Source organism: Sinohyriopsis cumingii, chromosome 15, assembly GCF_028554795.1.
Source record: "Sinohyriopsis cumingii isolate HCF-2022 chromosome 15, ASM2855479v2, whole genome shotgun sequence".
Lineage (NCBI taxonomy): Eukaryota > Metazoa > Mollusca > Bivalvia > Unionida > Unionidae > Sinohyriopsis > Sinohyriopsis cumingii.
Genome location: NC_142975.1, coordinates 37354857 through 37426945, shown reverse-complemented (window position 1 = coordinate 37426945; position 72089 = coordinate 37354857). Strand labels below are relative to the sequence as shown.

Below are 72089 nucleotides of genomic sequence, written 5' to 3'. Positions count from 1 at the left end.
CGGCTTTGCTGCAGTATTCAGTATATGTTGATTTTACGAGGCTGGTGAGACTGACAGCAGTTAGTTGTTGAGCTTGGCGTGTCCTTTTGATGTGTTATTCTGAAAGTGAAACATTTTGCAGTATCACAGGATGCCTCATTTGTCCTCACCATACTGGATCCGATTGGCTAGTACATATATTGATTGGTTGGAAGTTATCTATCACATGCTTTATTTAGGATGAGAGGCAACAGTGATGTGATGCCGACCTCAAATTTCTGACTTCACGTTGGAGATGCATGTTAAGTTGACCACGATATACTAATATCATCGTCCACATTCCCAGTGACGTTCACCTTTGCAAGCCTCTGGTGTAAGATTAGGTCTTCGTAATCAAGTAGAAGGAGTAAACAATCTGATGTATGGGATAGAGATGTATTTGCAGCTTGGAAGCTGGAAAATGGAAATAGTAGTCCAATTGAATGATATGGTTAATGTATCTGTAATCATATTATGGTGAACATTGTCCACGGCAGATGTAGTAAATAACCATTTTCGCATAGCTGATTGGCACGCTACCCCATCTTCTATATATATAGACAATCCTATGTAACCTGAAAAGGGCATCTTTGGAGTGCATGTAAGTTTCCGTTCCTTCTTTGTACCCTGCACAAAGTTGTAAAGAAGATGCCGTGCCATAGTCATGTCTGTTTTAGATGCGCTAAACTTTAAGTATGATTTTATATCGGCACCCTGTCTAAGCATGTCCATAAAATGAAAAAGCACTGATGGGATGGTTTCGTCAAGATATCCTTCCCTGAAAGTTCCATAAAATGTAGTCTTGTGATCAAGCATCTTTCTTGCATTTCAGCAGGTTGTGTGCAGAGGATAGCTTCATCGTACACTGAAGCGTGTGAGAGAACCATGAAAATATCTCAGTTAAAAGCATGGTATAGATTCCGTTATTTTTTATACTAGTTTATTTCGATATTTGTGACAATACGTGATTTTATAGCTTGGTTAAGTTGACTCTGCCTCTAGTTTCTAAGTATGGTTTGTATAGTATCTGAATATGAGGGAATGATACCTTCGCTGCAAGATTTTATTTCATCTCAGTTATATGTTACTAAAATGCCTCGCCAACATTTCTCATGGTTTAGGTACTCTCTCTCTCTCTCTCTCTCTCTCTCTCTCTCTCTCTCGTAAACTCCCGCCAAGCCAGCATGATCGTACTTAAACACCTGTGCCACCACTCCATCACTGATTTTTCTTAAGAACCTTCTATCAGTAAGGATCCTTGCAAATTCATTTGGTCTGTCATTTAGTCACATGGTCAAAAGAGGCATTCGGACGATTGAGAAATACTAGTTCTAGATATTTTGTTGCGGCTAGGAACTGTGTCCGTTTCAGCAGTAGATTTCTTTTTGAACCAATTCGAACTTGGTATTGTTGAGCATCAATCTACAGGTTTTGATGATATTTTGCTTTGTTCCTTATCAATGTGCCTCCTGTTACCACCACTATCAAATATGGCTGGATCTAGGTTGAAGGGTAAATCATTGATAGCAAGAAATAGGAAGGTGTGTAGCGATGTAGTCATCTTATTCTGCACCGTAGAAATTTAGTGGTGACTTGAGTTGCACAGCATTAATGTCTACAGTGTGCCTTGGTAATGCATTGGCATTCACGTTTTTCACTTATTTTCGTTATATTGTCGTGAAGTGTTGCAAGCAAACTGTCTGAGAAGTTGCACAAAACAATTGTAAAATCAATTATTGCATGCTCATAAACATAAAAATGGTCACTTAAGTCATTAAAACTGTACAACTTTGTCATTTTCTATAGCAAAAGTAGAAGGCATTGGCTGCCATATTGAAAAATTGCTGTCAACTTGAATTTTCAAGTGGCTAACTTTTTATTTTTCTTGAAAATGTCATTCCTGTATCATAATTTGAACGATTCCTCTGAAAAAACAACACATTCTTCTGTTCCACGATAGCTCTAAAGTACACATACGCAGGAGTGAGACACGCATATGGCATACTGACTTCAGACAGTTTCGTTTTAGTCAACATTCAGTGCCGCAAAACCATAAAGTTTGCTTACTATAACATGTGTTTTAACTCACCCATGTTAACACATATCTTCTTTTCCAGAGCGATATGTTAAACGTTTGTAGTTATTAAAGTAACTTAATGGTGATGATTCAATGAGACTGTCTAATACAGACAGCATCGACTTAATAGAGACTGGAAGAGGCCACAAAGAGTTGAAAATATTAGTTGGAGGAAGACATTCTGTCAAAGAGCTTAATTTTGACATAACTTGCAGGTAAAATAATGGAATACGCCTTAATATTCGCTATCAATTGTTTGTACAATATGCACCAAGTTTGACAGTTGACAGGTGCCATAATTCGGTAGAGGTTTTTAGGAAAATGGTCAAAATCTAACTTTATCTGAATCTTCTTAATAGAAAGCCCCAAAGTAAATTGTTTCAGCTCATCAATTCCTTAAGTTTTTGAGCAAAGACAAACATCAGATGCAACTGAAGTTCTGTTTTATTCCAATAATTAGACACAATTCTATACTCTTTTGGGGATGATGTGGACAAACTTGACCTAGATCTTCCTAATTCAAACTCGGTTTTCGTCCATTATCACCTTGACAGTTATAATATTCGGATACAAGTAAAGACAAATTATTCAGTCATAATTCCATTAAATTTCGCTGTTTTCAAAAACAAATAATTTTCTCATGTTTCTTAATGAATCTATCATTTGTTACCTTTTCGGTCGAAATAAATAGCAGATACCGTATATGTTCGAGTATAGTCGCATCCCGTTCCAAATAGCCATGACCAAGAACAGCGGTCGCATACAGCTGGTTAGGAATAATCAGTCTAGCAACCAATATAGACCCTGATCAACCAGCGTATTATGTTGTTTTGAAGTTGGATAGCACTTAAAATTAGGCATAAAAATTATCACATGTACTACTCTTATCTCTTTAAATCTCTCAATAACACGTCTTGACTTTTAGATATTGTATTTATCTTTGTGTATCTCCCACTCAGCTGTGAACAGCGTGGACACCGATCTGCTTTTGACTACTACTACTAATAATAATAATCACCACCACCACCACCATCATCATCATCATCATCATCATCATCATCATCATCATCATTATTGATTGAGTTGTCGCTTGTCTTCCATGTGACCCTTAGAAGACAACGAGTGAACATACATTTATTGGAAAACGTACACACTAGCTTAAACATAAAACTGCTGAATATCTGTGTAAAGAAACAGAATATACTCGAGCAACTGCAAACGGCGTAAACCCAGATCAGTCGGTGCAATATGCATCAGCATATATGGGTCAATGTGATTTGTACGGACCTATCAGAAGAACAAACAACATAAAATCGCATGTACTTGCGTGCTGAGCGACGGCGGATCCGGGTCTGTGTTGTTTGCATCATCATAATCATCATCATCATCATCGTCGTCGTCGTCGTCGTCGTCGTTTATGCTGGCTTTGACATAAAGTGTTTTCAGACATGTTGAATAAACGTAAAATTATCATGAACTACTTAAAGTCGATGGACATATACAGAAATATATCTTCTAATTTTTGGTTACGTAAAATATTTTTTTCTTGAACATGGTCTTATATTGGCAACTGAGAAATGGGTTTTAAGAAACATTTGAACACAATATATTCTGCCACAAACTCAAGTAATCTTTTTTTATGTTTTTCTATGCCATGAATTACTGGATTTTCCAAGTACAATAATTGTGATAATTCATTGGAGTGAATGGCGATATATAATTTCACTGCCGCGTCGATAACAAGACAACCGTGAATTCTGAAGTTGTTGTTAAATACCTTCGTTGCCGTGACTGCTTCCCGTTACTGACGACTAGAGTTCAATTCCAACATAGAGCGCCTAATATATTATTTTAACGTGCTATTTTAATTTGAATTGGGAAGGATATATATTTAACTGTGTAGAACATACGTGGTAAACAGTGAACATCGTGCGGAATCCATTAAGAAATCTGCTACTTTAATGTTATACAGTACATCTTACGTTGAACATAAAATAGAAATGTTGCTTGCTACAAGTGAATAACTGGTATGTTTCATCTCGTGTGTGAAAACCGAAGTATTTTCACCCACTCGATGAAATATAACGCTATTCACTCGTTTCAAGCAAATATCCTCAATGTATACGCCTGTATAATATTTAAAAATGAATTTCAGAAGCAGTTGTAAATTGAGGGTTTGGCCCCATCTTGAATCACAGATCCTAACGTCATGGAGCAGCATCGTTTTTCAGTAGAACCTGCGAGCTTTAGTGACGTAAGATGGGTAGACCACTGCTCTCATATCATTGTGAGTCGAGGTGTTCCTGTACCATCATAGCCATCGGATCGGTCAGATCGAAGCTGGTGGACACAAATACTTTGGAACCATTTGCTCGGTACATGCCAAACGTTGTAGAAACGGAATAAGGCTCTTTACATGCTTCAGATACGGCGTATACACTATTTCTACCTCAGGAATGGACCGTCAGGGGGATAATCTTAGATGCATGGAAGTAAAGGCTAGAAGACAATTGAAGAAGTCCTTTTTAATCTAAATTGCAATGCTCATCCTAGCCCCATGTGACGCAAAGCTGCAAAAGTTGTTATTAATGTAGCGCAGACAGCATCACCAAGAATGTGTCTCAGCAGCGGGACGGCCACCAGATCTGAAGTACGCAGGGCAGGATGGTTCTATACATACAGTTATATACACCTCCCAGACCACGCATGCCTTAAAGATTGAATCTCTGCTATCTGCTTGTTTGACGGTTACTCAGAAGACATATCATATAATTGGTTATAAGATTCTTCCAACAGGTTCAACGAGTGTATCACAGGCTGGAAATACCTTTGTATCGTAATTCGTACTTCCAGATCTGTAACTCTGTAACTCTTCATTAACAACGCCACGCAGAGGAAGCCGATCGCTCAGAGCCGATTTGTCAGGAGGCATTTAACGGGTTGGCTGGGAATTGTGCAGCGGTCGAGTAAAACATAAGTATCCAGCCACCATACCGGATCGGTTACCAATTAATCTTACCTCCTCTAGCTTGCTAGGCGCGTAGAAGTATCACACTAGGGCTCTGCATCAAAGACGTTACCTATGCATATTTCACTGGCGCTCCGCAAACGGCGTCGACAGGCCTTGCGTCAGTAGTTTTGGTGATCTCTCCATTCAGTGCGGCTGTCACATCTAGCAGTAGAAGAAACCATTCCACGCTGCGCTTCGGCAATCCTTCTATAGAAAGCAACAGCTCATGGACTTACTGTTGCCTACAGATGCCCATTACTATGCTTTGTTTAAAATGTTCCACTTTTTCCATGGGTCCAGTGTATTTAGCATCGCTGCACTACACATGTATGAAACGTATATCAAGGATCTGCAATACGGTGTCATTTGAAACCACACTCTTGGTCAACTTGCAACAGATGAGGACTGGAGCGGAATTATCTTATACATCCGTTCTATAGAGGCGGCATATCGTCAACACTATTCCTGGTTAGGGCTTGATCACATTTTAGCGACTGGTCTCGTCCACCATAGTAAGGTGGTACGTTAATGCCGCGAGTTCCGTTGCTTTTACCGGGTTCACAACAGCGCCACACAGCTTCGCCATGGTTCACCTAAACAGCACCAGAAAAACAAAGTTTCAGGCTGTCCTGAACTGCACGTAGATATCTAATCACAATCAGTCTGAGTAACTGCCGCATGTTGAGAGCAACTTGCCACAGTGCCGCTCGTCGAGATGAACATAGTTGCAGAGTTGGAGAAGAAACTGGCGCTGGCGAGGAGTGCATTACAGTACTACCATCGCTGAGCGTTGTATTATATAGCTCACGCATAGGTCTGAAATCGCTACAAAAGCGGGGACATTTAAAGCAATGGGTCGCCAGTATATCCACCAAGCTGAAGCGAAGATAGTCGCGTCCCGATCACAAACTGGGAAGAACTGATATTGCCTTTGGGTTATTAAAGCTTGTCGGCACAACATATTATGAACTTCTGGCCGATATAGGTTTGCCTGGTGACTAACCTCACCAACATGAGCATCAGCGGCCATAAAAAAAACTATCAGTGGCCTTCAGCGTAGATGTCACCCGCTTGAATCGGGGCATTTTCCGGGTGACGCAAGGAGGTCTACCCCCTGCATACGCCTTCCTGAGCCTGGGCTACCATGTGTCGCCCAGCATTGTGCTGATCACGTCAACTATAATTGGTCTACCTTGCCTGCGACGTTGCGAGTGGACGCTGCGCGACTTTCAAAATCATAAACCAGACTAACCCATGCTAGATGCTCTTCAGCTTCGCCCCTGACGTAAAACCGAGCTAGCTTCTAGAATGCCACCAAAACCACTGTTCTCATTGAATGGCTTCAGGCGATCGCCGCAAAGAATTGTAAACTGCACATGGAAATGGACCCAACCTATTGCCGACTAGATTATGCCAACCCACCGGCAGCTAAAATATGCCGACTAACTAGGACAAAAGGTACTAGCGGACATGATTTTGTGACCCCGGCTGTTATGGGAATCTCAATTGTTGCCTGAGTATTTAAAATATTTTGTGGTAGATATTCGCTATATACATAATATAACTTCAAAATTGATTATAGCGATCGTCATACATACCGTGTGTCACAGTACCCTATAAAGACATTGAACTCTTGTGTACGAACATTTCCTCGTGCTATTTTGAATGTTTTTCACACCGCAACGTGTGAATACGCCTATGTCCTCAAACGCAACGAATCTTATCAGTTGCAAGCTTATCACTCTTCCATTTAGTGTAATAATTTATCACCTTTGAACGACTCTTACGAGTGTTGGTCTTCGTTTATGTGTTATCATTTTGTTTCCACGCCTGCTTTTACTACATGCAAGGAATCTTGATTTTCATGACATCAATAACAATTACTGCAGTGTAAAGAATTTAGTATACTGTCAAAGTGACTTAGAACAAGATCATTAAGTTCTGCATCGAAAACATGACAAATGCCTTGCATCTCTGTATAGCAGGTGCTCATGTGTACACGAAAATGACACAACTACATCTGATATGACAAGTGACTTATGAATACCACAGGCACATTCTTTCCAACATAGATGGTTTCCCCCATTCGCTAGTCAAACGATCATAATATTCATATCAACCAGGGAATCTTCAAAATTGTGACTTCAACTTCAAAACTCTACCTCGTGCCACAAATGAACATCAGTTTAGGCGCAATGACGGTCATGACGAATACATCCGCATAAAAGTCAAAATGTAATTAAAGAATAGATCATGACTGACAGTACCAATCAAAAAATTTAATATTATCCTATAAATATGACAAATACCCTTTGCAATGTACCAGGCTTATTAACAAAAGAAAAGAGTTTTTCTGTGCTTTCTGTCTGTTTACATAGGACTCTTTATCTCTCTATCTCTCACACGCATACGCGTACACAACAATTAATTAGTTTCTAATTCTACACATAATTAGTGAAATTTCTAGTGTTATGTCAAACAAGGCCTGGTGAATATATATATATATATATGGGGCCCCGAGTGGCCGAGTGGTCTAAAGCGCTCTTCGTTACGGATCACTGCCATCTCACCTCTGTCTGCGGCGGTTCGAGTCTAAGATTCAGCCAATGTGGGCATGTGAGAAAGCTTGCCAGTAGCTTCTCGTGGGTCGGTGGTTCTTTCCGGAGTTTTCCGGGTTCTTCCTCCACCATTAATACTGGCCGCCATGTATAGCCTATCGTGTGCTGAAAAATGGCGTTAAACCCCACAACAACAACAATATATATATATATATATATATATATATATATATATATATATATATATATATATATATATATATATATATATATATATATATATATATATATATATATATATATATATATATATATATATATATATATATATATATATATATATATATATATATATAATTGTAAATATTCCTGTGGATATGAAATATTTTGTTTTATGGATTAACCCGTTACGTTACAATATTTTTTGTACTCTTCTTATATAATTAAGTAAATGGATATATCTTCAAAATCGGATATACTTAAGAAGGTGCGTGCGTGCAAACATACACACACACACACTAGCACACACTAACACACACTTTTTACATCATCATGTGACCACATATAAAATTGATGTCTATTTATGGGCAACAGAATCTTTGAGGAGGATGGTAAAATAACAAACAAACTTTCGTAAAGAAAACCTTTGAGTTATATTTATGACTAATACGTTTGAAACATCAAAGAATGAATTAGATTAATACCGCATTTACCGACTGTTAAAATTTACAGGTATATGCCAGTGGTAAAAAAATTATGTTTGATTAGATCTAAATTTTATTTCCTGCCATTGCCCATGTGGACTACTGGATCAAGATATACGTTGATGGTCTCCCACTATTAAAGTGGATGAAGCATATATATACATAGAAAATAATGTTTTAAAGTTTATGATTTTATGTCATTCTGACACATCTCAAATGCACATTGAACTACATTTTGCGCATCTCTATTGCCGTATATTGTAACCAAACCCTACTGGACAAAAGAAGATTTCTTTGGAAGATAATTTCTAGCTCAATATCCTGATTATTAGTGTTCAGACTGAGTAGTGTTCAGACAGATTATTAATGTTTATATACATTATTAGTGTTCAGACTGATTATGATTGTTCATACTGATCATCAGTGTTCAGAAAGATTGTCAGTGTTCAGACAGAGTATTAATGTTCAAACACATTTCTAGTGTTTAGACTGATATGCGGTGTTCAGACTTATCATCAATGTTCAGACAGATTATCAGTGTTCAGACAAATTATTAATGTTATTCAGACTGATTATCAGTGTTCAAAATATTATTAGTGTTCAGACTGATTATTAGTGTTCAGACTGAGTATTAGTGTTCCAACTCTTTATTATTGTTCAGACCCATGATTAGTGTTCAGACTGATTATTAGCGTTTGGAGTCTTTAATAGTGTTCAGACTGAATTTTAGTATTCAGACCCTTTAATAGTGTTTATGCTGATTATAAGTATTCAGACTAATTATAAGTGTTCAGACTGGTTGTTAGTGTTCAGACGACTTATTAGCTTTCAGACTCATTATTAGTGTTCAGACATAGTATTAGTGTTCAGATTGCTTATTAGTATTCAGATATATTATTCATCATCATCATCATCAGTCTCATGACCTAGTGTGGTCGTTGAGGCACTGTGCTGCTGAACATCTGACCAGTTCCCTCCACTTGTCTCGATCATGTGCCAATGCTTGTGTCTCCGCAAAACTTTTCCTGGTCCATTCCGTGATGTTGTCAGTCCACTTTTTTCTCTGTCTACCTCTCCTTCTGGCACCCTGGACGCTGCCCTGCAGGACTGTTGTGGATAGACTGTTGGCTTTAGTGACATGGCCATACCATTTCAGCTTTCTCTTTTTGACCGTGGTGAGGAGTCTTCATATTGGCCTACTTTGCGTCTGATGGTGTTACGCACTTCTTCATTTGTAATGTGGTCCATGTAAGAGATGCCAAGGATGGTTCTGTAGCATCTCATTTCAAGTGACTGGATTCTTCGTTGTAATTCTGCTGTCAGGGTCCATGCCTCACATGAGTACAAAAAGACTGAGATGACTAGAGCTCGCAATAGTCTGATTTTAGTTTTCATACAGATATTCTTGTCTCTCCAGATGGGTCTTAGCTTTGACATAGCTGCTATTGTTTGTGCTGCTCTTGACAAAATTTCTGCTCTTGATCCCTCTTCAGTGATTATGGAACCAAGATATTTAAACTGGCTCACTGTTTCCAGTTCATGTCCTCTGACTTTAATCTTGGCTGAGATTTGTTTGCCACTATTTGTCATCAGTTTTGTCTTCTCAGCACTTATCTCCATGTCAAATCTGGAAGATGTTTCATCCAGGTTCTTCACTAAGGTGGCTAGCACGTCTTTACTGCCTGCCAACCCATCAATGTCGTCTGCAAAGCGGAGGTTGGTGATGTTACGCCCTCCAATGCTGACTGTCCCACAGTGGTTTTCCAGGGCTTCGCTCATGATACGCTCTAAGTAGATGTTGAAAAGCGTGGGTGACAGGAGACAGCCTTGACGCACTCCCACTGTTGTCTGGAACCAGTCCCCCACAGCACCTTGAGCAATTACTGCACTGGTAGCCTTGGCGTACAGCTGCTTGATGGTATTGGTCAACTTTTGACCCATGTTATACTTCTTCATTGTGGCCCAAAATGCCTCATGCCACACTCTGTCAAAGGCCTTTTTGAAATCTATGAACACATGATAGATGTCTTGTTGGTGTTGCGAGTACTTTTCGCACAGAACCCTGAGATTGAATATTTGTTCTGTTGTGCTTCTTCCATTCTGGAACCCGGCCTGTTCTTCAGCGATTATTTCTTCTGCTTGTGTTTCAGTCTGTTCAAGATGATCTTCAGCATTACCTTACTAACATGGCTGATCAAACTGATAGTTCTGTAATTTTGGCACAGCTGGAGATTGCCTTTTGGGGAAGTGTTATAATCAGTGACTGGGTCCATTGTGTTGGCCATTCACCTGTCTGCCAGATCTTGTTGCAGATTTTTGTTAGTAGCTCTTTCACCGATTCTCCCCCATTCTTGATAAGTTCAGCTGGGATGTTGTCTACTCCAGCTGCCTTCCCATTCTTCAGTGCTCTTATTGCTGACTCCACCTCTTCTTTGAGAATGGGGAAGTCATCATCATTTGAGGAGTTTGGAACTTCAAGCACCTCTGGGTCTCCTGTGGACTGGTGGTTGTAGAGTTCTTTGGAATACTCAGTCCATCTTTCTGCAATGTCACTCGCTTCTGTGATGCATTTTTGTCTTGAATGGTACTGACTCTTGGTTGTTTCTGTCTGGTGAGGTCTTTCACAATTTGGAATGCCTTTTTGCTGTTATTCTTTATCAGACTGTTCTCCATTTCTGTGCACTTTTGTCCAATCCAATTGTCTTTTGCTTTGCTCAAGTTTTTTCTGATATTCTTGTTTATTTCTCGGTACTCCAATGCCCCTGTTGTGTGTCTGGTGTTTTTTTAGTTCTCTTCGGGCATCACACAACTTCAGAATCTCTTCTGTAACCCAGGGTTTTTTCTTCGGGCGATGGAGGCCAATGATGTCCTTGACAGCTGCTGTCATGACTGTGTTGAATGTATCTGTCATCTCATTGACATCACCATCCATCACAAGGAGTGGAGCAAATTTTCCTCCAATTGTGGCTTGGAATGACTTGCAGATGTTAGGGTCCTTCAGTTATTCAAGGTTGAATTTGAGCCTGATGTTATTTGGCTTGTTAATTTTCTTCAGCCTCAGTCGGAAGTTCATAATCACGAGGTCGTGATCACTCCCAACATCAGCAGCTCGGAATGTCCTTGTTTTTGCTCTATTGATGCCAGATCGGTAACGGTTTTGAACCAGTATGTAGTCGATCTGGTTGTGATGGGTTCCATTTGGCGAGTGCCATGTCCAGCATCGTGAAGCTTTATGTTGTCCCAGGGTGTTGGCTAGTACCAAGTTGTTGTAGCTTGCAAACTCGAGCAGCCGTCTCCCTCTTTCATTGGTAAGCTCATTGCAAGAAGGTCCACAATGTACTTCCCAGTCTTTTAGAGCATCTTTGCCAACTTTGGCATTCCAGTCTCCTTGGACGATGAGGATATCTTTCTTACTGACCATGTTTAGAATACCCTGTAGTTTGTTGTAAAACTCCTCTATTTCTTCATCATCATGATCGGTAGTTGGAGCATAGACTTGGATAATTTTGATGTTAAAGAGGGATGCTTTCAGTCGAATGGAAATGATTCTGCTAGATATGGGGCAGCATTCAAGCACAGATCCCTTGATGGCTTTGTATACAAGGAAGCCTACTCCATTTATGGACTTGTCACACTCTCCACTATAGTATAATATATACTATATTATACTATATATTTTTAGTGTTCAAAATGATCATCAGTGTTCAGACAGGCTACTAGCGTTCAGACTGATTATTAGTTTTCAGGTTCTTTTTTAGCGTACAGACTCATTATTCTTGTTCAGACTGATTATTAGTGTTCAGACACATTATTAGTGTTGAGGCTCTTAATTAGTGTTCAGATTGAGTATTAGTGTTCTGATTGATTATTCGAATTCAGGCAGCTTATTAGTATTCAGAATCTTTATTAGTATTCGTACTGATAATTGGTATTCAGGCTCTTTATTATTTTCCAGACTGAATATTAGTGTTCAGGTTGATTATTTGTGTTCATACTTATTATTAGTGTTCATACTTAATATTAGTGTTCACATTAGGTATTAGTGTTCATAATCTTCATTAGTGTTCATACTCTTCATTAATGTTCATACTCTTCATTAGTGTTAGACTAATTATTAGTGTTTATACTCTTCATTTGTGTTCATACTCATTATTAGTGTTCAGACTTAATATTAGTGTTCACATCAAGTATTAGTGTTCAGACTCAGTATTAGTGTTCATAGTCTTCAGCAGTGTTCATACTCTTCATTAGTGTTCATGCTCTTTATTAGTGCTCATACTCTTTAATAGTGTTCAGACTCATTATTAGTGTTCAGACTCATTATTAATGTTCAGACTCATTATTAGTGTTAAGACTCATTATTAGTGTTTACAGTCTTCAGCAGTGTTCATACTCTTCATTAGTGTTCATACTCTTTAATAGTGTTCATACTCTTTAATAGTGTTCAGACTCATTATTAGTGTTCAGACTCATTATAAGTATTCAGATTAAGTATTAGTGTTCAGACTTATTATTAGTGTTCACATTAGGTATTAATGTTCATAATTTTCATTAGTGTTCATAGTCTTCATTAATGTACATACTCTCCATTAGTGTTCATACTCTTCATTAGTTTTCAGACTCATTATTAGTGTTCAGACTCATTGTTAGTGTCCAAACTGATCATTACTGTTCAGGCTTTTTAGTAGTGTTCAGACTGATTATTAGTGTTCAGATGATCATCAGTGTTCAGATGATCATCAGTGTTCAGTCTGTTTATTAGTGTTCATACTCTTGTTTAGTGTTCAGACTCTTGTTTAGTGTTCAGATTGATTATTAGTGTTCAGACTTATTATTTGTGTTCAGACTCTTTCATCTATGCAATTGAGTCAGTTAATAAGAGCAGAGCTATTATATGTCTCTCCTTTTACCTGCATATTGTAGGTCAATTTTACACAATACATACAACGGCATTTAGATAAAAATTTTAAACAAACTTTTGGCCGAACCATATTATGAATTTCATAATAATTCGTAATTATAACATTAAAGACCGGTTACAAATATATGTGTTGCCGAATCACATTGAAATACGTAGATTCAAACGTCCAGCATTGTTTGACAGGTAAAACTTGCGGACAAATTACAAACTGAAAAACTATGCAATCAGCAGGAGAACAAATGTAATAGTATCCGTATAAATTGGCTGTCAATCAACGTGCAAGTATTACCTGGTTATTTCTTAACTTGTGATTTTCTAGGTCATGTTGGCACAGACGGTACATATGTAAGTTGGAGTTTGACTACTGTTTTGCTGGTAAGATTACAATTTATTCCAGATCAATTACTAATTTGTCGGATTTAATGCGTCGAATTTAAAAACTGTATTTGAGTTATTGAATGTTCTGTTTCTTTACGACATTTTAACAGACACGAGCATCAGGTAGGTGATACCTTAAACTGTCGACTTCACTTCACGTTCGTAAACACCAAACCACTATTACACACTCTGAGTTTTGTGGAAAGTGTTTTTCGCTTGGTCTAATGGTAATTATACCTATCTGTCTGTCTATCTATCTATCTATCTATCTATCTATCCAGCCAGCCAGCCAGCCATCCAGCCATTCGTCTGTCCCTCCCTCCCTCCATCTATCTATCTATCTATCTATCTATTTTCCTTTAGGCCCATCTGTCTAAGTATTTGTCTGTCTGTCTGTATGTTTGTCTGTCTGTCTCTCTGTCAGTTTTCTTTTGACCAGTCTGTATTTATATTGAGATGGATGGATGGATGGATGGACTGACTAATTTATTCCTTCACTATGATAAACAACGTTCAAACTTTCTTGTAAGGTAATATCGTGCATACAAATTAAGTTTATGTATACGTCTATTTTATAATTCCTTTCTCGGCCTCTGGTAGCCGTGTGATCCAAAGCGCTCGTCTTTACTGATTACTAACATCTCACGTCTGTCCGCGTGGGTTTGAGTCTCAGGCTCGACCAAAGTGGGTATTTGAGAAGCTGCCAGTAGCTTCCAGTGGGTCAGTGGTTCTTACCGGAGATTTCCCCTACTGGCGAGACAAACTGTTGAGTTTGTTCTCGACCAGTTATACTGGCCGCCATGTATTGCCTATGTTGCGCGTTAAACCCCGAACAACAACAAGAACAATGCTTACGTTCAACTGATAGCCGAGCACAAGTGGCACTTTGTGAAAAGTGATACTGCACTAGAATCTTAGTTCTCATCGTACACATGGTATTATCAAGCCATCACCTGATGTACAAGGGTGCAATTCCTGACTCAGGAAGTTGATAATTTGTCGGTCGTCAATATCGGATAGACCCAGATATACAGTACAGTATCACCTGCATGGAAAATGTGCGCTTTCAAATTTTACAATACATCACTTGTCCTTCCACTTGGTAAATATCAAATTGCGGTTTTTCACATTCGAGCAAAATGGTAATTAAAAACATTTCATTCTTGCAGCTAGGTGAAGTTCGTAGAACCTTCAAATGTAAAACTCCATTCAAACGTAAAAATTATATACATGTGATGAGAATATAGTAATATATGTAAACCTCAGTCAAAAATGTTAAAACGTTTAGTTACCTACATACAAAAGGTGTCAGAAAGATAATCACACTTTTCTGAAAACGGGTTTGTCAGATACTTTATAATCAACACAAAACAAAGTAATTAATGCAGGAAATAAATCACTGTAATTTACTTGTTTCTGAGGAAAGGACAAAACAATGCAAAAATTCGGTGATCAATTTCTGTCTAGATTATACGTTTACACCTGCAAATTTGACATTACGAAAAAATGTTCAAACTGGCTTAACATGTAAATAAAAAAAATCATTAGTGTAAGAAAAATGGGCACAGTGGCCAACTTTCACCTAATACAAGGGGACCCGAGTGGCCGAGTGGTCTAAAGCGCTCTCAGTTACGGATCACTGCCATCTCACCTCTGTCTGCGTTGGTTCGAGTCTCTGATTCGGCCGTTGTGGGTATGTGAAAAAGCTTGCCAGGAGCTTCTCGAGAGTCGATGGTTCTTTCCGGGGATTTCCCGGGTTCTTCCTCCACCATTAATACTGGCCGCCATGTATAGCCTATCGTGTGCTGAAAAATGGCGTTAAACCCTACAACAACAACAACAACAACAAATTTATACGCATTAGGAGCGTATGTTGTACTTCTTGACCAACTTCTTTGAACACACCATGCATACAACTGGATATTTGCAAGTATGACAAAACGTATGCACCCTGATATAACAATTTAATGAACATTAGTCATTAAGTTAAGAAATATAGGTCACTATGATCAATTTTCTCCTGGTGTTGTTTAGAACGACGCTTGTAATGCCCTGGGCAAGTTATATAACCAAAACATTCATAAAACTGGAGATCTGCGAGTAAGATACAATTTGCACACTGAGGTTAACACGTACAAAACAAAGTCAAAAGGGTAAATTGATGGTCAATGTGACCTATTTCTCCTAAGGTGGCTAAGAATTATTAATGGAACACACAATGTTCAGTATTAATACTAAAACTACTGCTTGCACTTTGCCAAGAGAACAACATTTTCACACAGTGCTCAGAAACATGTTAAAACGTTCTTTTTGTAAGTTAAGAAAAAGTAGGTATTCCTGATTGATAATACAAGATAAACTCTGAGTCAACAAGCACGTTATTTATAAGCTTTTGTTTGCTTGCAAGACAAATTTGAACACTGGAATTTACCTTTAATACCCACGCCATTTGAGTAAAATAAAAACCAATGCACGTATCTAATACTATTGACTGCGAACAAAGCTGCCGCCACCAAAAATAGGTCTATAACATAGCTATCGTTTTCTTTGTGCAGATGATGTAAACACTAAGTTCCTGTAAACGTTGTAGATGAAAAAGTGTGAAATATGAAACGCTTATTATATGTGTTCAACCAAAAATGGTTCAAATGTAAAATGAAATAAATACTTAGTGCATAGTCAGTACTAATTTATTTCATGTCTTCAGTCTATCAAAATAATTTGGTTTCCTGTGTAAAACCAAGGATAAATAAACTAATTCCATGCGTACAAATTAAGTCCCACATATGTTACAACGTTGACATCATATACGACCAAAAGAAGTTATATTTAAAAAAGATGATGTTTAAAATGTAGAACGCTTTTGAGAGTCATCCCTTTCCTTTAATCTAAGCGTTTTCAAAATAGTGCAGTTACTTCATCAAATCTACCTACTCGATACACGTCATATTAATTGAACTACATTGCACATGTATAACACCTATATATATATATATATATATATATATATATATATATATATATATATATATATATATATATATATATATATATATATATATATATATAATTTCAAAGATTCAGAGTTGTTAGAAGAGGGAAAAGAAGACTGTTTGAAGTTTGTTACATCTTGTTATAAGCGTTATTTACTTTGGTCCACATCGAAATTTTTGTTCGACCCATTAAGAATAGAATGGATTCTGTCATTTTAAATTTGAGATGCATTCTTTGTGTTCCGTGTACACTGGTAAATCGGTACACTGTATGGACAATCAGATAAATGTAATCTAGTACATAGAAACTCTCAGCAACTAGGAAGAGAAACATCTGTTACTTTTCCATTTGACCTAAAGCTTCTGTTCCAAATAATTAGCACATTACTGTGTCCTAAATTAGCAGTAGCCTTTAGTTAGTTATAATCAGGTTACACCATCTTTGCAATCGATTGATAGCATGAAAAATAAAAAAGGTTGGAGGAAAAATCAAGTGGTTGGTACCTGAAGAATGCTACTCAATTTTACATACATATTATTTCTGTTTACAAGAACATCATCGTTTATTTTCAGTCTAATAATTTGAAACAAATCCTTTTACTGCAACACTGCTTAGTCAACTAAATTTTGCTTATTGTTGTCAATTGCACAACGTTATCAAACATGGTGTGCTATGTAATCTCGAGCGCCCTTAATGGGTGAAACCGGAAGTCGAACGCAAGACGGCTGTTATGCGAAGAGAGTATGACGCTGCTGCACTATTTCGTTCCAGAAAGTATTCACTGTTTAATGCTATTGCAAAGTTCATTTACCATTTTACAACAGAAACATAATTGGTTTTAATCTCTTCGAAGTAAACTATCACAAGATCAGTGTACTTACATAATTTTATTACAAAACTAAAAAATATGTGTGTGTGTGTGTGTGTGTGTGTGTGTGTGTGTGTGTGTTATGAAACTGCAGTTTAATATGTGGACTCACATCTAGCATTGATTAAGAAGAACCCACTTCATGCAAAATCATACGTCGTGAGAAAAGTCACCTCATCAGGAAGACTAATGTAGACATATTTATTTTGATTGGTTACGCTTATCCAAACAGGTGTATGTAATACCTGTATATCGGTTAAGTGGCATCAGTAGATCAAGTGCATTCTCCAGATCACTTCGGGACAGATGGTAATAGGTAAGCATAATTTAAACATTACTTCATAGATAAGATTAACTGCTTTCGAGCAAAAGCAAATAATTCATCAGATTTAAATTTTCGAATTTAGAAAAATATATATTTAAGAACAATACTTCTTGTTACGATTTAGAGTCATTGGTAGAAACTGGGCAATATCTTAAAGTCGTCATCATTGCACTGCGTTCTTAAGTATCCAACTCCACTAAAACCCATGGATGCGTATTGCGAAAGGTTTCATCCCTTAAGTCTATGTATAAATGACCTGGGGTTTTTCCGTTTGTCATTTTGTCTATCTTTCTATCCATCTATATATCACTCTTTCCATTTACTTTTCTATTTATACAGTTTTGTGGTTGCCTTTCCGTCCACCCCACCACCATCGATTTACCTATCCAACGAAATGTTTGTTTTTGTCTTAATATATTTGTCTATGTGTATATGAAGGAATATGCTAATGTGTATATGTTTATGTAAGTGTCTATATATATGTATGTAAGTGTCTATATATATATGTATGTGTCTATATATATGTATGTATGTGTCTATATGTATATATGAGTGTGTGCTTACTACATCCATGTGGAGTTTTATTCAGGGTGTTTTAAGCACTAAATATCTTTATTTGACTTACAAACTGACTGCCAGTGTCCAAAAGCACTAATTTCATACGTACAACTCTCCTTACATACTTCCGTAATACGAGCCGACAAGAACTCCGTCCTACCAGGAAGTTCTGGTTTACAATACATTTCATTGTGTGTACAAAGTGTACATGTATCCTAATGGTGTATATTTGCTTAGATAACACACATCTTTTCAATACAGTGTGTGTATTGTTGATAATACTTAATTCCTTCCAGACAGTATATCAGTATTCTGCAAATCGCAATATTTAAGCGTCAGTATATTGTATGAAATCTTTCAGTTTAGTATATTAGCAACAGAACGTCTAGTGAAATGCGGATGTTTAACTCGTAATTGTATCGTATGTAATCCACAGTTATATTGCACTGCTACGCTTTAACAAAATTTGAAGTGTGACAAGGAAGGCTGTTAAATTCAACGTTCAGACAAAGTATCAGTTTTAGAATTTATTTAAACCAACATCAATAAGTCAATTTGTTAACTCGTTCGTATTACATCTAACAGTGGTAGCTATTAGGGTAGAGCATCGGACTCGTAATGCAGGGATCACGTGATTGATACCCGCCTAAACCAGCCTAGGTAGGCCGCCTATGTGTGTTCCCCGGAAAGGCACGTGGCTTCCTCTACCATCACATGATATAGTCACTACTGTGTTAAAAATGTTGTTAAAAACAGCAAAACAAACGTCCATAGTGAAACATGCTTCTTCTCATTCCAGACCTCGGTTTAGACTTCCCAATTTATACATCTTTCTGATATTTTGATCACATACTTTTTGGCGAGGATACAATTTTTCACACAAATTAGATTGCTCATTAAATTCCCTAAATATTTATAGGTCTAACATTTTATGATCTATAGCAAAAAGTTAGAGATACTTTCAATGTTTTCGGTTTATTTGATTATCAATCTGTTATCAAATCAGAATGCATCCATAGATTGCATGCGAAGAAGAAAATAACAACTGGACGACCGATTGTACCAAGGTTGCAAGCGTGGAAGGCTAAAATCTGCGCCACCCTTTCTTCACTTTCGTTTGATGTTAGTAGAAACAACAAATCATGTTTATTGTAGGATCTACTGACAAAATCAGGGATTTATGTTTTGCTTAGGGATGCTGCTGCAATGGCTCTAGCAGAGCTCCAACCCACAATTTTCATATCACTTGTCAACATAACCGACCACTAAGTCAGGTTTCTCTCTATTTCTTAATTTTTGTGTGTAATTTTTAGAGTGATGTTATTTGCATGTAAAACTTAGAATGAGAAAAGAAATGAAATACAGTAGGACTCAATAATACGAATGAGTTGGGAACCATGATAATGTTTTGGATGATCGGGATTGTCTTTGAATGCTGGAAATATTTAGCGATACTATGTCGGTTCAAATATACCGAACAGTCAGTTAATCATGGTTCGGATAACCAAGATTTTACTGTGAATTTATGGACGAAATGACCTGTAGTTGGTTAAGCCCAGTAGTCACTATACGTGTGCACTGAGTAACTTCATGGCCGAATTGGGTCAAGTTTACAACAGCAATCTCTGTCGTATCCCTAACATTGTGGGAGGTTTCGTTGTTGTAAATTTGGTCGTGATTCCACGGAAGATGACTAACGTTGTGGTTGTGGGTGCTTTCATGGTTGTAAAGCTAGTCATGGTTCTACGGAAGATGACTATCGATGTGGGGAAAAAATGTTGTCCGCGATAGCTGAGCAGAAAGTTGATGCGATGAAGTGAAAAATATATGAGGATGTTCTGTACAAAATGGAAGATACTTATATTATCACTGGCTTTCGTTCGTCAGCTGATTCTGATATAATTAAGAAGTATTTGAAAGTCAGAAACGTTTGTGCAATATGCGTCCCGCATATTTTTTGAGGGCTGATCAAAACAGACTCAGGTTGAGAATCGCCAAACAGCTGGTACACAAACCTGAAAAGGGTGACCAGAGACGTTTCAATGACATTGACACAGGTGATTAAACCGGGATTTACTTTTCTTGACCGGACACAAGATAATATAATAACGTTTGAATCGGGAAAAGGCGAGCCGAGACTCAATTCGATCTAATTTATTCGGACTTTCGAAACAGTGTTATATGCATTATCGATCGATGCAAAAGTCCCAGAAGTCCAAGTACTTCTACCTGACTCCTCAGGTGCCTCTGGGCACGTTTACACTTCAAAAGTGTTGTGGAAACGTTGCGAACACTAGGGAACTACCCTGAACGCGCACCGGTAACCGATGTACCCTCTGCTCCATGACACAATGGTGTCATACAGCCGTCGTCGTGGCAGACTTCCTGAAAGAGAATAGCATCTAAACTTTGCCACATCTTCCGTACAGCCTTGATTCAGCTCCAAATGACTTTTGATTGAATCACGTTATCAAAGATTCGCTTAGAGCATACAATGTGAAATCCAATAGTTTTTAATCAGATTGAGAAAGTGTATAGATATTTATTGTGGGTAATTTGAGGAGATGTACTGACGCAGTGTTCACCATCGAAGAACGTTGTTGTTAGGAAGAAGTTTTTAAATGCAATCCAATGCGCTCACCCAATAACTGCACATGCTAAAATGTATGAATCTTCTTTTTTTCCAGTCATCGGACTTCAAAGCTAACATTTATGTTGTGAGAAAAATGTTGATGGAAACCTACGACTTTCTTATGCCAAACGGCATGTTGATACCTCTCCAACTGTTTGCCGACACTCGGTTGGACATAGTAAAAGTTCGTTTGTTCAAGGAGGCAAAAAATTACCCTGCCTACGAGCTCCTTGGAAACGGCCATCAGTATGTGTTTGGAGGGGTCACACAGGAGGCAGAAATTGAGGAATTCCGAGACGAGACTTTGAAATTATTGGACTTGCCGTTATACCTTCCATTTCTAACACTGACCATGCCAAAGCAACAGAAACGATCATTGCAAATGCGGCATGATATAGGTATATTTAATCAGGTTACTACTACCATCACATCTACTACAACTGCTACTGCTAGTACTACTTTTACTACTACTACTACTAATAATAATAATAAGAAGAAGAAGAGGAAGAAACCAAAAGAAGAAGAATTAAATATAACTTAAAATAAATTTAAGAGTCTTACCTTTTTTCTCAGACTATGTCTTGTTTCCATGTCAGACCTAAATCAGAAACCTGAACCATTAATTACTGAAAATATGTGCTTTGAGTGTACGTCTGATATAGATATAAAAAGCTAATAACGAAGTCACAATCATTTAAGATTAATAAATTTTTTCTTCTACTTTTGCTTGGAATGAGCTACAAAGATCGTTTTCAACGAAACAATGAAGAACTGTAAACCAAAATAGCAATTCATCAATATCGCTAACAATATACAGTGGAGTTAATAATGTACCTTCACTCTCAAGGTAACAAAAAGTATATGAGAGAGAGAGAGAGAGAGAGATTTTAAGTCACTCAGATTTCTTATAGACCTGGCATGGCATGAATAACCCAGAGAACTGTGCCTCATGCATTTATTGCCTTACATATATGAAATATTTCTGCAATTTTTCCAGGAAAAGCAATGGGGATCAGTGTAGACTACCTAGATACCATCAAATCTCCAGAAATCCAGGACTTCAGGAGGGACGTGGCCTCTGTGTGTGAGGAAGTGGCTCTGACAAGACAGTCATTACCAGAAATGAAACGTCTGCTCTTTTATTATCCACCCATCCTTGATATAAATCCTGATCTTCCCATGCACGTTGCCGACATAATGAACAGTAGGTATATCGTTAAAATTTTGAATTAAGGAATTAGATCAATTTCAATAGCTCCTCATCGCGAATCCCAAAGTTTTATATTGACGTGGATTTATTCATGTAAAACATTTTTTATTTAGCTACTCTGCGTACAGTACAGTAGTAACCCATCTGAATACATACATACTGGACTGCTATATAATGTCATAACCTAACATAGATGACGTAATTAAACCGATCTTGAACTATGAAACGTAGTTCGCAGCCCCGTGTTGTATTAATTATTACCAAGGGGACACTTAGAGAGGCAGTCCAGAGTCATGTTACATAGGATGAAGGGGGCACTTTGACACCAGATTCGTATATAATATGGTCAAGGGAGGAATTTATCACGCAGTCAAGAGTCATATTCAATAGGCTCAAGTAGGCATTTCGTCACGCAGTCCAGTGTCATATTAAATAGAATCAAGTGGGCACTTCGACATACAGTCCAGTGTCATATTAAATGGAATCAAGTGGGCACTTCGACACACAGTCCAGTGTCATATTAAATGGAATCAAGTGGGCACTTCGACACACAGTCCAGTGTCATATTAAATAGAATCAAGTGGGCACTTCGACACACAGCCCAGTGTCATATTAAATAGAATCAAGTGGGCACTTCGACACACAGTCCAGTGTCATATTAAATAGAATCAAGTGGGTACTTCGACACACAGTCCAGTGTCATATTAAATAGAATCAAGTGGGCACTTCGACACGCAGTCCAGTGTCATATTAAATAGAATCAAGTGGGTACTTCGACACACAGTCCAGTGTCATATTAAATAGAATCAAGTGGGCACTTCGACACACAGTCCAGTGTCATATTAAATACAGTCAAGGGGGTACTTTGACACCTCTCCGTCTGAATGCAAATAGTATTTACTAAAGTGGTATGGATATAACTGGTATAAGGACTGGAAACCGGGTATGCATTTAGTGACTTTGTGGGTAAGTTACTTGTCTAAAATACGCATGTACTGCTAATGTGAACGAAGGAGAACACAATGAATACTTTGTTTTAGACCTTATTGACTGTTATATAGAAAAAATAGCACAACACTTGCATTATAACCATTTGCATACACAGGGCAAATTCCTATTTACAAGCGTAGTCCCGTGACTTTGCATCTACTGTATCCACGAGGGAGGTGTACTTTATGAGAGCATTTGCATTTGTTTATATAGGTAATTTTTACATACATTCGTATGTTACCCGCTCCTTCAAAAATCGGTCATATTATCATTTTCTCGAAGCAACCACAATACATAACTTGACTTTTTGAGTGGATTAAAGGAATCATTTGGCTGATGAAAATAAACAACTAGAACTATCTCGGTTTTGGGTGTGAAGTAGTAGTGAAGATGGGAGGTGAATCTTATTTCAGAGCACACGTAATGTCAATAATACATGTCTGATTCAAATCCTGCCAAAGAAACGTACCTAGTATACAATTATGTTATTTTGTTTGAACAGCAAAGGCATTCCTGATCAAGGTGTATATATACAATCCAGGAGAAGAGATGGAAATATATGATGTTCAGGTAAATATCTTCTCGTAATTTTGTGTTGAGTCACTTATAATATGTATGCATGCCTGCATGTATGTATGTATGTATGTAAGTATGTATGTATGGGGGTATCTATATACACAAATAAACCTTTGATACCCACAGGTGTAAAAGGCAATAGTGATATCTTCACATGTCGGTATACATCAACAGTTCTTGCTTCATTTCATGCGGTTCAAGAAAAAATCGTTTACTCATCCCCCAGTTGCGCGTCATTCGTAGTGCTTTCTGACTTCCAGCTAAAGTTTTACCTAAAGTAAACATGTTAATGTCATCATAAACTGCCTACCCAAGTCCATTCGGAATTCTCTTTTAATGTTCATTTTAGTCCGTTCACTTCACTGACGGTGTTATGTATATTTTATTTAACTTATATTTGATTTAATGTAATTGTTTGTAAATTATAAAATCTTTTTATTCGTAATTTCATTACATGTCAAAATAATGTGATTTTGTTACTAGGAATTTGATATTTTCCAGAAATTAGCTTGACCTGACTGTTTAGTCGTAAACACCGAAGTTTGTATCTTTTAATGACCAAGTTTCTGGCCGTGATTGAGAATCGAGTAAACAAAATTTTTATTTTTTAAAATTCCTTCTTATTGTGTGAATGATAATAGTGAAATCGAGGCTGTACTGGAATACGTGGCCCTAGACACGTGAATACCTTCTCAACTGTTCTGGAATGTGATCACGTGACCCTCATACGGGTAATTATTTTGCGTATTATTTGACTGTATAACCTTTGTCTATAGAGAAATAATCTTATTTTGGGCTTTACCTTGGACACTGAAAAGTGTTTCGTTGTGACCAGTTTGAAATTCTATTTTAATTTTTATTCAAAGTTTTAGGGTTTTAAAAGATTTTTTTCCTGGAAATATTTGAGTGCTCATGAAGAATTCTTGGACAAAAACATTTCTTTAAATTTTGTTCGGAAATTTAAACAACAGAATATTGTTTGTGAATCAACAAAGAACTGTAGACACGTCTGTACTATAAAGGCTATGACGTACGTCATCATCTTCTATTTTGGAATTTTCATTGGGGCTCGAACTTGAATTCATTAGAACATTTCATTACTAGGACTTCTAAAATTTAATTCGTGGATTATTCTTGGATTTAGTTTGGAAAAAATTATTTGTTAAATTTTACAAAGCTTGTTTTTTGCACTTTTTCATTGTTGCTGTTTATTAGAGTTAAACACATAACATAAGAATAAGGGGCTCGTCCGGTATATTTGAATTTTGGCTAAAATATTTCAGAATTCTTTGGGGGGCGGGGGTTAAATTTGAATTCCCCTAATTTTTTTAAATCTTTACTGAAATCGGCAAGCTTTTTCTAAAATGTCATCAAAAGTGGAAATCTTTCTTCCGAATCTTACCCAAGAACAGTTGGATCTTTTCAGAAAGATAAATTAATTCATCTTGCCAGAAAATATGATTTTTCTGAGGTAAAGGCTTACTTAACGAAACAAGAAATAAAACCTATTGTGGTCCAGTACTTGGTAGAAAAGAATGTTTCGGATAAGAGTGCTTTGGTTTCAAACAGTAAGTCTGTATCAGACTCTGACATACACGTACAGGAATTATAATTAAAATACAAAATGGAATTGGAGTTGATGATGCTGCAACTTCAGAAAAATAAAGAAGCAAAACAAATGCAGTTGCAATTTTAATTGGAGTAAGAGAAAGAAGAACTGAAATTGGAGAAAGAGAAAAAACAAATGAAATTTGAAAAAGAGAAAGTGCAACTTTTATTACAAAAAGAAGAACAAGAGAACGAAATGCAGATATATAAGAAATAAAAAGAAAGACAAGTGCAGCAGTTACAAGAAACACAAATGCAGGTAGAAGAAAAACAAATGCAGTTACAATTTGAAAAAGAGAAGAGAGAGATGGGAAAGAGAGAAAGAAAAACAAATGCAATTGCAAAAAGAACAAATACAAAAGGTAGAAAGAAAGAGAATACCAATTTAGAATGAAAGAAATGGAGCTTGCAAGTGAAAGGCACATTCCCACTTCAAATACAAATTCATATTTCGATGTTGCAAAGATTATTAGGTTAGTGCCCCCGTTTAAAGAAAAAGATGTAGACAAATATTTTCCTTTTTTGACAAAGGTGCTGAAAATTTGAAATGGACAAGCGAGCATTAGACTTAGTTATTACAATGTGTATTTATTGGTAAAGTTAGTGATAGTTACCGTTCACTGTCACTTTACCAAAGTGGTGATGATGATGTCGTTAAGGAATGCATCATACAGGGTTATGAGTTAGTCCCTGAAGCCTATCGGCGAAAATTCAAAAACTATTTTAAAAAAAAGCAGCTGGACAAATTCATGTCGAATTTGCAAGAGAAAAGAGCAGTTATTTGATAGATGGTGCTTAGCCAAGAAATTTGAACAAGATTATGAAAGTCTCAAACAACATGTTTTACTTGAAGAGTTCAAGAACTGTGTCCATGGTGACATGAAGACTAATTAAGACTTGGAAAATGCTGCTCGCGCTGATGATAAATGTTCCTTAACTCATAAAGTTCCTTTTGTAAATAAGGCATCCACTCAACAGTCTTCTGACAGAAAAGTATTTCACCGTAATACAAGCCCTTCTAAATCTCAAACTGGCACAACTTTAAACAATCAAGCTTCCGATAAGCTTGACCAAAAATCCTTGTCTCTTCCTACGTGTACCTATTGCAAGAAAACAGAACACGTCTTTCTGATTGCTACAAATTGAAAAATAGGCATCATAATCTGGACAGACCTATTCTAAATGTTCTAATTTCTAAGATGTCATGGTCACATTCATGTATTGAAAGCAATAAATTTGTTAGGTCTAACAAACCCCAGTCTGATTATATATATATATATATATATATATATATATATATATATATATATATATATATATATATATATATATATATATATATATATATATATATATATATATATATATAAAATTATGAACCATTCATATAGAAGGGTGATTTGGTCAATCTTATCCCTATTATATATTTAAGGGACGCAGGAAATATTCAGGCTCTTTTATTGTCCGTACTTCGCCTTTTTCTGAAATGTCTTCTTCTAATGAGAGGGTTCTTATTCACGGAGTAGAGTGCAGCTTTGTTAACGTTCCTCTCCATTGTGTAAATTTGTCATCTGACTTAGTTTCAGGACCCGTGACAGTCGAAACAGTGGCTGTTTTACCCGTTGATGGCAATCATTTATTAGCAGGCACCGATCCAGAGCTGTGGGAATGGAAAGCATAATAATTTGCGAAACTAGAGGATTACCCAGTGTCTGCATTAAAAGCTACATATATGGCATTATTGTGCATACGCCGATAAGAACAGCCTCGATCCATATTGATATATTTCAAACGCAACAGAGTCATGGGGATCTAGAAAACAAACAAAATTGGATGTAGGCAATTATTCAAGCTCCTTCATATGATATAAGAAAGGTTGGATATAATAATTCAAAGAGTTATACATGCAGCAGCATCTCTTCTACAAAATCACATGTTCTTACCATTAATAAAGCTCTTTTTCTTGCACTTACGAAGCAAAATTGGACAATGCCACAGTACAAAGATATTATAATTTACCGTTTAGAAGGCAAATGTACTTCTTGGGACATCACCCTCAAGAATTTGGAATCGAAGACACCTGGATAGGAAGTTGAGTTTTGGGACCAAATTCAGCAGAAAAACAATAGCCGGAAGAAAATATTTTTCAAAAAGAGTATGTTTATATACGATCAAATTGCATACTCTGCGGCAACTGCTGTTTTGACATCTTTTGATATACGTAGGGAATCAGGGCCGAGGGCTTTCTGACATTTTAGGGAATGTAGAACAATCAGATGACTCACAATATTATGATGGTTTGGAGACATTAATGATATCCATCAACTTTCTTAATCACATCCCCGAGTTTATACTCAGAAAAGAGAAACAAATGAACTTATAATACTAGTGGCAGTATGTGAATAGTGTCTGCATACAATTTTTATTCATCAGGTGCTAGTTATGGTGGCCTATGGAAGCTTTCTTCTCCTCTCGCTTTTGTCAGACGCCTCAATTTCTTTATCACTATGATCAGATTAATAAAGTAAGGTCTGGTTGTGAGTAAATTAGACCAACCAGCTATCGGACGAAGTCCAAGATAAGTCCTACAAATGTAACTTTGTTGTGATGGAATCATGTCTAACATTCAACTTGGTTGACCTTAATTAATAATAGCCAGGAGTGGCTAAATGCAGCATGACAAAGGTGGTGATATCGTACAAAATAAGAAACCCATTGTAGCTTTGGGTTTTGTTTAACAGCCTCCGGACCTGCATTTCAACCCAAACGAGGACACTGTTCATTGGCAGGACATGCTGACCAAATACTTCATAATAAACCCTCTCCATCTCGAAGGAAATAGGATGATGGAGATGAAATCAAATTCAACGTTTCTGCGCAGAGATATCCTCTGATGTTTTGCTGAATACTGGTGTTCAGGATCTGACAACTAGTGATATTCAGGAATCACTATTTCACATACGTTCGGCCAAGTACAGCTTAACATTTTTGTAAGGGAATGAATCGATGTTTCTGATAATGCTTATACACAACTTAAGTTGTGTATAAGTTCCGAGATGTACTACACAAGGCAAATACAATAAACTTCTCATCCCTGTATGAAGCGACAACAGACATGAATGAAAGATACACTATGAAGACAGGCATAATACACTGCAGAGTCTCAGTTCTGTTCACCAGGCTTACCGGAAAGTTGATCTGCACAGAGTGTTACAACATGAGCTGGCCATAACCCGACCAGTTCAGAGAGTGTTGTTGCACTAATATATTTCCTTAAAATAAATTGGAAAATGATGTTAATGACTGCAGGCGCGTCGAAGTGTCTGAAATACATTCCAGTGCATGAACTTTGCTGGATACGTTAAGAAGGCTGCATAAGAAGTGTTTAACTCAGATAATCACCTTCTCACAGAACTTGACAAGGTATACCTGCCACGCAAAACAATGTGGGATGGAGGGAAATGCGTGTTTGCAAGTTATTCATTGTACCAAACGATGAACAGTTTTGCAAATGAATCTCTCTGGAAACACCGCTTCCATCAACCCACGTTCATCTATTCGTGTTTAACAAGCACACTGGCAAAGTACGGTATGGAAGCAGGCCACCAACTCACAGCTTGTAATACCTTTACCTGCAACCATGGACTCGAAAATGGAAGATAGACAATTGTCACCAAAGCTTGTATCACTTGCTTTAATTCCGCAAACATGTTGTCTTCTGTAAATACACAGAGGGCCGCACGTTGCACATTTGCACCTGCAGGATATGGAACATGCCCTGGAACATTCAAGTGCGCGGACAATGGAAGCCTTTGTAGGAACCATTTTGCTGAAATGTAATATAACTGTAAAAATATTTTCACTTGAAATGCTTTTTAATTCTAGTTTTTACCGACAAATCCCCTCCCTATATATTTCACATTTTGGCTACGTTGTTTTTGTTTTTGTTTTTACAAAATATTCTTTTTCATCATACCCACATTCTTTGAGAACAGGATTTTTTCCTCATCGTTTCCTCTTAGATTCACTTTTCTAGATTAAGTGTGCTGGTCTATCTAACGATATGGGTTGAACAGAATGTCAAGTTCTGACGTATGTGGTGGACGTGTCAGCTGTATATTGGACTGGGAAGGGTTATGTATAGAGAATCTAATTTCAACCAAAATTATCCATGCAAGATGCTGCAAAAAGTATTATTGAAGTCTGAAAAATTACAGCTACGAAGCAAACTTTTGTTATTTTGAACTGTGCGTTGCGCTAGAAAAGACCATGTACGTGCTTCACATAGATAGCGATTATTCTACGGATGAAATTACAGATTTTCACACGCTTGACCAGTCTCTTTGATCTTAGGAGAATCTACTAATTTGCCCAGCCTAGTCAGTATTAGTAAGTTATGTCGGTGCTATGCTAAATATGGCTTGCAAAAGTTTAGAAACACTAATATCCGTATATTTGATATTTGAAGTGTTCACCCAGTGTGGTTTAAATGAACTTGATTTTGACCATCATAGATCGACGCTTCTTGGACGCCAAGCAGAGTTATTCATGAGATCATCTTTCAAAAATACAGTCGAAGAGGGGAAGAGAAACAAATGGCGGAAGGAAGAGCGTTAAGAGGAGAACAACTCTATGTTCTAAAATCCTGTACAAGTGAAGAATACATGCTCAAAGAATGCTGCTTGCATTCCTACAAGGTACGTACAATTTATTGTAGATTCTGAAGATTCGATGTTCCGTTTATATACGTCGAGTTTAACAGAAATTAATTATAAACTACTAAAGAATCGTTTTGTCTAAGTTATTTTTTATCAGATTAAAGATTATGCCAATAATTCTATTGAATGGAAGTAACAACAAACTGGAAGATTTTTCATTAGTAAACAAAACAACATAATTAAAACTAAAAGAATGCACTCTGTACACTTCTGACCACTTTGCGCTATAAAAGTTGTTCCAAAATATTATAAAACGATATTATTTATTTAGATATTGTTTTGTTTAATTAAAAGCGATGCATAAATACCTTTCAGCAAGCGGCACGTGCTAGATCACCTGAGTCTTCGAACACAAGGCAAAATGTTGATGTATCTGCCCTTAGGTCATAAGTCCCTACCTCCAAAGAAATAGCAAATGATTAAAAATGTACTGTAGCCTTGGCAATTCAATATAGTGTTGTACAAATATTGATAGAATTCTCAATCATGTAATCTATATAACTTGAATCGATTTCAAATTGCAGTACATTCGACACTGTATCACATGGGACACAATTCCTGCACTGACGCTGTTTTTTCTGGACGACCTACTTCATAGTATTCCGATGGAAGAGGGTAAGTAAGGGTTCGTAAGTGGTAAACAATTTAGAAATATGTAAGCGTTTATGTCGTAAGTGGCAAAAACTATTAAGCCATCAGAAATGTTGTAATAACTTTAATCAGTTCAGAAAATTTCTTGATTCTCCTCATAAAATAAATTCACAGGAGCTACATTACAGCGAGATGATGGCATGTATTGCTTTACAAATATGTTCCTCGGGATGCTGTGTAAATTTATTAAGATATAGCTCAGCGGTAACTCGTTGTTTTATTATTTTATTTTGCTCTCCAGAGTTCGATCATAGTTTCCATCACATGGAAGTATACGCTTCACCCATCCAAATTAATGGATTCATCAAACGTATCTGGTCTACTACACTTTAAAGACCAAATCTACATATGAGCCATGGAGTAACTGGGTCTTAAGTCATAATAATTTGATTGACAATTGACGTAAAATTCATGAAGTTATTAAATTCTTAAAACAAATAAAAATAAAGAAACCTAGTCTAGAAGCAAAGCGAATAATACGCTAAGCGACAAATTACGACGGCAGATCCATGTGATCACCCACAAAAAAAAATATTTGTGTCAAGTCATTTTTTTCTTCTAATTTTTCTTATCCTGTCATGTGACCTTTTGGGGAATTGATTTCGTTGTCGTTGTTCATGGATCTTGAACTCTTATTTGTAATAGGGTATGATATAAAAATCACACCGGCATGGATTAGAGCCCCAAACCTTTGGAATGGATGATGAAGCATCAATACCTTTAGCTACAAGTAATCAGTTCACAAATGATTGTATTCAGAGAAGCCGCATCTTGGTTATAGAATGTGTTAATGCTTATGTTGTCACGATTTTCTAGTGTTCAAGATTATAGTTAAGTCCACTAATGTCATAAAAGGGACCAAGACAACTATGTGTAATATTTAGGCTGCAATGTGGCCAGTTCACGGAGTTCCATCTCTAATAATTGCATGTGGACCACCAAAAGTAACCAATTTGTGTGGATGAAATCTTGAACTTTTTGAGGTTAATATGGTATGCATTACAAAGACAGGCAAAGTGTGCATCCAGTGGAACTCTAAGGGATCTCGCCTACAGATATGTGGGTATAGTGACGCTAGTAATGAGCGCTCATTATGAAGGGAACAAAATGTGTGTGAGAGAGAAAAAGAGAGAGACAGATCATATAAATATAGCATAAATAATATAATCTACTAGAGAAATATAGGTTGTGGTTTTTAGACGTGAAAAATAAGACATGATTGTAATTTGACCAGGCACCCCAATCAAAGATGATGACCTGGAAATACAGTCTCTATCAGATATGGAACGCCTTCTTATTTGCTATCCTCCTGTCCTTGACGTAAATCAAGATCTGCCCATTGATGACATCTCTAATGGTAAGTAAATCACTAAGATAGATTATTAGGACTTAGCACACCTTCAATGGCTGTCAGTAGCAACTTTAACGGTTGTCAGTAGCAACTTTAATGGCTGTCAGTAGCAACTCTAATGGCTGTCAGTAGCAACTATAATGGCTGTCAGTAGCAACTTAACGGATCTCCATAGCTCTTCAAAAACACTTGATTATACATTTAATTTGTTAAAGTCTTCCGAGAGGGTGGGAGAGAGGGAGTTACATATATACACCAGACAGAATGGAAAATGATATCCCTGGATTTTGCAGAAGAAAGCTTAATACAATGCAGAATCAACGTTTAATACAAATAATATCATCATTAAGGTTAGAAAGTTTTTATTCTGCGGAAATTGGAACCCAGGTCCGCTTTGGAACTCTCTATTATTGATTATATGTACATTGCTGTCAGTTAAAGGAATAATTTTAATGTGGTAAACAAAGTGTTGATCGGTTAAATACTTCTAAATTTTCTTTTATTTTTGAACAGCAAGGAGACTCAAAACGAAGGTGTATTTAGAAAATCCAGGGGAAGATATGCTGATCTATGATGTTGAGGTAAATATTTTGTTATGGCACCTTATTTATATTTCCCTCGGCACAAAGCGGTCTTTTATATACTACTGTGCCTTGAAACACCACCCTATCAATAAATGGGATAGCGTCAACATATGGTGTCTAATTACTTATTTTGTACATTGACAATGTCTCTCCCGTAAGCCACTCCATCAGGAGCAATACAGAAGAAATGAGATGTCAAACATCATCGTTGACCGTTAGTTTTTCTTCAGATCACTCAGTTACCTCACCTTCATCTAAAAAGAAGCACGAATGATTTTGTTGTGTAATAGCATAAACAGTATTTGCCTCTTGGAAGTTAATGTAATGTTCTCGTGATGTTTTATTGTTATCTTTATTACCGTATGTATATGTGCATTACACGTACGAAAATTATGTAAGTGAGCGATCAGACAAGGGTCTGCCCTATTTGTACCAAATAAAAAATAGTACAACGGCAGGGATAATGATCCACCAGTGCATTTTGGGACGACTAGTCGTGGTCTACGTTGTTTGCAGTTGATGAACGTTATACAAATACAGGCCGTGTTAAGTGTTTTCGTTCCTAGATGACGAGTTTTGTTGGGTTACTGGGTTCAACCAATCTGCCAGGATAACTACTTTCGCAAGTTGCTGCTGGTTCGTTGATTCAACTGCAGTTCCATTCTTGTCTCAGTCTTATTCATTCTTCGGGTACATGTATGTATGTATGTATGTATGTATGTATGTATGTATGTATGTATGTATGTATGTATATATATGCACAAATTCCGACAAGTTTAATCATGCAAATGAAGCTGAAAATATGTCACAAGATTCTGTTCAAAACACTTAGTAATATTAGCTTTAGTTTCAGACTACTTCCTATACTAACTCTCCCGGCTATACTGACTGACCCCCCACTCTGCAAATAATTTTGACCCCCCCCCCCCCGCAAAAAACCTGCGGGCGCCCATGTGTGCATCTATGTAGATATGTATGTATGTATGTAAATATGGATGTTTGTCTAATAGAGGTTGTATACCTTATGATAATAAATGGTTACACCTGACACGTATAATTAACTGTGGAGATTGGGATTACCCATTTGTATTATTGTGTTTTCTCTGATTGTGCTTATAGGTACATTATATATCATGCACCTAATATGGTACAATCAAGAAAAACATAGAAACAACACCTAGACTCAGGAACTAAACGCTGTTCTCTGATGTCATTTCTCTGCTACTGAAATATTGCTTTCTTTACTGAGCACTCAGGCATATACACTATGTCAGTTGAACGAATGAATCTACTTATAGGCTACCAAAGAAAATTCTAAACTCGGATTTTGGTGGTTGCTTTAATTATGGTAGGTGTATTTATTAATCATAATACGGTATATATTGTTGTAAGTTGAATACGTGTCAAGTGTGTGTGTGAGAGAGAGAGAGAGAGAGAGAGACAAAGAGAAAAAAATGAAAGAGTAATCTATCCCGTAAGAGTCACAAAAGTAAGTTTCCCAAAATAAACTCATCGTGAATAGCCATATATTCATTTTTTACTTGAACAGTTATTGCTGAAATATACCTTAATTCGTATTAATAATGAAACGCATTGTTTTGTAAGAAAACACGTGAGTGAAGAAATTATTTCAAATTTTCTAAAAACCACCAGAATGAGAGACAGACAGACAGACAGAGGGACTCAGGGACATTATTAATATATATATTGTTTTCGATTTCATATTTTTAATACTTGTATGAGCGTTTTTCATCACTGAAATTTTAATTGCACATGATGATTCTTGCACACTTTAGATCGACGCTTCATGGACACCACGCCGAGTTGTGAACGAGATCATCTTTCAGAAATACTTGCAGAGAGGAGACGAGAAACAATTGGCGGAAAGAAGAGCATTCAAAGGAGAGCAACTCTATGTTCTGAAAACTAGTAGAAGTGAAGAATACATGTTAAAAGAATGCTGTTTGCATTCATATAAGGTACTCACATATTATTAGTATATTTTGATGGTATCGTATTTCAACCGAAGTTCTCTGCACATCTACCGAATTTGGAGGATTCTTCATATTGACACTTAGATGTCCGTCGTTCTTTTTGCTTCATATTTATCTGTATGAGTCTCTCTCTCTCTCTCTCTCTCTCTCTCTCTCTCTCTCTCTCTCCAATTTTAAAATAATCTATACTCATTTGGATTACCATTGTTCTAATTTCACTTACCATACAAAAATGCCTACCTTAGTACCTATCAATTGCTTTACATACCAGTATCATAATTTCCGGATATCAGGTATCAGACGAAAGAGGCTCTTTTAACTCAAGAAAAACAAATTAAAAACATATTTTTATATGTGCAAAATGACAGCGTTACTTTGACTCAGCATTTCCCTTGTTATTGGTTGTGAGAAATAAGACTTTACGTGCAATGAATAGATATTTCCAGGAAATTTACCATATTCGATTGAACTAGTAGTTGACACTGCATTTTTGGCATCGATACATATATTTTAACAAAAATTACCGCTGACCTATTAAACAACAATGCTTCTCTCTATTAGCTTCCATCAGTTCAAGGTTATTGTCAGAGGATGACTGGATGGAATTTACACAAGTTTAGATGCTCGTGACTGGTAAACAGATCGACGAAATTTTAAGAAAAGAATCATCTGTAAACCTTATTAATCTATGTTTCACAAAAACGTTATGGAAATTATAATACAAAATGTTGTTTAAGAAATACAGAATATTTCGTTAATATAAATAAATGCATTAATACCTTTAATCCAATCTGAATATCGCCGTGATCTTGCAACTATGCCGTAAATGTTTATGTATTTGACCTTAGCTTCTAAAAACCAAGCACCATCTTTATAATATAGTGTCAAAGAAAATCGGTAGAATTTATAAATGTTTTTCTGATTTGGTTTCGAATTGCAGTACATAAGACGTTGCATCACTTGGAATCAGACTCCAGAACTGACGCTTGTCCTTCTGTGTGAACTTCTGCAAAGTATTCCGAAAGTTTTACGACGGTCTTCCATTCAAGGTAGACACGCAAAGCTATACTTATTTAAATATCTGTAGCCATTTCTGTCATACCTGGCAAAATATATTAGAGTTCCATGTATATAAAAGAATGATCATTTTACACCTCTTTGGGACACTTTTGAAAATTAATAAAATTTCCTTACTCTGCTCTTAAAATAATTGAATATAAGTTTTGGAAATACATATGTCTGAGAGCGTTGTCCCATAGAAGAGAAGCTGTTTCATTAGTTAACATTAAATTGATCACTACCTTAAATGAACCAATCAGCGATATCACATCCGTTTGTAGACCCTAGCAATATCATTATTATATTCTTGCTGAGTTGTTCTAGATAAAAAGCATCTACTCAGGGATAAATGCCAAGTATGAGTTCGATCCATTGCTTTCCGTAGGATGACAATGCAAACATGTGATTCGGTTGGTTCTGGAAAGGCCATTGATAACTGAGCAGTCCAGGTATTTGATTCAAATGTAACTACTTCCAGAAAATCAAAGATTATATTTGCTGATTTCCTTTGTTCGCATGTTATGTCAACATTAATGCGTAATACAAGTAAGCTACAATGATTCATCGGAAAATATTCCAATTGCAATGGATTTCTTGAAAATAATGCATACAATGGACGGAAATATAAATAAGCCAATTAGTAAAATTACGATATGAACATCATAAAGGGGTCATTCACTGTGGGGATATTTTTTTTTTCAGAATTAAGGATTATAGATGCTTTATGTGCTAAATTAGTAATGAATGCAAGGCAAAATATCATTAATTTTATTTTTTGCATATTTCAAGAATTTAAATTTGAGAGTTCAGGCTTCGTTCCTTGATACAGATAGAAAGTAAAAGATTCAGTTAAGGTTCCGTTCCCACAAAAGTACCCTCAGTAAGCAGTTATTCGTCACATGGTGGCATAGCTTTGCGTTTAGTTGAAACTAAGTATGGAAACAGACAAAACTTAGTTGTATAATAAAATCTTTAATATGTTTCATTTTCATTCTTGGGGAACATCCAAAGTTTACTCTGCACACATATGAGTTGTTCGATTCTTAATATTTGGATTGGATCATGTCTTGTCTTCAGGCTCTCGTACCATAACTAGAGTAATGCTTTGTCTCTCTAAACAAGATGGTTTTAAGTTCGATACTTATGTAGCATTTTCTTTAGAAATAAGCTTGATATATTCATGAAATATAACTCAAACTTACGATTAGGCATACATCCAAACTCTTGATTTTGAGAATTGTGAAGAATATACTTCATTATTGCTTTTAAATTGGTTTCAGATTCTAATATGCACAATTTCTCACCATTTTAAATATGTTCTGACATTTGAAAATTAAGACATTCAAGGTGAAGCTCATTTAGTTGTACAGATCTTCTTATAGTTCACCTTACTTTCACACAAGTGATATAATTTATCTAGATCATTTTATTGATCATTTTAAACATTGTACCGCTCCGGTGGCCTAGTGGTTAGAGCGCCCGCCTCGGATGCGGGATGTCGTGGGTTCGATCCCCGGCCGAGTCATACCAAAGACTTACAAAAATGGTATTTACAGCCGCCATGCTTGGCGCTCAGCATCAAGAGGTTAGTGTTAGGACTGGTCGGCTTGGTGTCAGGATAATGTGACATATATGCAGCATGATGCCCCAATGCTAGACATCACTATAAACTGCCACATTGCAGACATCGTAGTGATATGACTGACATTTTTTTAAAGCTACGTTAAAAATACAAATCACGCACACATTAAACATTGTAGGGGAATCTAACCTCGAAAGCAACAACCTACGTTTTGACTAACACTGTTATTTTAATTATTTAAAGTAAATAATAGATAATAAAATTGAACACAGTTAGTCGTTATAAATCAAACATTGGTTTATTTATAGAAATCTATTAGCCTATCTCAGTCTATCAAGGAAGTTTCACTTTTATGGTTATACCATAACAGCCGTTGTTTTTGGACCTTAAATCTGTCACATATGGCGTTATAATACACTTCATTTGGTAGGCTGTCTTGTGAGAACAATTATACACTGGAGCAAACCACACTGGGAATATGCGACTAAACTTCCTCTTGCATGCTTTAATGTACAAATAAAAGTACAACCAAAACCAATTTATTAAATATATGCGTCGTTTTGTAATCTCATCAAAGAATCACTACAATTATGTCTTAATGCATCCTTTTTTTAATTTCTAAGAAATTGATTTATATCTGTTCTGATCTTTCACGGAAATCTGCTGTCCAATGACGAATGTTCTCAGCTTTCAACAGACAACACCATTAAAGCCTAAACAGAAAATAAAATGTTTATTTAATGCTGTGTCTTAGGTTTAAGCAGACTGACAAATATACCATTCTATTCGTCTCATTCCGAAATGATCACTTGTACAAAGTGTTCTATTTATATCGTTCAAAAAAAACTATTTACGGAAATGTAATGTAGCCTCTGCCGATATTTACATGTTGTGTCCAACTTATATCCTAAAATAAGTAAGCTGTACAGATTTCCTCATAAATCAATAAATTGAACAAAGTAAATATGGAATTCAATTAGTGTAGTGATGAATACACTGACATGGCAATAATTATTCTTTTTTATCAAGTATGATCCTCGATATACTGTACCAAATTTAAATAAAAAATGAGACGGTAGACAGCGCTGAGGTAATACGCTATCTTTCCATATCAGCGTTCGTTTGAGGTGCTAGAACGTGTGTGATAATCGACGTAACATGAGCAAAATTCATTAAATTGAAGGAAAGCCAGTAGCAAGCCAAACGACAATCTTCTGCAGGTTAATTGACATATATCGTCAGCAGAAATAAAAGGGAAACTTGAATTCAATTTCAACGTTTTGCTTCAATACAGAGGAGCAACGTTTTGCTAAGTCGTGCATCATCAACGTTTAATTAGACCCCGTGAATGTTTTGGGTGTGGGTGGAAATGGAAGGTGCTATTATGGCAACATATCATTAGGTGGGAGAAAGGCTGGACTTCATCTTGCGTTACTTGTTTGCAGTTTAAACGCTAGGAGTAATCCCCAAACCGCAGGGGGTTTGGTCCAACCTTGCATCACAGAGCAGCAACGGTTCTGCTAGACCATGTCAGCTTGGTGGAAGGCAGTAGAGGCTGTCAAGACATCATAGCATCAGGTGGGCAGCTATCAGAAACACACCAATTCGAAACGACGAAAGCATTACCTTTGACAGTGAAGCGTCCTGTGACTATTCAGACCATCTTCTTATGGCTAATATGCATTCCAGTGTTCACGTTTTGATGCTCCGGGACTGGCAGCGGTAATATCGGGCAAAGTTGTTGGTCGACAAGTACAGAAGAATTGACTCTTTTGGATAATGGTAGTGGCTGCGACGCAGGCTTAGTTACGTGATGCCAAACTTGCCGAATAATTTCGTGCTTCACTAATGTTTAAAGATCTAGGACTACGAAGTCTTACTGCGGTTCGGCGATGCCCAGTTGAACGCTGATCTGCAAGGAGAACATGCCAGAGTTAGTGATGGCCAGGATCAACAGGGTACACTGCCTTACTCGCATGAAGTTAAGCATGTTGATTTCTACCTCCATCGCCGGCATTAAGACCGTTATCCACAGGGCGAGCTTAGAAAACATGGCGTTGCCTTCGGTCGTGGCGTTGACGGGAAAGGTGGCCTCGTCGTTGGTGGTTTTGCGCATCTGCTCCGAAGGTGACCGTGCGCACATCATGGCATAAACCAGATGTGTAAGTTGGGTGATACTGGAAAAGTTAATCATCCAGCTTCCCTTTTTGTATTTCTAAGCCTAGAGTGAGGGGGGCTTTTACCGGGCCCATCACTAGTGTTATGGCATCCCCCAACCACAGCCTTAACCTGTTATTTTGGCAAACTTGACCACCTCGGTATTTATGACGTCCTTTATGAAAATCATAGTTGATCGTGATGGAATCCACCTGATCGTGAAAGGCCACCACCTCCTGGTTATCAATGAGGTAGCGACCTTTATTAAACAGCACCATAACTGTCTACTACCTATGAGACCCAGTCCACGATCTCGAGGTAACATTTAGCTAAATGACAGTAGCGGTAGGTGCTTCCAATTCTACCTCTTTTTAACGCCAACTTGCGCCATAAATTGTTCCACTCTTTGTCAGTGCATCTCCCCCATCAGTCTCTTCCAATACAAGATCTGGCCAACGCTGCAAAACTACGTCTCTTCGTTCATATTTATATTAGACTAAAAATATATCTCCCAATGCGGAGAAAATGAACAAATTAGAAAACGGAAATGACATTCACTGTTCAAACTAATACTATGTAGATGTAATTTGTAATGCGTGCTTAACCTTTGTCCGTTATTGATGGTAGAATCCTGGTGTCCCTGACTTTTGTCATTTTTTAAGATTTTGACTTCTTCAATTTGTGTTCAAGGCCTAATCTTATTTACAAATTTAGAATGTTCTAGAATCGAACTTATCTAAGTTTAGATGGAATTTTCTTTCGAAAATGTCATGCATACTCGGCATTTTATTGCGTCTTAAGTAGTGAAACACACACACACACACACACACACATATATATATATATATATATATATATATATATATATATATATATATATATATATATATATATATATATATATATATATATATAAACAATTATTTATTCCTGGGTTTTTTAAAGTTCCATATGTGTAATCATTAATTGTTCTGTTCATGTATAAGAGCAATCATTTATTTAAATTATTGATTGGAATTACAAAGCGCTCATTTACTTTTCTTGCTACAAGACTACTTTGCGTTTATTGTAAATTCATTCAAAGACTTGCTGGATTATATCATTGTGATACATCAAGACTGTTGGTACATCAGTATCTTCAAACAAGTACATTCACATTTGGAATTCATTCGGAACACTTCATACGTTGGACATTTGGTAGAACATTTAGGATTATGTGAACGTTTATTTACAATACTTTAGATTCCTGACATATATTCGCTTTTTAACTTAGAGAAATAAATTATTTGTTACTGTTACTAAACATGTCGGTTTTGATTCTTTCTGCTACTTATTTTAAGTCCACAGAGTCGTAATAATGTAAAGAAGTTGTTAGACGTTATATTAGGTAACAGCAAAATATGGGCGGAGCAAGTTATTGATGTGTACTCAATTATATTACTACATTAAACTCTCTTTGAACTACAGGACCTAGGAATGAACCAGGTAATGAAAAAGCGATATCATCATGGGATCTCGATGGCATCCTGCGTATTAAGGTTGACAATGTGACCGGACAAAGAGCCCCTCTTCATACTGAACTTAGGGTATCTTTTATTTTATTATATTTTACATTTATTATATTTTACATCCTCTTTTATCACTTTACTATCATTTAGTATTGAGAATACAGTATACTACCTTTGACAAATATGACGTTGACATCTCCAGACGTACGTTATGCGTATAAAACTTTTCAGTGGGAGTTCAGTTTTCAAAGTATTATTCTTTTCAACATGTGATACGTGCCAGTAGTTAAAATAATTGAAATGTGAACATGTAATTCAGCAGAACATGAACTCAGACCGTCCCATACTTCAATGTTGTTTTGCTCATTAACAAAGGAGGGAAAGAAATCATAAGGTAGTCAGAAGAAACGCTTTAATGTTTCATTCAAGGCATCCATACTGGAGCAATATCCTTTGAACGAAAGGGAATTGCAGAGGCAGTTCAGAAGCGCGAGCAGCAAAATTCTCGAAACTGCAGCACGTCCTTTATTGATCAAGCAAACCTAAGACGTATCTCTTGTCGAGACAGTTAAGAGCACAAATTGGCTTGATCAGTCATTCACGTGCTCACAGAAACCAAACCATTTAGTAATGTTATTATCATCTTTGAACTCAAAGAACGAGCAACACACACACATACACGCACATACCCCCCACGCACATCATATATATGCCTGCACTTCGTTTTTTTATATTTTGTTCATGTTATTGGCATGTCCTGCAGAACTCGACATTACTTCAACAATAGACCATCATCTCATATTTACAGTTATGTTTATAAGCATATGATCACGTGACAAATTTCAGCACTAGTATCTTATGGGTTTTTTAGACGGAATGCAAGGAAAGTGTCTCTTGTAGTCCAATTTGAATACAGTTTTAAGAAATTCTTTTGTGGTTTTTTAAAAACATAATTATGAAAAATTCTTTATTTTGAGAATACTGTCTTAGATATGCCATTGCAAGAAAAGAACAAAGCATTCTGGTAGCTGCAAGTGTTATATGGGCATAATTTGTCAAAACCTGCTAAGTACGCCTTCTATTATATCAAAGACTAAATCTACTTTGTTCCTTCAGGCCGAAAACGTTTGTCTGAACGAGCATTGCCTTCGATGCTTCTGTTTCTAGATATTTAGTATTGCAAGTGCATACAAGTTAGTGTCATACGCTTTCCTCCATGCATATCCATTTTTATCTAAAGATCGTTTGTGTTGGTTTGCTGTCCGTTCGTACATTCATTCGTTAGCAAGATCTTATTATAGCTACTCCTCTTAAACTATTTGGAAAATTGCCATGAACTTGTACATGCGCGTTCATGTCAAGTTGGCTTAAATGAAAATGATGATGTTCTGATAGCCAATATGGCTGTCACTGTGATAAATGTTTACAATCCTTTTTTCACTCCTAATTCTGACTGTGTGGTCAGATCACCATGTGTTTTCAAGAAACCACCTTACCACGAATAGCTGGTTCTACATGAACATGATCTATTTTATAACCACTGCGGCCCCCACACTGGCTATCTTGAAAATCTTGTTCTGGCTAACACTCCTGAAAGAAAAGTAATATTGCCTATGGTTTCCACCAGAAGACTTCTTTTGAGGTACAGCTGGTACAAAACGAAACTCATGTTGATTTGATGTGAACTATGGCCACAACAGCGGCCATCTTGAACATACTTGTATCACTACTCCTTCTAAATGGATGGTCCTATCAACATCGGTTCTTAACTTTTGTTCTAAGTAATGTCTCCTAAAGAAGTAGTAATATTGTCAAAGGGCATTCAACAATGGTCATATTGAAAATATTGTTATCACTATTTGGCCTAGATTTCTGATCATATCGCATTGTTCTTCAAACCAAAAGACTTCTTATCACGTCGAGCTGGTACAAAACTGAAAAGGTGCCATCTGATATCGAATATGGCAGCCATGAAATCCATCAAGAAAAGTTATCTTTACCAAAAGACTTATTATGACAATTTATATTTTTAAATACGGTCTACACCAGCCTTATCTACAAATGCACTGCACTTTAGATAATCATTACAAATTTTTGCATTTATGCAAAGTATGTTCACTTTAATGTGATTAAATGGATTGTCGAAGTAAGAATTATTCATTTTAATGGAGCGAAATTCAAAGATTATATGAAACGTATCCTTTAAGAGAACCTATCTTTTAAAAATTATATTTCCTCTAAAGTTTAGGTACACGTCTAGTCAACGTTTCAAAATTAAACTTACTTTCTTGACTGTGTCATAGAAATGTTAATTTTCGATTATTTAATTATGTTTTATAGTCTACTTTGAAGTGATGTATGATAATACCTAATTCAATTTTAGACGATGAACGTCGTGGCCGGCATATACCATGGCACTACGCTGTTGTGCAAGACGGTTAGCACGGCCAAGTACGGCTGGCATCAGACCATAACTACTGACATCAGGTTACCGGACTTGCCTCGTTCAGCTAGGCTATGTCTCTCGCTGTGTTCGTCAAAGAAGGTAATTCAGAAGAGTTCATATCCTTCATTTTAGTATGTGTTTAACACCAACTTTTTTAACAGACAACTCAGGTGTATCACGCACCATAGTTATATTCGACAGTCGATAGCTTTTACAGGAATATCCGCCTGTCTGCAATATATTTATCAGTAAATCGACTAACAAAACAAACACTTCATTCAGACGAGAAATTCTATTTCAACATACGATGTAAGAAATTTTTCGTGCGTCTTTTTGTGATTGTTTTAATTAATCGACAGACTCACCATATACTATTCTTCATATCTCTCATGTTTTGCTGACGCACGCACACACACACACACACACACAGACGTGTCATTGTGCTCAAAATAAAAGTCATGAACCATATTCTCGAACAGTTCTTTTCTCAAAAGCACAAAGATGTCATTGGATACGTATACATGACAGATACGAGGGATCGAAGTGTACTTAAAGCAGACAAACTGACCTGATGCTAAGTTACTGAATTATTATCTTTATTTTGTGACTCTAAATTAATGTACAGTCAACATCTAATGATATGTCATATTTCAAAATATATACAATGCAGATAAAACATACAGATTCAAGAAAGCAGTATTAATTATTTAGATTTTTCTTTCACTAATGCATCGTATGTATGTAATTCTAAACAGACACAATTTGTTTAGGATTTACTAGGCTCTCTCTCTCTTCTGGACTTAAATTTTAAAAATTACACTTTTCTTTAGGATAATGTATATGCTTCTGCTTTATTCTTTTCTCAAAGACCGTTGAATATTGGGTCAACATCCAGCTGTTTGACCACAAAGGTAGACTGGTGACTGGACAACAAAGGTTGCCAATGTGGCCTGGCACAGAAGCTGTATCACTTAAACACGAAACCGTTCCACTTGGTATTACAGGTACATGCTAATATTTGCTAGTACTTATTAAGATGGACATCTCTCTCTCTCTCTCTCTCTCTCTCTCTCTCTCTCGTGTTGTGGATCCCAGGTTAGTCGCAAATCTGGATAGCGAACTCAGGTTCAATCAGACAATACGCTAGATAGCGAACTTGTATTCTAGAATCAATCACAACGCTAGATAGCGAATTTATATTAAACAGTCAATCACAACGCTATATGGCTAAATCATGTTCCACAATTAATCGCACACTCGATAGTGAACTAATTGTTCCATAATCAGTCACAACGTTATATAAATGAACTCTTATTCCACAATCAGACATAACGCTTGATAGCGAACCTATGTTCTACAATCATCAAAACAAACATGGATACAATAACACACATACAATACAGCACCGTATGAAATTTGTCACGTGAAATGTTACTCGAAATCATAACCTTTCAAGGATCTTATTACAGGATGTAATCCCGACAATACCTATCCAACTCTGGAGATGGAAATCATCTCTCCATCAGATCAACCCATTATGTTCCCCACTGATGAACACATATTGGAGCTTATTCGTCAACATAAAACCCGCAAAACGTCCGTTACAGCAGATGAGGTGTCTCTCTCTCTCTCTCTCTCTCTCTCTCTCTCTCTCTGGAAATAGAAGCAGGGCAGCATAATTTATACCAAACTATTGTTTGCAAGGATGTTATTTACATCTGTGCTTAGGCATTCTTCTTGTCTAAGTCAAGTTTATAAGTAAAACTTCGCAGTTATTATGAATGTCTAATTCATTCCTGGATACCTTTATATACAGTTCACACAGTTTATATTTCGTAAGTGAATAAAATCTCCATTCCTTCTTGAATTACACAAATAAAAATATTACAACAGTGGCATCTAAAAATGAGTAACAGGCAAGCGTGAAAACCAACCAGTTTCGTATAATTGAAAACATAATTTATTTCCCCAAAATACGAAGTGTAAAAGTAAAAATAACAGTATGATGAATATTATCCAAAACATTCGTAAATGTTCCATCAAGTCTAAACGTATCGAGCAATCCGAATGACTTTCAACGGTATTACGAACGATGGTATATAGTGATATAGCAGCGGTAGAGAATAATCACGATGATATAATCCCAGAATGTATTTAAATGAATTCAGAGTAAATTGTAACAGCTATTAAATATTCAAATGTCCTTGAGCAAATTTGCAGTATTTTCTTGACAAATATTGTTCCACTTCATCTGCTTATTTCAAGCACTGTAATTCCAACGACTTGTTCGTTAAAATGAACGAATCATCTTAGTGAATAGCTTCAAAGACTGCTTCATACTAAGAGTACCTAATTCTCTGTAATGATTCTCTTATATAGATTACGCAATATTTAGTGCTGAACATTCATAATCATAATCGTAAAATGACACTGGCTAATCAGAAATTAGGTCAACCTGGCCTTTTCAAGAAGTCACGTCCTTGTCGGGTCACGTGATGTTTACTTAACAAGAGCGTAATTCAACCTTGGAACTTTATCAATTAATCAACTCACTTGATAAATAGCTCATCTTTAAGTGCAAACTTAGGACTGGTAAGACATTTTAAATATTTAAACTGGTATTAACTAAATATCCCTTGCAAGTTATATTAATTGTAATACACACAAGATAGGTATACATAACAATAGTAAAGAAAACTGATTTGATATGGAATATAATAAATATATATATATATATATATATATATATATATATATATATATATATATATATATATATATATATAGGGTTCATTGAGTCTCGTGGTAATACAATTGAGAATCATAAGGAATCTCGCTTGTGTTTTTGAATGCCATCAATGGGTGTTAAGAAAATACCTACCCTAAATCACAATGGGAAGTGTGCTTCATGAACACCATGACGCCATGACTGGGTGTTAAGAACGATGTGCATTAACTCACCAGAAAGTCAAAGCTAAGGTCTAATTTCATATCGATTGACATATGTACTCTGTACTTGCATTAAGGGCATTTATTTCGTTACAATGAGGAAAATATTTTACCTTGGCACAGTAAAAATTCATGTGCTGTCGAAGGTAGTTGCTCTTTCGTCAAGGCATTGTGATTGGCAGGTTAATAAGTAACTGACAGATGAAGATTGATAGTGTCAGTTTACTATTTGAGGTTGAATACTTAGCCTATATTTCATTGAACCTTGAGATTGACCACTGTTATTGCTTTTGTTTACTTCGTTTTTGCATACTAAGTTCTACCAACCTTACCAACCACAGCTTATATGTAAAAAGGTCATCTACCCGTTCAAGACAAACCGACTCTCTGTCTTTAAGGGAGAAATCATTCTTTAAAGACAATATGACACTTTTTCAGATACAGAAGAATATGGAAACAATGTCGGTGAAAGACATTGACACGATGTTGGGAAGCGATATACTGTTCAAGATTAAGAAACACGATAGAGACTACCTATGGAAAAACAGGTGGGAAATCTATGACATGAATACCGATCAGTTCTAATTTCTAATACATTATATGTATTATTTACGGCTTTCCCAAATGATAGATTCTCTTGCACTTGAATATGATCTGAAACTAATACTAGATCGCACGATAAATTCAGCCACAAAACTAGATGAATCATTATTACTTACTATAATAAATATTCCACTCTTTCTGATGATACTGGATGCACCACTACCACTGGAGGGACTAGATGTATCACTATTATTCACGAAACGGTATCTACATCTATTATTAAAGATACTGGATGTACCACTATTATTCACGAGACTGGATGTTTCACTACAATTATTAATAATGATCCTGGATGCTCAGAACGACTTTTCTATTGCTTCTGAAGATGCTGTCCAGCTTCGTGCACGTCGTACCGATTGATAAATCTAAAATTTGGGTACTGTCAATGTGAGGATACTAGAAAAAAATGAGAGAAAAAAAACGAACGATACTAGAACATCAGTATTATAGAACGTTTTCATATAAATACGAATATGTTGACCATTTGTGTAAATAATGATAAGTGCATCAAACTAATATTGTTGGAAGGATCAGTACCTCTGCAATAATATTGTAACCAGTGTTATACCAGTCTCATAAAAACAAGAATATTTGTTATTATCGGATAGCACCAGTTGACAAGTATTTCATTAATTTCTAAAGATCAGTCAACCATTGTTTATAATTATTTTCTACTGATAATATTGGTTGCGTAACTGCTCTATTCACAAATACTTGATTTATATAAGTGTGTTGATTATATTAAATGTTGCGATTCTGGCATTGTCATCGGCAGTAAAGTAACACAATTTCACCGTAAGTTGACCAACCGTTTAAATGTATGCATGATGATACTAGGATTCTGGCATTGTCCATCCACAACAGTGTGAAATAATGTAACACAAATTCAGTGTTCTTTTTTTATTTGAAAAGAGATTTAGTATTTCATAAAGTTTTACAAAAAAGACGATTCGTGTGTACCGGTGTCGTTGTCAAACAATATAAGATAAATATTTGAAGTTTATGTTATACTAACCAGCACTAAATATAGACACAAAAATAGAGTTGTACATGAATTTGTATTATGTACAGTCTATAAATGATTCGACGTCGTACTTTTTTTTACAGCTTCTAGTTTCAATGGCAGGTATACATTAAAGTTGTTCGCAGCTATTACATTTTGAAACGTTTTTCCAGTTTAGGTTTTTAAACGTTCAATGTCAATCTACCTTACCAATGTACTTTCCTTCAATCTTCTCTATCTTTCAATCATCCCCTACCCCCTATCCCCCCCCCTCTCTCTCTCTCTCTCTCTCTCTCTCTCTCTCTCTCTCTCTCTCTAACTGCGTTCATTTGATAGAAGTTGATCTGACCATATAAACTTCTAGGACGTGAGTAACATAAAACAGTGCTAACATTTGTTATATTTATGAGAATCAACAAAAGCTCTTTAAAAATGTTATAATATGTTACAGTTTTACAAGGTGACTTATAATTCACAGACCTTGTAGTAGACATTCTATTTTTCAGATTTCTTAAGGTTTCATTTTGTATTTGAAAGAATGGATTTGTCGAAGAGCAGCAATTAACAATATTGAGCACTTCTTATCGATGTTGTAATATTTTGCATTATCCCAACAACATGTTTAACAACGATATTTGAAGATAAAACATGCATGCATGTAAATGAGTGTATATGAGTAGATACGTAGGTAAGTATATAATAAAGTACTTTTACTAAGTTTCAATTTCTTTCAGAGAAAAATGTTTGACGAAGCCAAAGTCCTTACCCAAGCTTCTTACCACCCTCGACTGGTCCAAAAGAACAGATGTGTTTGAGGTAATGTAGATATGAATCGATTCATTATTTTCTTTATCAGACCATATTTATGTACATAATACACCCCACCAAGAACAACCTAAATCTCAATATCCAATATTTCTGTGTACATAAAGTTATTTTATGCCGATAAAATTATGAAAAGGACTTTTTTTCAGATTTCAGAGATAACATAATAAGATGTATGTAATGTTCCAATCACAGTCTAAAATTTTTAAATGTAATATGTAATAAGGGAAATAATATAGTATATATTTTAATTTGATAGCCCACTATGCTGTCTTCATTCGTGGTCGCACCAATGCATAACATGATAGATCCCATGAAAGATTTATCCACAAAGCATAGAATAATGCTTCAAGAGAACTGTCAATAACATCACAGAACAGTGATTAATTTCCACACATCTGTGATTAATTACCGCAGAACATTGATTAATTAATCAAATAACCAATCATTTAACTAATTGTAGACATAACTGTGGTTTTATATGCCAGTTAAATTTAATATTGTATCAGTTACTCTTTAGAGCATTGTGTCTCATGAACACACGGGCACATAATGAACTTACGTTATCTTTGCAAGCTAGAGTGATACAAACAGAATTAAATAGATAGAGAGAGAGACAGACAGACAGACAGACAGACAGACAAATGGATAGATATATAGTACACGGCTGGTCAGATAATTAGTCACATGCATATATAGACATATTATGTCCTGATATATACCCTATTTTCATTCCAGTTGTACAAGCTATTGTCCATGTGGCCGAAGACAGAGGTGACTCTGTTGACCGCCCTACAGCTATTAGACGCCCGCTTTCCGGATCCGCGAGTAGAGCAGTTTGCTGTGGATTGCCTTGGCAAACAAATTACAGACGAGAAGCTTCTCCTCTATCTCATGCAACTTACCCAGGTGACACGATACTAATTGCCATCCTACACTTAGGTGACACAATACTAATTGCCAACCTACATCCAGGTGACACAATACTAATTGCCAAATTATACCCACGTGATACAATACTAATTGCCAATCTACACTGTGGTGACTCAATACTAATTGAAAACCTACACCCAGGTGACACAATACTAATTGCCAACCTACACCAAGGCGACACAAGACTATTGCCAAACTAAACCCAGGTGACACAATACTGTTGCCAAACTACACCAGTTGGCACAATACAATATGCCAAAACACCCATATAATACATGTTGTTAGGTATTTTTTAAATTCGTAGTTACTGTCGATGACTTGAGTTGGTTTCAAAGTATCTTATCGCATCATTATACCGGCTAAACTTCTCTGCCTTGTGAATTATGTTTTTCACCAATCAAATACCAAGACAAACATCAATCCGTAGCATGCATAAACTTAAATTATTATAATTTCACTCAGGCTTCGTTACAGTCTTTTTGCAATAAAGTTATACAATTATATAAGGACAAGCTTTGGTGTTGTATTACTTTTCATTGTCAGATTTTTATCGAAAGTTATTTGTAATTAATTGGCGCGTGATCCTGTTTTGGTGATTTGTCATTGACTACTTGTAAAATCGTTCAAACTGTATAAGGCTCTGAGGTGAACGAAATCAATCATTATGTTTGTGTTGACGCGCTTACGTTTTAAAATATATGTTGTAAAGAAGTTTCATGAGAAAGTAAAGTGCATAAAAAAAAACTCGGAACAAAATACAAATGCTGTTGAATATTTATTGCATACCCCTACTTTATGCTTTCCAAATATATGTATATATATATATATAGGTGTTCAGTGTGAATAAAATTCAAAATTAATTTTGATTTATAAAAGCGTAATTCCTTGCGTCTTAAGACTATCGATGCTCACTCGTCAGTGAAATACCTAAATAGATCCTGTATGGGCGTGTAATGTTGAAATTCGTACTTAAAAATGAAAGTGATTAAAAGATTTGCACTCTATTTTATGATTAGCAAAGTTTTGTTTATGATGCATAACGTGAGGATTTTTCCTCTTTCCATGCTTGTTGACATCCAAAAATAGATTTTACTCTAAATATTGGTGACTATTTCAGTCAACCTTTGTGACTAAATTTAAATCAAAGTAGTGATGCATAAAGTCGAATATACTCAGTTGGGCTTAATGCTCAAATAATAATGCTCAGATAATAATGCTCAAATGATAATGCTCAAATAATAAAGCTCAAATAATAATGCTCAAATAATAATGCTCAAATAATCTGTATTCATATATGCGAAATTGAAGGATGTATTGAAACATAATTGTCAGTTTCGGCAGTGTCCTCGACAGTACAATGAGTAATTTTTATACGATGATTTTTCTGCATTAAAACAGCACAATTCTTGGAAGACTTGCAGTTTTATAACAAAGGCTTTCCTGATATATTTATTTGTAGCACAACATAAATTTGTACTGCCATCATTGCTTTTAGGCCCTGAAGTTTAGGAGTTACATTGATGGCCCTTTGACAAGATTTTTGCTAACAAGGTCTCTGCTGAATAGAAGAGCAGGCAAACAATTCTTTTGGCACTTAAGGTAATTTATTATTTCTTTACATCATCGTTTTTGTGGGAATATGGTGTGTTTTAGGTTGCGTTGATCTCTAAATTGAATACATTTTAGTTTGAAACCTTTGTGCTGAGGAAAGGAGAATAAGCCAGTTCAACTCATCCCCAATTATTAAAGAAGTGATTTTAAGTTTATGTGCATTTTACTAAAGAATTCAGTTCGAGACAGACATAAATGTGTCAATTGCCTCAGACAGACAGAGAATATTTTTTGAACAAAATGAACTGGAAAGACAATGAAGTCGCTGTCTTTCAGAATATCCAAAACACTCTACCCATCCCACGGAAAAAAATAATTAAATTTGCAGTTTTACTCTGTATTTTAACGTAAGCAAGAACGAAATGTTGTTAGCTGTTTAGATTTAGTGTGTTCTTAGGGCGTTTCGAAAATTCAGTTTTGCTCATTTTTCAGGTCAGAGCTTCATTCAAGCTCGATTCGTTTGAGATTTGCCCCCATACTTGAGGTCTATTGTCGCAACTGCGGCCCTATTCTGCAAGAGCACTTGAAAGAAGTGGAAGTTCTAAACTTGTCCTGCCGGCTGGCCAAAGATATCAAATCAAGAAACGAAGATGTGGGTCTGAGATTTGAGATGCCTTCGACTTTAAATTATGTTGACTTGAAACGTAGCATTGTTGTCTTTTTTATCAGATTAGTCGTATCTTAACTGAAAAGGTCTAACTTTTAAACTCATAGCATCTAATAAGAGGCATGCCGTCTGAGATTTGATATACCTTCGACTTTAAATTATGTTGACTTGAAACGTAGCATTGTTGTCTTTTTTTATCAGATTAGTCGTATCTTAACTGAAAAGGTCTAACTTATAAACTCATAGCATCTAATAAGAGGCATGCCTTCCATTGTATTCTAACAAACTGTTCTCTGACATTTTATATTACTTCTGACGTAACTGGCCATTGTGAACAACCGCCGCATAAACTAAATTCAGCGGTATGCGAACAAACGTTATCGGTTTGCATAAGAGTTTAACAATGTTTGGCTGTTAAGTGGACTATTCAGAGAGGGATGGCTGATAAATACTGAGTCTGTCGAAAGGTTCGTTAAATATGGATTGAGTGACTAACATTGTCATCAGGGTGCAAAGTTCAGTCTACATAAATACGTTGCTTGCAAATCATCTGAAGTCTAGATCTACGGAATAGATCGTTCTCCATTATATTTTGCTGCTGCTTACACGGCCAGTAGTATCAGAAAATTATAGTTGTGGCTGTGACCAAATTGTAGCTACATCATTATGAATAGCTTTGCACCCATAGCCTTAAATTCACAGAATTGCCAATGAAATGTACATCATTGCCAAAGAAATGGGTCTAATACTTGCCATTAAATAATTCCTTATATATTTATTTAGCCCGAAATAAGTGTGATCTACTTGAGGGAACAGTTGAAAAACAGTGATGAAGCCCAGGTTCTGAAGGATGCTCCGCCAATCATCGGTCGGTCACAGCAGCTTGGGAGGACTTGGTGAGGACAATATTTTTATGTTAAAATTAATCTATCTGGCATATTGTGTGCAATAAAGTTGTAGATGTTCTTGGTATGTGCTGTGGAAATCTCGGACAGTAAATTTTAACACAATTAATTCAAGATACATTCATTCAAATTCAAATTTAGGAGAGCTAGGCATTGTAAAGGGATACTAATGCAGTACGTACATGTTTTGTTACAATCTGGACGTCAGAAAAGCGTATTATTAGGCTCCGTCATTATAACGAAATAAAAAATACTCCTTTGGTTGAATAAAGTTTCTTCATTTTGCTAAGGTTTAGTCCTGATTAATTGTTAAGCAACGATTGTACAGGTTATCGTCAGAAATATGTAGTTAGGATATCATCGTCTGAGGTAGAATGGATTATATGGAATTATATTTCTTAAAATAGTTACGCATGGAGGGGGGGGGGCATCGTGCTCACCTTCACCTGGGTCCTGCTTCATCTGGGTCCTGCACATCCAAATAGCACTTGTACTTCATACCTGTGCAGATGCCACCGATGCATGCAATCAACCAATTTGCATTATTAATTTAATATCACTAATAGATATAAGACACATTTTAGCCAACCACTTTGTATGCAATGTTTCCATCTGATATATGGAAGCATTTCATTGTAAATGGGTACTAGTTATAGACATCCATGTTGCTGCTCAACCAGAAGTAATTTCTCAAGACATATGAAGGACCGTTAGGGACAACTTTTCAAAACATATTGCACATTGATAACTCGTGTAAAGAGGGAAGAGTCCGGTTGAAGGCAACTTTTAGAAATATTTTATAACGCATTGTGTGTTCATTACCACTTTCAAGACTGGACTATTGTAACTCAATTTTGTCTGGTTCATCTCAATATCTACTCCAGAAACTTCAAAAAGTTCAAAACACAGCTGCTCGGATCATACTTAGAATACCACGATCAGAACACACCTCCCCGCTGCTCTGTACCCTATACTGGCCATCCATTTGATCCAGAATCAAACACAAAGTTTGTTCTCTGTGCTACATTTCAGTGTCGGACTCTAGTTCAACATACCTATCTGACCTCACCCATGTGTACACACCAGCAAGATACTTACGCTCCTCTTCTGACAATCGTATATTCATTATTCCCACTATGAAAACAAAGTCATATAGACAGCGTTCTTTTGCAATCCAGGGCCCAGCAACGTGAAATGAATTGCCCACTGAACTTAGACACAAAGGCACAGTGATCACATTCAAGAGGGCTCTCAAAACTCACTTATTTCGACAGCAAGAACAAACTTAAAGACCTAATAATGTTTCCTACCTTAAATATTCTCAGCACGTTTATTTTTTTACAATGTTCTTCTAATTTCGTGTCTGTTTTTGTAATAATATTATTATGTTTCTTATCGTATAGGTGTTGTCTAATGTTGTAAAGCGCTTAGAGCTTCTAAAGATTAGGCGCTATACAAAGTCATTATTATTATTATTATTATTATTATTATTATTATTATTATTATTATTTGACCTCAGAGGATAAAATATAAGAAACATGTTGAACTGCAGAGAAAAGACCGAATACTGTCAAAGCATGTGTTGCAGAGTTACCTTAGTTGAACAAATATTAAGTAAAACATATATTCATACATAACCATTGCAAAGAATAAAGCTGAAACAATTGTTCTATAACAAACAGGCACCAAATAAAATAAAACAAAAGATAACATAGCGCTCGTCAATAGTAGTACAAATTTTACAAGCAAGCATGATGCATGTTTGCACATGAGCGAAACAAAATTAGGTATATAAACGTCATTTTGCACACATCCACATCCGATGAATAGCTTACATTAGAGAAACAGAATTCCGAGAACTTAAACTGAGAGATGTTTCTTTTCATGAATCTTCTTCAGCCCTGAGAAATGTGGGGTATTTAGATCGAAGATGCGACCACTGAGACTGACCTGGAATAATTCATCTCCTTTTGCCAAAGTTGTCAGTGCAGAAAATTTCTCTTACATCTTTAAGCATGGTGATGGTGAGAATAAATCTCACGTTTTTTAAAATATTCTTTCCGTTTATATCAAATTCTATATCACCCGTATTGCATGTACGGTTTATAATGCTTGTGTCTTGCTTGAAAACTTTTTTTACTACTAATGTATTATGCATTTTTGTAATGACGGTATCAGATCAACATCCAGTGCTGATTAATATGTACTTATAGTACTCCCCATTAATTTTTTTTTAATGCAGTTTGATTTCATTTCGAATCGTTCTGTTCTCATTGAAGTTTATAGTATTCAATCTGGTGTTGATATATATTCGTAACGTTACACGGAGCGTAACAGCGGCTGTTGTTCTTAAGCGGAATATATATATTTCCAGGCGATATTGGCCATGCACCAGCGTAGTATCATACCTTTTGAAATGATACAATTTATTAAAGCAGAAGACCGATGAAAACAAGTGGGAAGTCCTTGTACAAGTTATGCTGATCTGCCACTTTCTTGGGACGTACTGTCCGCTTCGTAGTGTAGTGTTAACTGAAATGACTAAGAGCAGACTGTGCTAAAACGACCGACTGTGCTAAGAAAAGGTTACTCTTAAACCAGTGTTTACATTACATCAAATTTGGGAAGCAGGCTGTGATTAAAACTTGAAGAGACTGATTTGCCTCTGCAATGTTCAAATACATGTCAGTCTGAAATAATTTTAAATTCTTCAATTCCTACAGTAATTCTATAAATAGTATTTCTTGGTCATGATATTTTGTTTCATTGTTATCATTTATATAATATTTCGTTTATCTAGTTATTGGAGACTGGTCATTGCCTTATTACAGTACTGTAGTATTTGGTATATCTCATGTGTTTTCATTGTTTTCTAACTGTTACAAAACTACTGACTATATTGAGTGTATAACTGGATGGCTTTTCTCAATCAGAATGATTTAACTGGTTGTCTTAATTACAGATATCCGCCAGGACATGCTTTGTATCCAACTGTTGCAAGTTATAGACACGATTTGGAAGTACGAGGGATTAGATTGCTGGTAAGTAGAGATTTATCTTGAAGCGTGTTTGTCTTCGTTAGTGTGTGTCCTGGAAAATGGGAAAAAGTAGGGTGTCTATACTCATATAAGATTTTAAGTGTATATATGTCAGTTACACTGTAACCTATGAAAATACTGATGGAAGACATTCTACTGCCATCTCTGGCAAGGTATGAGGTGTTGTATCACATCCGGCACACTGATACTATAAGTGTGCGTCTGCGTGTGCGTGTGTGTATGCATTAATAGGATTATATGGTCATAAAGTTAATTTGCAAAAGAGTGTTGTTTATTGGTGTTGTTGTTGTTGTTGTTGTTTTAGGGCTTAATGCCATTTTTCAATGCAAGATAGCCTATACATGGCGGCCAGTATAAATGGTGGAGGAAGAATCCGGGAAAACCCCCGAAAGATCTATTAACCTACGAGAAGCTTGCTAAAAATCCACGTTGGCCGAACCCGAGACTCAAACAGACAGAGATGAGATGGCGATGATCCGTAACCACTTGGTCACTCGGTAGAAAAGAGTGAGAAACAACAATCTGTAAAATTCAACAAAATCTTCCTTTAAGATTACTTTTTTATTACTTACGATCATTTTATTATGCAATGTTTCATTCATTTGTTTTTATCTCATGTATGTAATTCCACCTATCAAAATAAAGCATTTATTTATTCGCCTGATGATATGCACAATAAAATATAATAATACAATCTACAGTACTTTCCCTAAAGAGACTTTATACAACTGATTGCATACATGTTTGAATTACTATGAATGCACTTGTATCATGTTGCCATTTTGTAGTATAACCCCGTAAAAATGCAATCAAGGCATTGTTACTTGGTTGGTAGTCGCGATGGCTCAGTGGATAGTTTGCCGGACCAACAATCAGTGACTCCTTTTCAAACCATCCAAGGTCTGTTGCCATGATATTCAAGTAGCCACAAAAAATGCGCTGGTTCTAATGTGATTTAAATTCTAACTAAGCAATTAAACAAGTATCATTTGTTCCAGTTTGACTCCTTACGGATGCTTGTCGATGGGTCATGAAATTGGGATGATCGAACTGGTTCAGAATTCCAAGACCATTGCGAATATTCATTCTGAACGAGGTACGTTGCTGAATGCAACTGGACTGAACGGTTGGCTTCACGAGAATAATCGAGACTGGTGAGTAAGATAGCAATAAAAAAGAAACCTGCACTAATGGACAGATCTCATAATAACTGATAACTGATAATCAAGGCTCTCATCTTAGTTAAAAACTTACTATGAGGGGAATACATTATGTGGGAGTACCAAAGTCCATTGCGGATGCGGACAACGATAACCAAGGAAAAAACTATTTGGTGTCTGCGATAAATCGTTATTATGTATACTAGTTAAGGAGGAGGATGTTGTTGTTGTTGTTATTGTAAAGTTTAACTCCATTTTCAGCACAAGATAGGCTATACATGGCGGCCAGTATAAATGATGGAGGAAGAACCCGAAAAAAAAAACCGAATAGAATCACCGACAAGCTTTCTCACATAACCACGCAGACAGAGGTGAGGTGGCAATGATTCGTAACAGTGAGCGCTTTTGAACACTCGACCACTCGTGGCCCCTATGGAGGAAGAAATAAATAACAATATAATACAGAAGCTATCTCAAGTTGACTATATCGAATTCGCCAAATTATCTTTCTTTTTAATGCGAAGGTTAAGACTAAACATAACATTAGATATCAATCAGTAACGGAATATGTAAAAGTAGCAAAGAAATAGAGATAATGGTTATTTTCTAGCTATTATTTATAATTTAGCTAACAATGTATTCAAACATCAGAGATATTTCGAAAAGAAACTAAGGTGTAAATGTAAAGGTAAGAAGAAAATTGTGAACATTTTATAAATTAGATTTTGATCATTATAAATCCGCAATTTGTACAATCCATTAATATTTCCACAACTATTGCGCGGAAAATTTCATGCATGTATACAGGATGATATCCTAATACAATCTAATTAAAGAAAACTGTTAAATAAAATGTTGAAATATTATATAATTAACAATGAGTCAATGAAAAGTACAAAAACTGGTATTGGATGTATAAGTACATATTATTTAGTCGCTATGATGGAGGCTACAATCAATAAAAGCATGAGTTTCACAAGCGTCTGATATATCAAAATGGTTTTACACAAAAATTATTTTGAATTTTATAGTAGTTTTAAATATGCAGGAACAAGTAAGGCCTTCAAAGTCATGTATCTAACTTAATGTACCATTTCTCTTTCTCTTTTGACAAAATTACCTTTTCATGAACATGTAAGACAATAAAACTGATCTACTGTATTTTACGTTTGTAGTTACGAAAAAGCAGTAAAGAGATTCACACACAGCTGTGCTGGATATGCAGTGGCGACGTTTGTGCTGGGAATAAGTGACAGACACTCTGACAACATCATGGTAAAAAACAATGGAGAGGTATGTTCAAATACGTAACATTTTAGCTGAGATCTTTCTTCAACATGAAATTTCAATATGAATCTTGATGTATATTTCACAAAAATTAGTTTTTTTTCATTTTTAATCCCACAAAATCCAAGTTATAACTTTTACTGATTTTGTGTTATTTTAAAACTGTAAGGGTAACATACACCCATCAGCAGACTATAACACTGGCTTCCATACTTATTTATAATACATTTGTATTATTGTTGTTTTACCTAGGAGTGGTACTTATAAGTTAGTTTCTTCATTCCCAAATCAGTCAACTAATAATATGAAACCTAAGTATAGTCTTTCTGAAAGGTATTTTAAGCCCAGACGTAATGACTTTGACAAGTTATTAAACGACTTTACGATGATTTCTCAGTGTACGTATTTCTTTTACAAGATGGCATTTGTCAAAGATGTTCATGCATATTATATTATTAGGTGTAAACGTTTGGAATCAGGTCACATTATGTAACATTGTAATAGACCAAGTCCATTTACATCTTTTCTTCCCTAGCTTTTTCACATTGATTTCGGACATTTTCTGGGAAACAGGAAAACTAAGTTTGGAATAAAAAGAGAACGTGTCCCCTTTGTCATGACCGATGATTTTATCACAGTCATCACGAAAGGAGTAAGGAAACGGGATGAAAGCAAAAACTATAAGGAGTAAGTTATTTACTTTTTTCCATTATAAACTCGTATCTACGCAAATAATCAGAGGGTCAATTCATTAATTTCGGCAATAATTTTTCCAGGAAAGGTCTGTGTATGAATGAATGAAAATGCCAAGTTTCTCTTAACGTTTGTTTATTGAGGATTGGGGGTGGCTGCTTTCTTATATTTTGCCATTTAATTTAGCATGATATTCAAAGGTAAAATAAATGGAGTGATCCCGGTAGTTGTGAGTGGCATCAAGCAATGTTTTAAATAGGTCTCATTTTGTTCATAGATAAATAACATTTTAATACACGACCGAATGCAAAGCGCTTTCTGACTGGTTGAGTGTCAAAATTATGCGGCAAAAAAGCCAAAGATAAACGAGAGATATTTAAAAGTTCTAAATATTTTGTTCCAAATTGTGTATCTTTGAATATATAAATACATTTAATGCCGATCGATACACAAAATAACGTTATCGAAAACGATATGTAGATGCATATGCATCGCAGCATAGGTAAACGACAGTAGTGTAAAAATGTTACAGAAAGAGAACAAATCAGTCTGTAAAATGCTTGTGTTCTAAGATTACTGTGCGACTGATACTCTGCGGACTAGGGTGAATTTGATGTCATATCGTAATAAACTGAGGTGATTTCAACGTTTTAAAGATGCAAGCGAATTCAAGAAAGCTAACCCCCGATCTTGAAGGCTATTGGCTGAGATTGGTAGACGAAAAGTGCCTGCTATGAAGGCAACTATTTATGAAGACAAAACCTATTGTTTGTATTAGTTTTATTAACTCGTCAGCTGCTTTTAATTATTGAATAATCATATTAATCTCAGAAAGCTTTGTGCTAGATTGGTCCTTCATTTGTTGTAGCCTGATAAAAACAAAGCGGCCTCCAATGGAAATAGCCTAATAACTACTCTCCAAATATAGAAAGATTTATCAGAAAAGTGTAAATGAGATGGGGATAAACAGGGAATTAGTTTTTAAACCTATACATAAGAGAACAAAAATAAAGTTTGATCGGAGAAAATAAGACCTCAGATCCCCAGATGCCTTCGAACTGTCAAGAGAATTTTGTACGCCTTATTTTTGGATGCAAAATATCAGGTATTACAGGTACAGGTGCCGGACTGATAGTGTCCTTGATCATTTCTATGACAACAAAGTATTGCCAAAGGTTGCCAAACCCTACCTAGCCACCCACCTGTGTAATCAATGACAACGCACCATCACATAAATCAGCCATCGTGACAGATGTCCTGAATGTTAACAGCATCCAAACTTTGCTACAACCTCTATACAGTGCTGAACTGACTCCAGTAGTTGAATTCCATTATCAAAGATTTCCTGATGGGCAGACGATTGGAAGCCACCACGCTGTAGTTTCCAGTTTGTGAAAAACATAGTACACTGTTAATATAAAATGGCATTTAATACTTGGATAATCAAACTGAAAATGTGCACAGATGTACATTGGGAGTACTTGAAGGGCATCATGAAATTTACTATACGGAATAATAAAATACAGAACTTTTTAAATACCCTTCGCATGCTTGAAACTTAACAACTATTAGGATATAATTGTTCTCTCTCTCTCTCTCTCTCTCTCTCTCTCTCTCTCTCTCTCTCTCTCGTACCACGTAGAATTTCATTTTTCTTCTACTTTTCAACAATATAAAAAAATTGTATTTAATAATTTTAGGACGTTAGCCGTGGTGTTCTCGATGAACATTTTTTGCTACCGTCTCTTCTAATGTGTCGTACTCGCTTTGCTATTCACTTCGTCGAGTCTGAAAGACACGACTGTTATCCCTCCCCAAACAATATCTGCAAAAGAAGTGCTTTCTTGACATTCATTAATTTGAAAGGTGTAACTTTCTATATTATATTTTCAATACACGTATAGGATTTAAGTAGTATGAAACAGTTTTGCAATTAACCATTCAGGACGTTAATGATAATTTAGTTTTAGCAAATTAAGCTTTATCGTCGGCGCGTCGGAATAGACGGTAAAAAGAATATTTGCGGAGGTAGAAACACAATTAGCGTTGTAAAATTCTTAAACACAGGACTAGTATTTTCATTCAAACCCTGCACGGAATAATAAGTATTGATTAATAGCTTAAGATTGTAATAAAATGTCACAGGAAGGGTAACGAAGTCATAAAATGTCACAGGAACGGTAACGACATCATAAAATGTCACAGGAAGGGTAACGACGTCATAAAATCGGCAATTAGTTTGACCGTACTGTCACAAATGTTCAACTTTCACCAATAATAATAAGCGATAGCTCCATTCGTTTATAAGAATATTGTTTTACCATACGTATAATGCGAAATAACACTGTGAAATCCAATTTATTAATCCATGTTATTCGCACGACAATATGAACACCCAAAAAATGTATAGCATGGCCATCAACTGATATATTTTGTGCTTCAAACGTTTTCCTCTTCTCAGATCAAATTTAATTATAAACCCTTACAGCGGCAGTTACGTGAACCCAGTGTATGTTCTGTCTCTAATTCCAGATATCAACAAATGTCTAATTTCTCTGTTAGTGTCTTCCATACTGACTGGATCAACTGAGTTGGAGCTCATCAACTCTGTCAATGTCTTCCATACTGACTGGATCAACTTAGTTGGAGCTCATCAACTCTGTCAATGTCTTCCATACTGACTGGATAAACTTAGTTGGTGCTCATCGACATTTAAAGTGTCTCCATTTAACTTATTCTTTAACCTGTTCACAATGACCATCAGATTGAACTCTTGTTTCCTTTTTTATATAAAGGCTCTCACAATGTATACATTTTAGGTCTGGAATTTCTAATACTTGTGGTGTACATCTCTTGTCTTTGGTTCCCTGACTTCAGTTTTGCCTTCGTGTCTTAGTAGTATCGAGATATTTTATAATGTCATGTGGGGAAAGAGTATTTGTAAGGATGTGGACTAATTTCTTTTTATTAATGCTGCAAAAGTCCTCTCATGCTATAATAATGATAATAATAATGATAATAATAATTTATTGTAGGTTTGTCTTACTCTGCATCAAAGCCTACATGGCACTTTGGAAGAATGCCGACCTGCTGATTACACCACTTTATCTCATGAGAAACAGCGGGCTTCCAGAGCTGACGAAGTCAGAGGACATTCAATTCGTTCGTGAAGCTTTGGCCGTGGATAAAGATGAAATTAAGGCTGCCTCATATTTCTTGGACAACTTGAAGAAGGCTATCTTAGGCAACTGGACTATTAAAGTTGACTGGATTTTTCATGCTATTAATCAGTACAAACGCTCATAATATGTGTAGACAGCACTGAACAGTTAAACTTTGAGAATGAGCAAGGTCTCGTTTTGGTCTGAAACTGGTTATGAGACTGTATGTATCTGCACATGACTCCAAGTCCTGTAGTATTGAGTCACAACTATATAGATTAAATATTTCATTCAGCATTATTATTATTAGAGGAATTGGTTATACAAATGAAATATACTGGACCCTGCAAGAACACATTTATTTGTTGGTGATTATTGATAAAAGAAGGGATTGCTAATGGTTAAGAAATGACAGATTAAGTGACTGAATCAATACAGTTATCGATCAATCAATAAATCAATGAGTGAAAAATTTATAAATGAATGGATAAATGAATAATTAATGAAGGAGAGATAAACCATTGAAGGAGAAAGTAAATGTGTGATAGTAGACCACTTTTGAAGGGGTAATATTTGTATGATTCTTCCAGATTCAATGTATATATATATATGGTACTGAATATGTTTCATTTGGTGGATCGGACGTACGGTTGTAAATATATTACTGGCCAGTTTTGTTTCTTTACTTTTTGTTAAGCCTACAGGGATTTTTATTTTTGCAAGCGTAGTCCGGTAAAGATTTTCTGAAGAGATGCAATACTGTTAGTGTATTTGTGTGTATTTAAAATATATATGCGAAACGATAATGTGGGAGGGGGTTGTATTATGTTTAAATATATACTTTATGAAATGTGAATGATTTTTACAAGGAGAAATGAAAACTTTATGCAAGTTTTAGTATCTCTTAGATGTAAGAGACAAAATCTTGATTCAGTTGTACATATCAAGTGTGAATGTTCTGACACGCTTATAGACCTATTCTTGGACACTGTGTCATGCTACCATATGTGTGACTTGTGTGCTCAACCGAAATATTTCGATTCTGGAAACTTTTGCAATATTACTCGCCGTAAGACTGCATTTATGTCACATGGCCAATATAGATCCATTTGTCTGTATATTTCATCATTGTTAAAATAAAGTGCAGGAACCTACAAGAAATATTTAATTAGTTTAAGTAACTAAAACACCAATGATTGGTAAATTTTTATATTGCAATGGCATGATTGTTATACATAAATGCTAAATTCATTTTCCAGTAAAAACGGAATTTCATGCGAAATTCTCTAATACGTTATTTGCAAAGAAAAACACCGTATTATTTTGCCAAATAAAATAGGGCAATGCATTATCGCTGTTACTCAGACAACAACTGGACTAATAGCTGATGAAAGACTTGGGTATTACAGTTTTATTCTTGAGTTAAAAAAAATAGTAACAACGGTTATAGTTCAGAGTTTGTCTTTGCAACACGTAGAGTAAAGCAGTTACCATGAGTAATTCTAGTATTCAACATCCAGCCTTCAGCAATGCTACATCTATTTGTCGTACATTTTAATCCCATATGCGCTGTCTTAAAGTTTAAACAGTCTGCTCTTATGAAAACACTGCCATCTAACGAACAGTCATTGGATACAAGACAGATGTTGAGATATCGCGCTCTTTTCATATGTGCATTTAGTGTCCGACTGACGCTTGCGAAACCGCAATAAACACTGTCGATAAAGAGGGAAGGAAAGTTTAACAGGATTAGGGGGAGGTAATTTGAAGTTTTAAATCTACAATGTTTACATTATTGATAAACTAAACTATAAAAGAACTATTGTATATTTTGTTGTTTTGCTTTTTTTTCTCTTATGTTTCTTCTTTCACTCGAGATTAATTTTGGGAATCATCTGATATGTGGAATATGCACATAATATTATGGCGTAGAATATTTTTAGAGGAAACCAAGACAGCGGATGATACGTTTATGGACATGCAGTGATTTTAACTAGAATACAAGCAGCGAGGGGTTATGAAGGATTATGAAGGAAGAAAATGAAGACTTAACATTTTGACGAATCTTTTATTCAGACAGCTTACAAAGGAACACAAGTTGTATACTTACGTTAGGTAAAATTGTAAGAACCAGCTAGCTTAGAGTTTGGTTGCAAGATTACAACTAAGTGTTACCTATTCACTACTTTGCCCGAGTTAGCTGCGAATTTGTGTGGTTATTTTTTATGGAGGTGTTAATATTACAATGTTAATATTAAGACATGGTTTCTTTGCACATATAATTTACTTATATGCGTAGAACAATAAATGCCTCCCAACAATAACAGCAGGGCTTAAACAAGAACATTTACCTCTCTCTATCTCTCTCTGTCTCTCTGTCTCTCTCTCTCTCTCTCTCATTTTGTAATAGAAAGTGAACTTGTAATTGTTACAACTCTTTGCAGATATCTATGTCTCTAGTTTGGAAACCGTCTTAGTCTTCTCGTGTAACAGAAGCTGGATGTTTTGTTAACATTCACCTATTTGAGAAAGGGCATATTACTTGATAGAAAAATACTGCACGCACTGTGTTTAATGCGTAATTACTAAATTTTTATTTCGTCATTATGATTCCCAGCAATCCGATTCGCCAGGCCCTTGTGAAATGTTTTGGTTCATACCTGTATAAGCCAATTTTAAGCCACTCCCACCTGCACTACCTTTATGTACATATTTAATGAGGACTATATTTAGAATCTAGGATCACTCACATTCAACCTTTTTAAGTAGGATTTTAATTAGAAACCAAATACTGGACTTTTTTTTTATATCATCTCCGATCCGGTTTTTTAAAAACGGTCTGTCAGCTCCCATTCCGCAACAACCTTTATAAGTTATTCGTTCCATATATTAGTTAGCACACGACTCTCGTAAAGAGTATTCTGATTGGTCAAAGGTTTAAATTCATCCAATGAATCTTCATGTAATGGAAATTGATGGCAATGGAAAGAAGAAGCATGCTTGCAAAACATGGCGTACCGAGCTGTTGAGAGAGACTATGACACGAAAAGTTTAGATAAAGGTTTAAAAAAAACGTATGGAAATGAGAATGGCTGGAGCGTAAAGTGGATAAAAATTTAGTTGGTCAGTTTAAAAGAAAACTAAACGCTTGAGGACTAGCATTTTATGACCTCTGCAATAAAGATCTGAATTACGTTAATCGCGGTTGGAAGAGTTTGGAACAGTACCTACAAAATAAGCTGCATACGGAAACATTGAAGATAAGAAGGCATCTGGCAAAGTGCAATTAATTAACATAAGAAGAAAGATTTCTTGCATGAGAGAGCATATGTAGCCCTCTGTCAGAATATGCGCACTGTATATCGCCAATACAAGCACCAGCTTGAAAGGAAAGGCTCTCATTGAGAAGGAAAAGAAACGATTGTACACTGAGCCAAAAAAGTAAGTGGTGACAAAAAGGAAGGCTATATTAATCTTTGCCAAAGCCGCAATAAGAGCTCGACTGTCGTATCAACAGGCTGTGTCCATTGGAGAAAATGACAAGTGAATGCATGGGATTATTTGTATATAGTTGATGTACGTGGGTGTTTATTTTAGAGATTTGTTATAAAAAGAGAGAGGTATAATATATTGGCTGCAAAAATTGAGGAATTATCGTGACTTAATTACAATGTGAACACTGACATGCACATGAAATAACTTCAGCATCAGTATTAATGGAAAACAAATTCATGTGACTATAAATATTGTAAAATAATCGAAGTCAAGTTGAACAATCTCGGTAAGTTTATTAGTTTTTCAAATGAGTATTTTGGTTTATTTTACGATCATAAGTTGCACCAGGAGCAGTTTTTAATGAGTGTAAAATGCGTATTTGGCCGAGGGCCTTTGCCCCCTGGAACCCCGGATCAGGGTCCCTGCCCCTCGACACCACGTTGGGGAAGAACTCCCAAACAACCTTAAACATTTTTCAGCTTTTTTATGGAAGACCACAATCATGTCTGTACAAGTAAAACACACTTTAAATACACAAAAGATTTTTAAAAATTGGCAGATGAACAGCTGGAAAGTATTGAAGACCGAAGACAGTCAAAACTGACAGAAAACACAAATTGGTGCGTACAAGTTTTTCAAGGCAATCTGCTAGTTTATTCAGAAAAGTATGTAGTAAAATTAATTTTTTTTTCTCAGAAGTATGTATTTGTACATAATATGAAGAGCAGATAGGAAAATCTCTAGAATAATAAAAACGGAAAGATTTTTGGCACATGAAACAATCAAATTAATATCCCCCAGACCCAGCACTTGAACCTGGATCTTCGAGTTTGTTATTACGACGCTCTGCTTTGGGCTATCTTGGGGCTTAATAGACTGTTTACGTGCTATTTTTTCCAGAAAGAATAAAAATATTGAGAACACGTGCTTGCATGGAGTGAATAACACGTGTCATTTAGCTGGTGCATATTTTACGTGATAATATCAGCTGTTTAAAGTTTTTATCCTGCCAAGTTTTGTCTGTATTAGCACAGACAATATTAGTAATATAGTCTTTCCTAATTCAACGAAGAATAAGCATATACAATGTTTTTTGTTTTTTTTAAATAAAAATATAAGGCTTTCATCGGATTCAAACCGGGTGCTACTTAGTAACAGGCCTTCATGTTTAACACTACCTAAATCACACTACTGACAAATACAGGTATACAAATATTTGGTCATATTGTTATTGATATCTATTGGAGCGAAAACAATTGGAAAGGTAGTTGACTTTTTGACCATGAATCCTGAAGATTTAAATAGACAACTACTGTTTTACGACGAGCTTCAGCCTACAAACAAGGAAAATATGGCCCACGTAATGCCAACCACCATACCATATAAACGAAAATTTCAGATCAGCAATAAACAGGTATTTACAAGATCTAGTAAGAGATGTGGTCATTGTCAGGAACAAAATATGTAAATCATCAAATGATACGTTAGACGGCAAATTCAAACGTAATTTCCATAAGAAATTTTCCACCAAATACTGAATCAAAATATTCTTTATCCTATGCTTTGTTACAGAGCCTTTCAATTCAGAGAGTTCATAATCTTTAGCAGGCTCAAGCAACGCATCCTTTTCAATTAAGTCTAGCCCGTCAAGGGTAGGACTCACAACAGCTCTCTCCACATTATATGCCATTGTGAATGCTTGCTGGTTTCACTAAAGATTTCTCAATTGTTTGAAAGTGGAATCTTTACTGGGGAGAATGAAATTTCACAAAGCCAAATTAAATTTGTGAGAAAAATTTCAATATGAATAAAAATTTTTAATGTAATTCAGATTCCGGACGTGTTCCTTAATCTGTTCCGTCTTTATAGTATTAAACTATGTAACAGCAAGAAGTGACACCAACAACAGTGAGTAAAATACAACAAACAATTTATTTCCCTGTAATACAAAGTTTGAGTGTGTGTTTGTGTGTGATTTGGATTTTTAACACAGCTTTAACAATTTTTCACTCATATTGTTACAATGTCTGCAGTGTGACAATTTATAGTGATGTCTAGCACTGGGGCATCTTGACGCATACATATAGCATTATGTCCCGCTTAGTCACATTATCCCGAATCCACGCCAACCAATTTTAGTATTGACCTATTATTACAGAGCGCCTAGTGAGGAAGCTGCTAGTACCATTTTATAAGTCTTTGGTATGACCTCCGGCAATAATACAAAGTAAAAATTCAAAGACACTTAACAGCATATTAAATTAACTGCCAAATAATTATAAATGCTCTATCACAGTTCCAACAGTATGGAATGTTCAGAACGAATTCCTATAGGCATGAGTGTGTGCATTACTATTATTAATTTCAGCTTCATTTTGGGGAAGAAAATATGTATTACATGTTCTTCCGCTATCATACATTATTCAAAAAAGTAATAGCATCCTGGCTTTATACATACAGGTACAATAAATGGTCAAGCATATATCTGATATCCTTCACAAGAATCAGATCAGTCAGTCGCAGAAGTACCACAGTCACACTAGGCAAATTTTCATCTGTTGGAAACATTTTTCAATTCTGATTCTGATACGAACAATAGAACAATCGGTCAAAGTTCAAACATGCTATTGCGTTGAAATGATTATAATTTCAGATACTTTCTAGTGCCATAGACATCCAAATTTCATATAACCTTATCTGACTGATGTAATTCCGTATCAGCTGTTCGTCATACTAGCCAGCTATTTTATGACAACTTTATGATTAGGAAGATACTTACCATGTAAACAAGTATAGGACTAGTCATATGTTTCTCGTGCAAATCATCACTCAGCCTAGGAGAATCGATATAATTAAAAAAAAACAGCTATAGGACTAGTCATTTGTTGGTAAACCAAAACATCACTCAGCCTCGTAAAATTCCAAGAAACTATTGAACACGCCAAGTCGTTGTTTTGTAAAGCAGGAACCAAATCGTGTGAATTGATCAAATTTCATAGCAACTATTTGACTAGTTTAGACTTTGTTGTAGAGAACAGCAATCAGCTAATGTGAATCGATGTAATTTCGTGGCAATTTTGGACAATTCAAGTCATGTAAAAAAGCAGCCAGCCCAGGGTGAATCGATGCTATTTTGTGGCAACTAATGAACACTTCCAGTCGTTGTTGTATTAAAAATAAGACTTAGCCTGGGTCATTCGATGAAATTTCGTGGCAACTATTGGACAATTCCAGTTGTCGTTGTAAAAAACAGCAATCAGTCTAGGTAAATCGATATAATTTCGTGGCGAGTATTGGACAATTCCAGTCGTTGTTGTATAAAAAAAAGGACTCGGTCTAGGTGGATCGATGAAACTTTTACTGCAGCTGTCTGAATAGTATAATAATAATAATAATAATAATAATAATAATAATACTGAGGACTGAATATAGTATTATCGCAACTGAACAAATACATCGCTTAGTCCAAAAGAAATTTAGTTCCATTACAACTACAGGTCTAGTCATATATCTCATTTTGTACATTAATACAAATTTGTCAATCAATTTGGACCCAAAGATATATTTCTAAAGCAATTATTTCACTACTCCTTGGTCTGATTTAATATATATATATATATATATATATATATATATATATATATATATATATATATATATATATATATATATATATATATATATATTCCACAAATGTACTCTACATTTTAAATCATATTCAACCTTTGCTGATCAAAGCAAATCCTTAGCAGCTATTTCATTCCATGGCAACTAATATTCCAGTATAGTTTATTGTCGTCCAAATACACAAAACAGGTTGTAGAATCCAGATCATTGAACAATTATACAAGACCTATATTCATGGCACAAAATGCAGACCGGACAAATGTAATATTGCAACTATTGGACTAGACTTAAGCTGTGATATAAATACACCAATTGGTACAGGAGACTCGGTGTAATTCAATAGTAACTACTAGTCTAGGCAAATAGGTCGTGTGCATATACAACACAAATAGGACAACTGTTCTGTTACAACTATAGTCAATAGTTATCATATCAACCCCCTCTGATGCGGGAGGTCGTGGGTTCGATCCCAGGCCGAGTCATACCAAAAACGTAGAAAAATGGTACTAACAGCTGCCTCGTTTGGTGCTCAGCATTAAGAGGTTAGTGTTAGGACTTGTCGGCCTGGTGTCAGGATAATATGACTGGGTGGTACATAATGTCTGCGGCATGATGTCCCAGTGCTAGACATCACTATAAACTGCCACACTGCAGACATCATAGCGACATGACATAAAAATTGTTAAAGCTACGTTAAAAATTCCAAATCACAATCATATCAACCCATTTATAAGAAAAGCCGAGTCGACGTATTTCTATATCAACTATTGGGCAATCTAATCCTTATTGTACAAATAAATCAATCAGCACAGGCGGAAGAATGTAATTCGAGAGGAATTATTGGGCTAGTTCAATAATTATTTCATTAATACATGACAGAGCCTATGTCAATCTATGTCATTCAAGATCAGTTACATGTCTTGTGAAATAAATAGTTCTTGTACAAATACATAAATTAGCCAAGGCAGATTGACAACACAGTACCAAGAATTTGTCGGCGCTAAACGTTATCGTATAAACAACAATCCAACTCGATAGGTGTTCCAAAGAAATACTATATGATAAGACTAGTAGTTATCATAATGATACACGAGTCATTCTAAGCAAATCGATGCTATTCCATTGGTTGTATTTGGCTAATCTAATAGCTGTTCTAAAAATGCATCAGGTGCTGAATGTCCCAAACTTATTAATGCGATTCAGTAGATACTAATTTGTCTGGTCCACTAGTGTTGGTCCCAATACAATGCAGTCCCACGAGACAATAGCTATATTAAAACTACAGAGTTGCAAGACTATATATATCTTGTATATTTAAAATAAATACAACTTCATCGTCTTCAGTTTTATAACTTTAGGAGAAATACAAAATAGGTAATAAAAGATAAATACATGAAAGCAGCATCAAGTCAATCTATTAGTTTATTTATTAAAAAAAGAAAAAAAGAGTTGCATACATAAATTTGTATGTGTTGTGCGTTTGTGGTGGTGGTAGAATTATGATAAAAGACCATGTTCATTTGTGTAGACCATGGCTAAAATACAAATTTAACATACAAGTCTCCTCCGCTTCAGTTGAATGGATCTGACTTAAAGTACACCAATTAATTTTAACTTATCGAGTATCATTCAAATAGTGAGAACATTCCACCATATCTCAATTATAAATACAATTATAAGTACAATTATTAGTATAATTATAAGTGCAATTATTAGTACAATTATTAGTACAATTTTATTTTAACATATACTTTTATATTTTAAAATGCAATGTTTTGTCTACTGACAATACAATCCTTTCAACTCGGAGTAAGCCTACAATATATGAACTTTCTAAATACGTTATGAACATCCTTGCAAAAGTGTATGTGAAGTTTCTCAATATCAATAACTGGATTCAAACCCTAAATTGTACAAGCCTGCCCTAGAACACTATTACTTTAGGAATCTAGCACGTGGTATGTGGATTCAGTAGTGAAACAATAATCCTCACATAATATATGGATATTGAATAATGACTTAATTCCTTCCGATATGAGATGCCTTGGGATAGAATTAAACTTACCGCTGTGGTACAAATTCAGACACATTGAATGAATCGTATCAATAACTGTGATCAGTTCTTTTCATGAAATACCACTGGTCAATTAACCTTATTTTGCCAGCAATTCTAAGTATTAAAATTTTCATTTGTTTCTTTGGTATATATCTTTTAATTTAAATTTATCACAATGAAGTGATATGGTATCCAACATATTTCGTCTCTTCCTAATAGCTCATATTCAACGTAAATAGCTCTGTCTCGCCTTGTATCCATGCGGGTTTACATTAATATAATACGTTACTTGATAATTATATAATTCATACTTCATTTAGATTATATTGCACATATGTTGAATCAAAGTTCGAATTATGTCTCGTATATATTGATTATATCATTTGACATAAATGTTTGTGGTCTTAAAATTGTTCTATTTGCGATGACAGAATAAACACCACCAGGTAAACTATAAAACTCACAAGGATGATCACAACTTTTACCATGTTATAGCGTCGACGTACCGATTTCTAACCATGTTAGAATAGTTGATATTTACGACAAAATATTTGTATGTAAAAATCATGATTACACCTCCACAAGTAATGTAATATCAACGATATCGTGCCTACAGGTCAAAAAGGATATAAACTCTA

The 72089-nt window shown here is 35.7% G+C and overlaps 1 protein-coding gene across 1 annotated transcript; it reads left to right on the top strand.

Annotated features, from left to right (window-relative positions):
* Nucleotides 1–17746: 17746 nt before the first annotated feature.
* Nucleotides 17747–64102, top strand: LOC149781624 (phosphatidylinositol 4,5-bisphosphate 3-kinase catalytic subunit alpha isoform-like). The gene is made up of 26 exons (XM_089935672.1): nt 17747–17844; nt 21099–21441; nt 22041–22247; nt 23746–23813; nt 29942–30124; nt 30670–30760; nt 32031–32153; nt 32661–32728; nt 34528–34710; nt 35666–35774; nt 40991–41109; nt 43415–43576; nt 44346–44481; nt 44947–45092; nt 46865–46974; nt 48767–48848; nt 49596–49766; nt 51286–51389; nt 51834–51993; nt 52792–52904; nt 54813–54937; nt 55876–55954; nt 56971–57126; nt 58308–58425; nt 58955–59106; nt 62148–64102. The coding sequence occupies exons 2-26, from the start codon at nt 21138–21140 to the stop codon at nt 62416–62418; spliced, it is 3540 nt and encodes a 1179-aa protein (XP_089791798.1). The 5' UTR covers nt 17747–17844; nt 21099–21137; the 3' UTR covers nt 62419–64102.
* The last annotated feature ends 7987 nt before the right edge of the window (nt 64103–72089 follow it).

What these genes read in the sequence shown, in the direction of transcription:
- LOC149781624 (XM_089935672.1), top strand. Translation starts at nt 21,138, where the DNA reads ATGTTGATGGAAACCTACGACTTTCTTATGCCAAACGGCATGTTGATA. An exon ending in CATTGATGACATCTCTAATG is followed by an intron (nt 32,154 to 32,660) that starts GTAAGTAAATCA and finishes ATTTTTGAACAG; the next exon opens with CAAGGAGACTCAAAACGAAG. An exon ending in TGCTGATCTATGATGTTGAG is followed by an intron (nt 32,729 to 34,527) that starts GTAAATATTTTG and finishes TGCACACTTTAG; the next exon opens with ATCGACGCTTCATGGACACC.